Here is a 72,089-nt window from a genome sequence, read left to right as displayed (position 1 = left end):
TTAAGTGGATACTGTTGTCCTGTTCATGCAATGTATAGGGAAGGTTTCACCTTGAAAGGCAATGTAAACAAATAAATCATAAATAAAAGCCCATATCTGCTGATGTGAATGCATGGATGGTGGAAGCAGGATCACACCTCTTGGCCCTGCCTCCAACCTCTATGTCAGGGATGGGCAACACATGGCCTGCATTCAGCCCCATGGCCACTCTTTTGGCCCCTGCTGTGTCCTCCTGCTGCCGTGGCTGCCAAATTCATGGCCGCTGCAAAAGTTGCAGTGGTTTTGCAGGGAAATCAGGCACATGGGGAACGTACACCTTGTGCGCAAGCAGAATCATGCTCCCAGAAGCCTCCTGGAAGCACATTCTGCTTGGAAACAAAGCATGTGCTCATTACATGCCTTGTTTCCTGCAAAATCACCACTAGTTTTGCTGCCACCACCACAGTGGCAAATGTGGCAGTGGTGGCACCAGCAAATTCAGTTGTGGTCGGGTACATGTGTGTCACTGCTGAAAGTGGCCCATCCCTGCTCTGTGCATTTATCCAAAGCTCTAAAATATGTCTATGGATGTCAAAGTCCTATGAACTTGCAGGCTCTGTGATTGCATAGGCCCTGTTCAGTTGTATATGCATAGGCTCTTATGATCCTGCTCTCCCCACTCCATGGCTTCATACCCTCAGATATGTTCTCTGAGAAGGGCTTGCTCAGGTGGCTGTCCTAGTTGTTTGTGCCACAGGATCCTTGCCTTTTTGCTGTCATCATAGGCAGGAGATCACACTTGCTCTGTGGAGGATGAAACTATAGATTATGGTTGAGCCATATGAGGCAACAATGTGATGTGGCTGCAAAAAAGGCAAATGCTATTTTAGGCTGCATTAATAGAAGTATAGCTTCCAAATAACGTGAAGTACTAGTTCCCCTCTACTCAGCACTGGTTAGGCCTCATCTGGAGTACTGTGTCCAGTTCTGAGCACCACACTTTAAGAAGGATGCAGACAAACTGGAGAGGGTTCAGAGGAGGGCAACAAAGATGATCAGGGGACTGGAAACAAAGCCCTTTGAGGAGAGACGGAAAGAACTGGGCATGTTTAGCCTTGAGAAGAGAAGACTGAGGGGAGATATGATAGTGCTGTTCAAGTACTTGAAGGGTTGTCATGGAGGAGAAGGCCAGGATCTCTTCTCAATCATCCCAGAAGGCACGGAATAATGGGCTCAAGTTACAGGAAGTCTTATTCTGGCTGAACATCAGGAAAAACTTCCTGACTGTTAGAGCAATATGACAACGGAAGCAATTACCTAGGGAGGTAGTGGGCTCTCCCACACTGGAGGCATTCAAGATGAGGCTGGACAGCCATCTGTTAGGGATGCTTTGACTTGGATTCCTGCATTGAGCAGGGGGTTGGACTCAACGGTCTTATAGGCCCCTTCCAACCCTACTGTTCTATGATTCTATGGTGGCTTTGTCAGAATCCTGACACTTTCAACTTTGGGCTTTTATGAAATAAAAAGTTTCTAGACTTCATGGAGGTTGAGGGGAAAAATGTACAGATAGTTATTGTTTACTCATATGACATAGAGGTGAGGCCCCCAGTGGCCAGGGGATTATCACTCTTGTTTGCGTGGAAGCACCCTGAATGAGCAAATACGAGGAAAGTGAGGGAAGCGTGCCTTCACCCCGCCAGGGATTCACCCAACAGAGAGAGCAAGGGGCCTGCCTCACAAAGTGTGTGTTCTGAAGCAAGACGGAGGCACTGGGGCAGCTGTCAGGCACAGATAATCTTCTGAGAATTAGCAATTGTTCACTTGAATGTCATTTCCATCTTTAATTGGAACATGAGCTGAAACAAAGCAGCATCCTGGGTTCCACAGTCTGATAAGACACCACTGGGAAAAACCTTTCTCTCCTTTCAAATGTTTTGTGTGAATCTGCAATGAGCTGATAAAGCACAGAACGTCCTGCCTTCTTCGGAAACGGCTTTGGCAGCCTCACACAGTCTCCCCCCCCCCCGCCTGTCTCTCTGTTGCCAGAGGAGGAGGAGGTGATGGTGGTGGAGGAGGATCAGGAGGGGGTGTTAGTGGTGGTGGTGCATCTGAAATGGAAATAAGACAGGAGGTGGCCAGGGGGAAACCCCAGGCCCAGCCAGCACCTGTGGAATAGGAACATTGTTCAGGGGAACTGTTTCCTTGGAGAAATGTGAAGGTTGGGTTTGCAGGGTCAGACTGGTTGAAGACGCAACCCTGAGGGAGAGAGGGGTTACTTGGGGCAGCAATATTTTTGTGACCCAAGAATAGGATGGCCACTTACGCATCTCCAAAGAAGAAGAAATGTATCACCGAAAAAGAGGAGTCAGATTAGCGTAGAATTTGCATATGCTAATCAATACGTATAGGTGCAAATTTAGAAATAATTATTATACTGTAAATAGAAATACAACACACCTCCCTATGCTGAGGAAGACTGTGTCCAGATGTCCTGTGTCCTTGCTCAGTTTGCTGTCCAGGTGTGAATGGTTGATGGGCAACTTCAGGGCCCAGCTCTTTATTCTGATGATTCTTGATGTTTAAACCTGACTTGGACTGGACAAGTCTGAAAGGAGAGGATGCCCTCAAATTGAGAATTGCCCTCTGACAGCCCTTGCAGACAGAGGACTGTCCTCTGTCAAGTGGGACACATGGGCCACCCAATCTGACAGGAACACCACTGGATCCTTTTTGTTCCTGCAGCCAGTGGAGGCTGGTGGCTCCGATGTCAGTGGGCTGGTGAATCCGCTCCAGGTTTCAATCAGAACCAGTCAGAACTCGGAAGGGGCAACCAAAGGTGTGAAGCACCTTGGATAGCTCCTGTAGAGTTCTGACTGGTTTTGATTGAAACCCGGAGTGGATTCACCGCCCCACTGACTTTGGCCATCAGCCTCCAGTGGCTGCAGGAGGTGCTCAGGAGCAACTCTTTGGATCGTGCCCAGCCACACAAAGGTTACATTACAACATCCTCTGTGACACTGCAAGGGGATCTTGGGATGCCCCTGCTGGAAAATGTAGTGCAGATGCTTGGGGCAGCAACCTGTCTTGGACCTGCTGTTGGGGTGTTTGGTTTTACCACAGGGAATCAGAGCCCAGTTCCTCATTCAGCCTTTCTGTAGGAACACAGTCATCATGTTACTGTTTCCCTCTAGGCCTCCTTCCTCAAAACAGGGACAGCAGACAGAGAAGCTTAATGAAAGGATTGGCATTATATTCTGTGCCCTCAACTATCCAAATTCTTCCCCCATGGAAACTCCATTCTGGCCTCTGTTTACCTTGGCAAATCATTACATCTGAGTAATGTGCTTCATTGATAAACTTTGCTGTCATTTAAATATTTGCATATTCAGATTATTTTGGCAACAGAACAAAGTAGGCATACGTTGGAAGGCAGAACGTAGGTGTAAAGCAAGGGTGGGGAATCTTTTTCAGCCCAAGGGCTGCAATCCATTTTGGAAAAGTTTTTAGAGCCTCATTGCAGTGGTGGGTGGGACTGAAGGCAAAAGAGGCAGGGCCAAAGGCAAAGGTGGGGCAAAATGGGCGGGGGCAAAAATACCAGAATAATTTAGCTGAAATCTCTTACTGCCTGTAACTAGGACCTCAGAGAGGCATTTCAACCTTTCAGAACAGGGCATAAACTGCACAAAAGCCAGGAAACCACTAAATGATCAGAGGTTGGGGAAAAGGAGGTGGGGCTAAGAGAAGGGGGCATGGCCTTCTGGGGAATCCTGGAGGGCCAGATTTGGCCCCTGAGCCTGAGGTTCTGCATCCCTGTTGTAAGAGAAACACCAAGGAACACAGGTCAGGGTGAGAGTCCAAAGGCTCTGGATGACAAAGAAGCTCTGCTCCATGGGAAGTTCTTGACAAGTTTCCTTAAGATGTTGAGGGCTGATAGACATGTGTCCATATGTGGGCTGAATTCATCCTTGTTGAAGATGGCAGTAAGGTCACGTGGTTGTCTGCTGGTCCCATCATTTGCTCAGTTCAGCCATCAGTGCAAATGGACATGTGTACATTTTCCACTTAACTGTGCACAGACAGATGACTTTAGCTGCCATCTCACAATTGCTTTGGCATGCAGCCATCTTAAATTAGGGTTGGCTCAATCCTTAGCCTGCTCCACACAAAGAATAGTGTGAATTATCACAACACCATTCCAGAATAATGCCTGTCCCTTTCCAAGATACCCCTCAAACCCCCAAGGGCAATATCATACTGCAATGAATGGGTCTGAATGAACGTGGCATACCAAACTAGTGTTATTGATGGTAAGGAGAGTGAGTTCAGGCAATGCAATAACCTTAGCCCAGTTTCATGCATTCAGATGAACATGTGGAGAGAAAGGAACAGGTCACACCTGCTGTCTCTGCTTGTGACCTCCTCATATTCATCTGAAGGACTGGAATAGCCTACAAATTGACAGGTGTCTCATTTCACAGAAAACTGTTCTCTATTTGAAGGGATGTCAAAGGACAGTCCTCTGTCTTCTATCTGAAGGACTTTCAAGTCCCAGTCCTGTTTAAAGATAAAGGACCATAAAAAGGGTGCAATTTCCCATCAACAGAACAGCTGGACAGCAGACCAAGGAAGCACACAGCTCACCTGGTCACACTCTTCCCCAGTATGGTGAGATACAGTCAGGACCAGAAATATTGGAACAAGGATAACTGTTTTGGCAGCTGGCCTTTGTACACCACCACATTGAAGTTGAAAGGAAACACACCTAGATGGGAGTGAAGTCAGGACTTTCAGCTGTAATTCAAGGGGTTTGACAAGAGTGGGGCACTAACCATTCAGGAAGGACAGCCAGTGGCACACACACACACCCATCATTGGTGGCTCATAAGTAATGGAACAAACCAACATCATTTCAAACTTAAGGATCGCCTTTAATACCTGGATGAAAATCCTTTGCAGTCAATGACTGCCTGAAGTCTGGAACCCATGGACATGACCACATGCTGAGTTTTCTCCCTTGAGATGCTTTGCCAGGCCTTTACTGCAGTTGCCTTCAGCTGCTGCTTGTTTGTGGGTCTTTCTGCCTTCAGTCTTGTCTTCAGTAAGTGAAAAGCATGCTCTATTGGTTTGAGATCAGGTGACTGACTTGGCCAGTGAAGAACATCCCACTTCTTTGCCTGGAGAAACTCTTGGGTAGCTTTTGCTGTCTGTTTTGGGTCATTATCCATCTGCAATATGAAGCGGTGTCCTATCAGTTTGGCAGCATTCGGCTGAATCTGAGCAGAAAGCATAGCCCTATACACTTCAGAATTCATCCTGCTGCTTTTATCAGCAGCCAGATCATCAGTAAACACCAGTGACCCGGTTCCATTGGCAGCCATAACACTGCCTCCACCATGTTTGACAGATGATGCGGTATGTTTTGGATCATGAGCTGTTCCTTTCCTTCTCCATACTTTTCTCTTCCCATCATTCTGGTACAAGTTAATCTTGGTTTCATCAGTCCAAAGAATCTTTTTCCAGAACTGGGCAGGCTTTTTTAGGTGTTTGCTGGCAAAGGCTAATCTGGCCTGTCTGTTCTTGAGCGTTACCAGTGGTTTGCACCTTGTTGTGAAGCCTCTGTATTTACATTCATAAAGCTGTCTCTTGACAGTAGATGTTGACAATGACATGCCTACCTCCTCAAGAGCATTCTTGACCTGGCTAGATGTTGTGAAAGGGTTCCTCTTCACCATGAGCAGAATTCTGCAGTCACCCACTTTAGTTGTCTTCCATGGTCTTCCAGGCCTTTTGCTGTTGCTGAGCTTACCAGTTAATTCCTTCTTTTTCAGGATGTTCCTAGCTGTTGTACTGGCCACTCCCACTGTTTTTGCTATCTCTCTGGTAGGTTTATGTTGTTTCCTCAGCCTAATGATGGCCTCCTTCACTCGCATGGACACCTCTTTGGACCTCATGTTGGGAGTTCCAGGGAACAGCTACCAAATGCAAATGTAACACTCAGAAGCACCTCCAGGCTTTTTATCTGCTTGATTGGTCATGGGGTACCCAGGAAACCGGCCACACCTGGCCATGCAGCTTCTTGTCAGTCATTCATTCCATTACTTATGAGCCACCAACGATGGGGGTGTGTGTGTGCCACTGGCTGTACATCCTGAATGGTTAGTGCCCCACTTTTGTCAAACCCCTTGAATTACAGCTGCAAGTCCTGACTTCGCTCCCATCTGGGTGTGTTTCCTTTCAACTTCAATGTGGTGGTGTACGGAGGCCAACTGCCAAAACCGTTATCCTTGTTCCGATATTTCTGGTCCTGACTATATATTGTATTTCTATTTAAATCATAAGGGTTATTTCTAAAATTGCATCTATACATATACATTAGCATGTACATATTTTATGCAAATCGGTGTCCTCTTTTGTCCAGTGGAGGCTGGTGGCTCTGATTTTGGTGGGGCTATTTGGTGGGGCTGTCAATCCATTCTGGGTTTCAGCCAGAACCAGCCAGACCTCTACAGGATCTATCCAAGGTGCTGAACTGTATCCCCAAAATAATTTCAGCACCTTGGATAGCTCATTAAGAGTTCTAGTTGGTTCTGACTGAAACCCAGAATGGATTGACAGCCCTACTGAAATGGAAGCCACCAGCCTCCACGGTTTTGTCCTCTTTGGAGGTCATTCATTTCCTCTTTTATTTTTTTGGTGATGTGTAGGTAGCTAGGTTATTTATACATTGTAAATGTGCATAGGCAGGATTTCTCCACAAGTTTGGAACCCTGACAAAGACAGGATCCCCAGTCATATGTATAGAGTTTTTACATGTATCAGCTCTGTTCAGAGCTCTGACTGAATGCATGGCGGGTGGCGTGGGGGCGAGCAGCCAAAGAATGAGGCCAGTGCAAGCAATCCTACACCTCCCCTCGATATATTCACTGAATGTGTGATTGTTGTCAGAACAGGGCTTTGGAGTTACATTGTCCTGCACTGTAAGATGTAATGATGTCTGAAATTGCAGCACGCCTTGTAATGAACCAAGCCTGAATTAATAAATGTATGGTACTGTGTGAGTTAGAAACTTCAGAACAAAGAAGCCAGCCAGCCACCCATGAAGCTTCTCAGGAGGCCCAAAATATATTCACTCATACATGTGCAGAATATGAACAGACCTGAGTAACTGTAGATAAAAGGGGGGCATTTGTGGGAAGGGGCACTCGATGGGGATAGAAGAACAGTGTTCCCAGTGCAATTGTTGCCAAACCAGACCCATTCATCAGTCTCTTTAAGGCAGCCTTCCCCAACCTGGTGCCCTCCAAATGTATTGGACTGCAACATTGGCCTTTCTGACTGGGAATTATGGGAGTTGCAATCCAACACATCTGGAAGACACCATGTTGGGGAAGGGTAGTTTAAGGCTTTGAGGCTTGTTTGCATGTGAAATTTAACTTAAGTGGCCATCTCTTTTTAAGACCTCATTCCCAACACCCTGTATATAACTTCAGTGAAGGATCAAATGTGTAATGGTGACATTTATACTTAGGTTACTTTTACCTTTTCTTTTCCTTTTACCCCATCCTTTGTCACCCTTTGCTCCCCATAACTTTGTCTGAATCAGTTTGTGAACCATTCTGTGCAGCGATCTCTCTCTCTCTCTCCACCCTGTTGTTCATATTTGGAAAGAGGGACTTAAAAAACTAAAGTGTCATTACGACCTCTTCTTACATGCTCAGCTGATGAGAACACAGTGGCAGACATGGAGAGCACTGTATCTCAATACAGGATAAATGGGTTTATTTATATAAATAAATATATATAACCCATTTATCCAGTCTGCTTGGGAGAAAGCAGTTATTGGCAGTGTCAGATAAAGAGGTGTTAGGCTGATAGAGAAGGCGTAGAGTGCAGCACAACCCCCACCCAGCCTCTTTTCCTGTGACTGAGGTACAACCTGGATGTGTAAGAGGCAGGGAGCTTTGTTATCCCAGCAATAAATCACCTGTACACAAGCTTACATTCTCATGAACAGAAAACTGTAAGTATATGTCTTTACAACATCTATTCAGACTTTACATGGCAATTGTTGTTGTTTATATGTATTAGATGCCTTTCTCAAAAAATGGCTCAAGATATCTTACAAGAAGAGTTCATATGATAGAATGCTCCCTGCCATTCCCAAAAATTTCCCTAGGGTGGCCATGTGTCCTACTTGACAGATGACACTTCTCTGTTTGAAGCTGTCCTCTCTTTGAAGGGCTGTCCAGTCCAGTTTAAAGATAACCCTAAGAAGGAGGAGCAACCCTAGGAAGGGAGAGCTTTGAAGTTTCCCTTCAACAGTCAGCACCTGGACAGCAGACTGAGTACATAAGAACATAAGAAGAGCCATGCTGGATCAGACCAAGGGTCCCATCTAGTCCAGCATTCTGTTCACACAGTGGCCAACCAGCTGTCGACCAGGAACCCACAAGCAGGGCATGAGCACAACAGCACCCTCCCACCCATGCTCCCCAGCAACTGGTGTACATAGGCTCACTGCCTCTGGTACTGGTGTTAGCACATAGCTTTCAAAACTAGTAACCATTGATAGCCTTTTCCTCCAGGAATTTGTCTACCCCCCCCCCTTTAAAGCCATCCAAATTGGTGGCCGTATCTACATCCTCTGGTAGCCAATTCCATAGTTTAACTTTGCATTGTGTGAAGAAGAGCTTCCTTTTATCTGTCCTGAATCTCCCACCAATCAGCTTCATAGTATGACCCCAGGTTCTAATATTTTGAGAGAGGGAGAAAAATGTCTCCCTATCCACTTTCTCCACACCATGCATAATTTTGTAGACCTCTGTCATGCCTGCCCTTACCCTCTTTTTTTCCAAGCTAAACAATCCCAGGTGTTTTAACCTTCTCTCATAGGGGAGATGCTCCAGCCCCTTGATCATTTTAGTTGCCCTTTTCTGCACCTTTTCCAGCTCTACAATATCTTTTTTTAGGTGTGGTGACCAGAACTGGACACAGTATTCCAAGTGTGGTTGCACCATAGATTTGCATAGAGGCAGTATGATGTTGGCAGTTTTATTCTCAATCCCTTTTATAATTATGCCTAACATGGAGTTTGCTTTTTATACAGCAGCTGCACACTGGGTTGACACCTTCATTGAGCTGTCCACCACAACCCCAAGATCTCTTTCCTGGTCAGTCACCACTAGCTCAGATCCCATCAGGCTATACTTGAAGTTGGGATTTTTTGCCCCAACGTGCATCACTTTACACTTGCTTACATTGAACTGCATTTGCCATTTAGATGCCTATTCTCCCAGTTTGGAGAGACCCTTTTGGAGCTCTTCACAATTCCTTTTTGTTTTAACCACTCTAAATAATTGGGTGTCATCTGCAAACTTGGCCACTTCACTGCTCACTCCTAATTCCAGATCATTTATGAACAGGTTGAAAAGCATTGGTCCTAATACAGATCCCTGTGGGACACCACTATTTACTTCCCTCCATTGGGAGAATTTACCATTTATTCCTACTCTCTGCTTTCTGCTCTTTAACCAGTTACTGACCTGTCCTCCTATTCCATGACTGCTAAGTTACGAGTCAGGAGTCTTTGGTGAGGAACTTTGTCAAAAGCCTTTTGGAAGTCCAAGTAAACAATGTCTACCATATCACCCCTGTCTACATGTTCACTGACACTCTCAAATAACTCTAAAAGGTTAGTGAGACAGGATTTACCATTGCAGAAGTTGTGTTGATTTTTTTTCAGCAGGGCTTGTCCTGTATGCTTACTAATTTTATCTTCAATAATACCTTCAACTAATTTACCTAGAATAGACGTTAAGCTAACAGGCCTGTAATTTCCTAGATCCCCTTGGATCCCTTTTTTGAAAATTGGTGTTATATTGGCCATCTTCCAGTCCTCTGGTATAGAGGTTGATCTTAGGGACATGTTGCATATCTTGGTTAGAAGATCAGCAACTTCATATTTGAGTTCTCTGAGAACTCTAGGATGGATACCATCTGGGCCCAGTGATTTATTTGCTTTCCATTAAAAAATGGAAATAAGGTTGAGAATGTCATCTTTTGTTACCACTATTTGCTTCAGTTCCTCAGACTCCCTTCCTGAAAACATCCGTTCAGGCACAGGTATCTGTCCTATATCTTCTGCAGTGAAGATGGATGAAAAGAATTAATTCAGCAAATTCAAAGTAGGCACACAGGACATCTGGCTGCTGTCTTCTTCACTACAGTGAGATGAATTGCATTTCTATCATAATGATTTCCAAACATGCATCTATATGTACACATTAGCATAGGCAAATTCTATGAAAATCTACGTCTTCTTGTTTGGTGATGCACTTCCTCTTTTTCTGATGATGTGCAAGTAGCCACCAAAATGGTGACACACAGAAAAGTGACATGGTGTATCAGGGAGACAGCTATATTGGAGCCCTTCTCTTTGACATATGAGTCTGTCACAAAATATGAATGTAACATGTATTGCTGATAAGAATTCATTGTACTTCACAGGAGTGCTATTCATAATAATCCATGAAAGCTAACTGTAAGTACAGAGTGATTAGCTATGTCTGCTATAAGCTTGCTTTCAGTACAAATATGTTTCTTGGAACCGGGACAAAGAAGCTTGCCACAAATGGGTTGGTTAGATTTGGAAGTAAAAAGCTCATTACCTCATGAGGAGATGGTCCTTTGCAAGGTGCTTTTGAAATAAGCTGTAAGCCTGACTGTGTTAGGAAGAGGCCCTCTGAGGTCATGCGTAGGAGCTATGACTGAGTCCCAAAAGTCAAGGTGTATAGACACCAGTGTATAGAGCCAATGTGGTGTAGTGGCTAGAGTGTTGGACCAGGAGTCAGGAGATCTGGGTTCTAGCCCTCACTCGGCCATAGAAGCTCACTTGGGTGACTTTGGGCCAGTCACAGACTCTCAGCCCAATCTACCTCACAGGGTTGCGGTTGTGAGGATAAAATGAAGAGGAGGAGGGTTATGTAGGCCACCTTGGGTTCCTTAAGGAGGAAAAAAGTGGGATATAAATGTAATAAATAAATAAGATTAAGATTAAGATAAAGGATCTAGAGCTATTGCTAGGTGGAATGTTATAAGTAGGGATGTTGGAGAAATCTGCAACGGAACGAAATGAGTTTGGATTTTCATGCCTCTGACCCATGGATTCCACAGCGGACCGGCTTTTCCACAGTTGGGTGGGTTCTGCAGACTTGCAGACCAGTTTTCTAACTTTCCAGAATTTTGTGCAAATTTTGTCATAGAAGGATATATAAAATAAAAAAAACCTAGCCAAAAATGCAAATTTTCCCCACAGGCTAAAGCATAAAAATGTGCATGGGGGGGGGGGATTTGCACATTTTCACATATGTGAAATTGCTCAAATGCACATTTGCACAAATTCTGAAATTTTTAAAATCCCATTCTGGTGATGGGCAGATGAAGGAACGAAAGGCGCCTGACAATCCGCAAAACAAAGACAGATTGGATTTTACACACTCTGTACATCCTTAGTTATAAGTAGTAAGATTTTGATATGGTTGTCAAGAAAGATCTTGGGAGAACAAGAAGCCTCCAAACATGATTGCCTAAGCTGCCTGCCAGAAAGATAACTATAAAACCTTAATGATGACTGCTTTGTTGGATGAGAGGAAAAGAACTTTAATTTTACTGAGAAATATGCTAGCCATTGTTTCTATTATGCTTCTAATCATCCTAATCGCATTGTATGCAGTACTGTGCCTTGCTTGTTTTCATCATTGCAAAGTTTTCTTATTCTTTAATACTGTTTGAGCAATAAACTTATATTTTGTGGTATCACTCAGTGTTATTTGGCTTGAGGGGTATTTCAGGAACCACAAATTAATTCTTGAAGCCCAGAACACCCAGCTGGAATTTGCGCATCTGTTGCTGAGTGGGGTCTGTCCATGCAGCAGCTGTTTTCCCTCTTGGTCAGGTGAGTCACAGACACACCTGTTCCAGTAAGGAAAACAAGCTAGTCAGATGGAGCGGGAATGGGTCTCCTGTCTCAAGTCCTGTTCCCTCAAGTCTTGGTCACCTGACCAAGAGGGAAAACAGCTGCTGCATGGACAGACCCCACTCAGCAACAGATGCGCAAATTCCAGCTGGGTGTTCTGGGCTTCAAGAATTAATTTGTGGGTTGGTTCCTGAAATACCCCTCAAGCCAAATAACACTGAGTGGTACCACAAAATATAAGTTTATTGCTCAAACAGTATTAAAGAATAAGAAAACTTTGCAATGATGAAAACAAGCAAGGCACAGTACTGCATACAATGCAATTAGGATGATTAGAAGCATAATAGAAACAGTGGCTAGCTTATTTCTCCTCTGTCATGATTAGAGTCACAGGGGGGAGGGGAGATACAGGCCACTCCCCCATCACATCCTCTTGCCCATCTTCACAGCCCAGTGGAGGCTGGTGGCTCTGATGCCAGTGGGGAGGTGAATCCGCTCCGGGTTTCAGTCAGAGCCGGTCAGAACTCTAAAGGAGCCATCCAAGGTGCTTTGCTCAGTGCTTCACACTTTGGATAGCTCCTTTAGAGTTCTGACCGGCTCTGACTGAATCTCGGAGTGGATTCACCTCCCCACTGGCATCAGAGCCACCAGCCTCCACTGTCATAGCCTTCCACAGAGGGAAATGGCTGTATTCATGTAGCCGCCCCACACAATTTGGAATGCTGGGAAAGTGAGGTTCTAATGGAGCAGGGAGGCAGCCCATGTCAAGCAGGCTTCCTGCTGCACTAGTGACACCCCTCTCCCCAGTGCATGGAGGGCTGTGGGGATGGGTGATGAGGAGGCAGGATTTCCCCCCACCCATGTGCATCACTTCACACCTGCTCAGATTGAACTGCAGTTGCCATTTTAGTGTCCATTCCCCCAGTTTGGAGAGATCCTTTTGGAGCTCTTCACAATCCCTTTTTGCTTTAACCACCCTAGGTAATTTGGTGTCATCAGTAAACTGGTCCAGCTCACTCACTGCTCACCCCTAACTCCAGATCATTTGTGAACAAGCTGGAAAGCACTGGTCCCAATGCAGAACCCCGGGGGATTCCGCAGGTTATATCCCTCCATTGTGAGAACTGTCCATTTATGGTTCCCTGCTTTCTGTTCTTTAAGCAGTGACGGATTCATAAGAGGACTTCTCCTCTTATCCCATGACTGCCATGTTTGCTCAGGAGTCTTTAGGGCAAACATTTTTCCACAGTGTTCAGGGGGGCAAACGAGACTCAACAGGAGGAAGGCATTGTATATCCTTGGAAATTATTTTCTGGGCGTGATTAGGGGGTCAATACTTGTTAGATCTCACAAGAGTTATTCATAGATCACGGTTACAGCACAATCCTATGCGTGTATGCTCACAAGTAAATCCCACAGTGTTCAATGGGAATACCACCCAGGTAAGTGATATTCCCTACAGTGGAGGTGAGGAATAGATTTCAGGGATTAGACCTGATAGACAGAGTGCCTGAGGAACTATGGACGGAGGTCCGTAACATTGTTCAGGAGGCAGCAACGAAATCCGTCCCAAAGAAAAAGAAATGCAAGAAAGCCAAGTGGCTGTCTGATGAGGCTTTACAAGTAGCTCACGAAAGAAGGGAAGCGAAAAGCAAAGGAGAAAGGGGAAGATATACCCAACTGAATGCAGAGTTCCAGAGAATAGCAAGGAGAGACAAGAAGGCCTTCTTAAATGAACAATGCAAAGAAATCGAGGAAAACAACAGAATGGGAAAGACTAGAGATCTCTTCAAGAAAATTGGAGATCTCAAGGGAACGTTTTGTGCAAAGACGGGCATGATAAAGGACAAAGAAGGCAGGGACCTAACAGAAGCAGAGGAGATTAAGAAGAGGTGGCAAGAATACACAGAAGAACTATACAGGAAAGATCTGAATGTCCCTGATAGCCATGATAATGCGGTCACTGAACTTGAGCCGGACATCCTAGAGAGTGAAGTCAAGTGGGCCTTAGGAAGCATTAGTAACAACAAAGCTAGCGGAGATGACAGTATTCCAGCCGAGCTATTTAAAATCCTAAAAGATGATGCTGTTAAAGTGCTGCATTCAATATGCCAACAAATCTGGAACACTCAACAGTGGCCACAAGACTGGAAAAGGTCAGTTTACATTCCAATTCCAAAGAAGGGCAACGCCAAAGAGTGTTCAAACTACCGCACCATTGCGCTCATTTCACATGCCAGCAAGGTGATGCTCAAAATCCTACAAGCTAGGCTTCAGCAGTATGCGAACCGAGAACTACCGGAAGTACAAGCTGGGTTTCGAAGAGGCAGAGGAACTAGAGATCAAATCGCCAACATTCGCTGCATCATGGAGAAAGCAAGAGAATTCCAGAAAAACGTCTATTTCTGCTTCATTGACTACGCTAAAGCCTTTGATTGTGTGGATCACAACAAACTGTGGCAAATTCTTAAAGTGCTGGGAGTACCAGACCACCTTACCTGTCTCCTGAGAAACCTGTACGAGGGTCAAGAAGCAACAGTAAGAACCAGACATGGAACAACCGATTGGTTCAAAATTGGGAAAGGAGTACGACAAGGCTGCATATTGTCACCCTGCTTATTTAACTTATATGCAGAGTACATCATGAGAAATGCCGGGTTGGATGAATCAGAGGTCGGAATTAAGATTGCCGGGAGAATTATCAACAACCTCCGATATGCAGACGATACCACCCTAATGGCAGAAAGCAAAGAGGATCTCAAGAGCCTCTTGTTGAGGGTGAAAGAGGAGAGTGCAAAAGCTGGTTTGAAACTCAACATTAAAAAAACTAAGATCATGTCATCTGGCCCTATCACTTCCTGGCATATAGAAGGGGAAGAAATGGAAGCAGTGACAGATTTTACTTTCTTGGGCTCCAAGATCACCGCAGACGGTGACTGTAGCCATGAAATTAAAAGACGCTTGCTCCTTGGGAGGAAAGCTATGGCAAACCTAGACAGCATAGTAAGAAGCAGAGACATCACCTTGCCGACAAAGGTCCGTCTAATCAAAGCTATGGTTTTCCCAGTAGTAATGTATGGCTGTGAGAGCTGGACTATAAGGAAGGCTGAGCGCCGAAGAATTGATGCTTTCGAACTGTGGTGCTGGAGAAGACTCTTACGAGTCCCCTGGACTGCAAGGAGGTCAAATCAGTCCATCCTAAAGGAAATCAGCCCTGAGTGCTCATTGGAAGGACAGATAATGAAGCTGAAGCTCCAATATTTTGGCCACCTAATGCGAAGAGAAAACTCCCTGGAAAAGACCCTGATGCTGGGAAAGACTGAAGGCAAAAGGAGAAGGGGACGGCAGAGGATGAGATGGCTAGATAGCATCACGGATGCAATGAATATGAACTTGAGCACGCTCCGGGAGAGAGCGCAGGACAGGAAGGCCTGGCGTGCTATGGTCCATGGGGTCACGAAGAGTCGGACACGACTGAACGACTGAACAACAACAACAACAAGTGATATTCCCAGGGTTGGGAGTTGGGTAACATATCTGGAGGGCCCCAGGTTGGGGAAGGCTGCTGTACAGGATTGCAACCTTTGTTTACTAAGTGCCTTGCAATCTTCATTGTACTTGAAATGAGAGCTGGATCACCAATTTCATTGCTCTCATATCACAGGTAGGGGACTGAAGCTGAGAGAGAATGCCCTTTGGCCACATGGAGATGTACTTGGATCCAGCATTCCCTGGTCCAAGCCTCCCTATCCACCAGGTTACCCAATACAGCCCCTCACTTACATGCACAGATACTCCAATCAACAGAGGATGTGACCGTGCAACCCTAGGCCCCCTTCCACAGGGCTTGCCCCCCCAAAAAAAAACCATGGACAGCCTGGGACTTAACAGTGCAGGGAAATCATGTTCACAATGTCATGCTAACTCCTGCTTAGGAAGCATTGCTTAAAATAAAGATCCTGCAAAATAGCACTGCTCCTTGCATCTTAATTCCCTTCCATAGATGCCTCATTTTCTGCAATATGGACATGCATTTTCAGGTCCTATTGTGCCTGTTCAGCGCATCTTCACACATTCTTTCCATCCCCCATGATATGTTCTCTTGGAGAACTGTGCTTATGGTCACCATTTCCCATCCCTGCTGCCCTTCCATCCTGTTTGTAAGGAAATTCTCCCTGCTCTTTCTTAAAAGGGCTGCCACCATCCCTTGTTTTTTCCTTCCTGTTTCCTCGCAGTGTCCTGTTTTCCTAGCAGCAGAGGTCATGTTCCACACATTGGGCAGGTCAGATTTCCCCATTGTTTTAACGCACTGCAAGCAGCATCTCCTGTCTGCTTTGTGCTTCGCGTGGGGACACGCCCCGAGCAGCACAGCAGAGCCAGGAGGGAGGCCGGGATCAGGAAGTAGCACTAGAAGGGCCTGGCTCTATTGTTTCTGCCCCATCAGCACATGTATTGCTCACACAGCAGAGAGCCGCCCCAGTGGGCTGCCACTTGGGATCAGCAGATTGGAATGCTGTGAGCTTGCAGAGTGTGGTTTCAGCGAGACGTTATCTAATGAAGGAGGAGGAGGGCGGATTAAGCCAAACCCACAGCACCAGCTTTCAATTAAACCAAGGGAATGCGCTGCCTCTCCATCTGATATAGTAACACATACCACATTGGCTCCTGACAGGGTCTTTCTCGGGTTCTAGTCCTGGCTGGTTCCAGTGACTTCTACAGTGCTGTTAAAGGCATGCCAAATCTGATTCCTAACCCAATGCCTGTTGACCAGCTTCACGCAATCACGGAGGGCAAATAAGCCACGGTGGCTTATTTCCCTCACCCCTGTGCACATGCTGGTTGTGTGCCATGGGCTGTTGTAGGGTTCCGGGTGGCTTGTTACCCACAGCAACAAGCCACCCTGGCTGGGTTTGCATGACACGACAAGCATGCTGCTGAGGATAATTATGCAAATCCCCCTGGCATGCACACTGGGGGTGGTGGGGGGGTGGATATGCCACTGTGCCTTATTTCTCTTCTGTGATCATGCAAACCAGGTGATGGTCTAGCTAACACCTTGGAAAGCCTGGCAGCACCATTTCTGCCGTGTATTGCCTGCAATGTATCTCTGAATAGTATGAGGTGCCAACCAAGTGATGGATATTGTTATGGTTACCTATTGCTATAGAAAGCTGTAAAGTAGGGGTGGGCCACTTGTGGCCCTCTGGATGTTTCAGACTACAACTCCCATGATCTCTCACCTCTGGCTATGCTGGCTAGGGTTGATGGAAGTTCTAGGCCAAAACATCTGGAGGGCCACAGCTTGTGTAAAGTCTCCAGCCTAGACCAGGATAACACTGAGGAATAGTGTTCAACACCTTGAAGAACTTCCAGGAAAGGGTGAGAGAAATCGATACACTGAGAGTGACTTGCCCAAAGTCACCCATCAGGTTAGTGGCATTTCCAGGATCAAATTCCCTGTCTCCTGCCATTGGATTGCAGTGCCTGAAAAAGGGGAAAAGAAGATGTTTTTAAGTATCCTTGATTTGTGCTTCTAAGTACAATCATATACATAAGAACATAAGAGGAACCCTGCTGGATCAGACCAAAGGCCTATCAAGTCCTGCATCCTGTTTCCCACAGTGGCCAAGCAGATGGCTATGGGAAACCCAAATGCACAATGAGCTATTATACTCCTGAAGGTAAGAACATTGGACTTGATCCCTGAGAGACCTGGATTCAAATCCTCTCCTTGGCCATAAACTCTCGGAGTAAGCCATGCTCCACTGTAAATATTATGCTCTACTATAAAATGGGAATAACAACAGTTACTCAAAAGTAGTTGTGAAGACAAACCAGTTGTTATTATTGTGGTTGTTGTTGTTGTTGTTGTTGTTGATGATGATAATAATAATAATAATAATCTTTGCTTATGGGGAAAGACTTAAATAAATTAGAGATTTGGAAGGGATAATATGTAATTTAGTCCGGATCATCAATTCAAGACCCTCCTTCTCCCAATCAACTTGCACATTCCAGACATCAGAGGATTACTAGCAGAGCACAGGTAGCCTGTTAAAGGCGTGCCAAATCTGATTCCTAACCCAATGTTCGTTGACCAGGTCCACACAATCACGGAGGGGAAATAAGCCATGGTGGCTTATTCCCTCACCCCTATGCATGTGCTGGTTATGTGCCATGGGCTGTCCAGGTGCTAACCTGCAGATAAAAAATGTGTTATCAACAATAATGGCAAGAATGGCGGTCAATGATTAGTTTTTGTTATTTTCAATGTTGCGAGATCTGTTTGATTTGCCTGCTACAGTGGAATGGCTGTACTTGCAATTGAAACATTTGTTGGTATCTAGATTCAGCCCTGCTGCTGTTACTGCTTCAGAGTCTCCTTCGCTACTGGAAATACTTATTGAAGCTGATCAGATATATTGACCTATGATTCATGTTTATAAATATTTATTAGCAATGAATAAATATGATACAAATGGTTTACAGCAGGAATGGAACAGGGAACTGGAACATCCTATTTTGTTTAATCAATGGATTGCCGTCTTGGCATCTGTATCGGGCATTTCAACGGATCTTCAGTTATGCCTTATTCAGCAAAAACTTTTGTTTTGGGTCTATTGGACGCCACATCTTTTTAATAAAGGCTTGTCAAATTCAGCTAATTGTTGGAGGTGTAATGCAGTCAATGCTTCTCTTATTCATATGTTCTGGAAATGCCCAGACATCTAATTGCATCCTTTTGGGAAGAAGTTATTATAGGGATAAATTTTGTATTGGAAAGCTCTTTAATATTTACTGATGTAAATGTTCTTTTAAATTACTTACTTGCTTCTTGGAATGTAACACATGGTCAGCGTAAATTGATTTTTCACACCTTTTTGGTTGCTAAAAGACTGATACTACAATACTGGAAGGACAAAAGCTCAACACCTGTAATGCAATGGACTGAAGACTTAATGCTAGCAACATTGGAAAGAGTGCTATATAGGCGTAACTTGCAAATGGACTTATATGCTGATATCTGGTCTGCTTTTACTGAAGTGTAACCTATTTTTTCCTTTTTTCTTCTGAGAATATTGTAATATTTGAAACTGAGAATTTTAGAATATGTTATATTTTTATTTTTGTTTTTGTTATGTTTTCTATTTGTTTTGTTTTGTTAAAATTCACAATTAAAAAATGGGGGGGACAATAATGGCAAGAATGATCCTTTGATGGATATAGGATAGCCATACCCACATCAACAGAGTTGGCAAAAAAACAACAACCCCCTCCTAAAATTCCATCTGTTAAACCTTTGAGTTTTTGTCATTCCTTGGGGGGTGGGGGGAGTTTTATTCTCAAACTAGAAAACGAGCAAGAGAGCAAAACCAAATGAAGGGTCAAGTCCTTCTTCAAGGAAAATGTAATTTATGAAACTTGCTGCCACGAAGTGTGGTGATGGCCACTGGCCTAGATGGCTTTAAAGGGGGATTGGAGACATTCCTGGAGGACAGGTCTATCCGTGGCTTTCAGCTGTAAAAGCTAGTGGGACCTTTGTGTTCAAAGGCAGGGGGCCACAGAATAGCTGGGGGTAAGGGGACACGGCAGTAGGAGATGGCTATTCCCTTCATGCCCTACTTGACGGTTTCCCAGAAGCATCCAGCTGGCCTCTGCAAAAGGCACCTTTACTAGAATGCTGCATGGCTTTGAGCCTGCCAGTGGCCCCACATACTTCCAAGGTGTGCACGTGGAGGCCCATGTCATGTATGTACCATTCTGTGTCCCCTTTGGGAATTGAACTCACAGGACCAGCTTCAGTGGTCAACATTGTGGGGCATCTGCCGATGCCCACTTCCCAATGGAGGGCCCACAGCCCAGATCCTCCTCGCCCTGCTGCTCCTCCTCCTTGCTGTCACTGCCTGGTCGTGTGCCCTCTCAAATGAGTGGGTAAGGAGTATGGAGGAGTTACTTCTGCATGCTTTGTCCTCTCTCTCTCTCTCTCTCTCTCTCCAGAAGGTAATGTGGATTGGGCCCAAAAGGAGAAGCAAGCAAATGGGCAGCACTAACAGTAGCAAGGAAGAAAAGGGACCTCAACTCAGGGCTGGGGACTCAATGAGAGCATATTGTCTAATCTCCCGCCCCTTCCCAAACAAACACGCAAACAAACTGGAACTAACACTGCAATCTCATAACTTTTTCTAGTTTTTAGTGATGACAGAAACATCCTAAGAATTAAAGGGGACCTCTAAAAGGGTACATCTTCATATAAGCACATTTTCTCATGGGGCTCACAAAGGTTCTCCCCAGAAGTGCAGGCAGCAAGGCTGATTGATGCTGCCAGTACTTCCAGTGAAAAAGCCAAAATGGGCACAAGGTCGACTGCCTCTGAAACAAGCCAACAAATTCAATGCTCTGCCCAAATGTAGCCCTTCCAAAAAGTACCTTGATGTGAAGGTAACTGATTTATGTGCAACTGGGTGCACTCAGAAGAGGTGGACCATAAAGAGTATTATCAAATTTATGCTCAACAGGTTATTGCTTCTAAGCCCTTTTGGAAAAGTAATTATGCATATTGAATCATTCTCTTAGGAACACTGAAAATTGCTGGAAGAGCCAGCGAGCCAGTGAGCCTTGCATCCTGTCTCTGACATTACTCTGTGCAGAATGCTTCAGAGGAAGTACAAAGCTTGAATGAAACTCGTAATTGTTTAGGACTAGGATCTCATGTAAGATGGTCAGAATTATTTAGGACTAGGATCCCATGTAGAATGGTCATAATTATTTAGGACTAGGATTCTATGTAGGATGGCTTTGATTGTTTAGGACGAGGATCCCATGTAGGATGGCCACTTACACATTTCCTCCCCACCCCAAAGGGAATCCACCACCAAAAGAGGACTGAGATTTGCGTAAAATTTGCATATGCTGCCAATTTATCAATAATTCCTATAATCAGAATAGAAATACATCTCACCATAGTGGGGAAGGCTGTGACTACGTGGGCCATATGCCTGCTCAGTCTGCTGTCCAGGTGCTAACTATTGATGGGCAACTTCAAGACCCCTGCTGCTCTCCCTTCTTCTGGTTCCTTGTCCTTAATCAGGACTTGGATTGGACAGCACTTCAAACAAAGCAGGGGTGGGCAACATGTGCCCCTCCGGATGTTTTGGCCTACGACTCCCTTCATGCCTCACCATTGGCTATGCTGGCTAGGACTGATGGGATTTGAAGGCCAAATCATCTGGAGGGCCACAAGTTGCCCATCCCTGAAATAGAGGATGCCTTCAAACAGAGGACTGTTCTCTGTAAACTAGGTCACAGGCTATCCTAATTATGGGAAGGGGAACAGCTCTTCTTGACTCCCAGATGACATTGGCAGAGTGGCCTGAAGCATGAATACAAGAGCTTCTGTAATTTCTATTCTAAGTAATATGAGGATGCTAATCTCATTCATACCCTTCTAAGAATCTCATAAGCTCCTTACCTTGATTATAACCTGAGGCAGGGAGTTCCATGGGTTGGTTGTTCATTATTTGCAGCTATTTGCCCTGCTTTGTAATTAAGCGTAGATGTCTAGATTAGGATCTCTTTTATGTCCTAAGCTTCAATTTTCTTTCTGAACAGTTTCTCCAAGACTACATAGCTTTTTATTTTCTTCTGTGTGCAAGATAACTCCACATCTGACTTATCATCTCTTATCAGGGAAATGCCCTTATTAGACCATCTGAAAGTGAGATCCTTGTTTACTATTTCAGGTTTCCCTGTGGTGAGACAATCTGCTCATGTAGTTATTTAGTCCAGAACAGGGTGGGATTCCTGTTCTTTGCTGGCTTTGATTTATTCTTCACTGGCTCATAGTCACTGTTTGTTGTTGTTGCCAATTTGCACATCAGAGGTGTATTTTGCCCACAAAAGGATGCAATTTGCAAGTGGAGTTCTCCTGTCTCTTGTTTTTCATCTTTTACAGTGGAGACATAAGTGATGCCATCTTGCTTCATGTGAAAGCTGAAATGTCCCCCTCTGTATTGAATGGTGCCTTCCCCAACCTGATGTTCTCCAGATATGTCAGACTACAACTCCCATCACCTCCAGCCAGCATGGCCAAAGGTTGGGGAAAGCCATCTTAGAGAGTTCTTTGTTTTGTGACTGTTGTGAGAAAGCTTAGGTGAGCGGCATCCAGAAAAGTGGTAGCTCCCTGATTTTGGAGGCCCACCTGGCACGGAATCTACTCTTTGTTCAATGCCAAGTGAAAACCTTTTTATTTGCCCAGGACTTTTAGATCGTGATTTCAATGTTGCTTTGCAACAGTGATGAACTCTTTTCTGGGCTAGCTCTACTATTGGGAAGAGTGAGGTGGCTGCCTTAGGCAGCGGATGCTAGGATAGGCACCCCCTGGCCATTCTCTTCCATTGGAGGAGAGAAATGTGTGGCTGCCATGCACCTTGCCCTGTACCCCTTAAACTCGCCTGCAGCCCTCCAGTATGGTGTCTTGAAGTGAGATTCAACTTCCAGTCCAGTCAGTTTCTGTACACCATCTTGTTCTTCAGCAAAAGGTCTTAGGTTGGCTCTGACTCTTCTGCTTTTACTGTTTTATCGAGTGTTATTGCTTGTACTGGCTTTTTGTAAACCACTTTGGGAGTCCTGTTAGTTGAAGAGCTGGAGGGGTGGGGAGGGATATGTAGAACTACCAAACATGAGACAACAGGTATAGCTAGATGACAACAAAACAGACACCTACAAAAATGCCACCCTCACTACCACCACTTCCCAGTCTTCGCAGTATGATGACATTACTATGGCTATGTGGATGTCTCATTGCTCAGCTCAGCTCAGCTCAGCTCAGGGCTGCCATCAAGGGTAGGCATGGTTGGGCACTTGCAGAGGGCCCACACTCCAGCAGGGGCCCACCAACAAGAGCCTCTGGATTTTCTCCTCTTCTTCACCATTGCAACTTGCTTGTTCACCTGCCTCTTGCTCTGGCCCAGACAATGGTGGTGGTGAGAAGGCAGATGCCACTGCCTACTTGCTCATTGACTCTCTGGCTGTCAAGCAAGTAAGTGGTAGCAGTGATGGGAAAGAGGATGAGGAACAAGAGCAGCTGGCAACAATGGTGGTAAGAAGGAAGATGCCTGGAGAGGGAGGGAGCCCATGGAAGCGTCTTGCCCAAGGGCCCTCCAAAACCTGGCGCCTCCGCTGGCTCAGCTCATACTTGCTGTTTCCTTATTGCATGAAAATAGTGGCTAAGAGGAAGCACTGGCATATGCATTCTTCAGTGGCATGTTCCAGTATTTGATATAAATCGGCAAAAGAAATACTGTGCCTAATTTAAAGTTTGCATGTATGTGTGGGATGGTGGTGATCAAATTACAGCATGTCAATAGGACTTCCACTGGCAACGTTCCTGCTTGATTCTGCAGTATAATGAGTCTTGCCGTAAGTGTTCATTTTGCACACAGTACATTGTTTGCAACAAAGAAATCCATCTCCACTCCAGAGTGGTCACATTCCTTCATGGCTAGACAAACCAAACCTATACGGGTAGTCATAAGACAATGGTTTGCTCCGCTGAATTTAATCTGGATGGCTTTGACCTCGGCATTCCCCCTCCCCCACGATTGTATTTGCATACAATATGACGAAGAGATCTTGTTTAAAAATGAGATCACTGTTTCCAGTGCCATGCTGTCCCAAGCATTTCCGTTGGAAGATATTGTAGGCTTCAGCATAAAATCTAGGAGAATGAGGCCTCCTTATAGTGTCACAGCTATATAACAAGCAGGTTCCTGGGGGTCAAGGGGGGTGCTTGAGCTGCATCGACAAGATTGCCCAGTATGGTGCAAGTCAGATCTGCACAACCTTCCTGCCCTTGATCCTCCTGTTGTTACAACTGCTCTGTTTATTTCCCCCATCACTCCTTCCTCTTTCTAGGCAATACATTCTGTACACCAGAAAGCAAAATCTAGGGAAGAGTGCACTTTTGGTCCGTAACCCAGACCTGCTTGTGCATAGCTATGTGAGATAGGAAAAGGAAGAGAATGCTGAAAGGGATCACAGATACAGACTATTTCTTTATTTATACTTTTTATTGTGCTACTGCTGATGCTTCTTTGAGAGCAGCACTTAATTTCAAGGATGGGAGGTACTAGAGCAGGGGGAGGCAACCTGGTGCCCTTTGGATGTTTTGGACCACAACTCCCATTAGTCCCAGCCAGCACAGCCAATGGTCAGGTATTGTGGGAGTTGTATTGTCAGGTATTGGTCAGGTATTGTGGTCAGGTATTGTGGTCAGGTATTGTGGGAGGGCCACAAGTTGCCTACTCCTGTGCTAGAGCATAAACCTGCCTGGAAGTCATAACACTCAAACTTATTGGAAGCTCTCCTTCTCTATCCCAGATGTGTGGGTTGTGATTACTTTATAGTGAGGGGAAGGCATTCTGCGTAAGCCTAGAGGCACTTACATCATGGTCCAAAATCCACATTAGGGCAATGCCTTTATTAGGCCAACCAAAATGTCACAAAAACTGTGCAAGCTTTCAGGTTTTTCAGAATTCTTCATCAGGCTAGATAGTAACACAGTAGGGCGGCGGGGGGAAGGAAAAAGGCTGGCTGATGTTGAAGTCATGGAGCCTGAGCTTAGATACAGTCTTAAAATGGAATGTGGGCGGAGGTAGCAGACATTCAAATTAGGTTCAATTAGGATGGTTTCAGGTTGCACCTAGGTCTGTCCCTTGGACACTTGGGATGAAGAAAGGAAGGAAGGAAGGAAGGAAGGAAGGAAGGAAGGAAGGAAGGTTGATTCACCACTTTTGAAAATATAACATCCAGCTGTTACCTGGCTTTGCCTCCCACCTTAGGCAAAATACACAGGCGCCTTGGTAGGTGGATAATGGAGGTAGAGAGAAACCAGAGAATGTTTATATTACATAATTTTAGGTGGTTGTACTCAGTACTTAATGATTACTTTTCATCTTCCAGCACCTGGTGCTTAGGATTGAAGCCCTTGTCTCCTAAATAGTGCAATGTGTTTTTGCTGTGCATTCCCTGCCTCCCCCAATTTTGATAGTACAGGAATAATGTTGCTAACTTCTATCAGATTATAGAACAGTGAGGTGGCCAAGTTTGCTGATGACACCAAATTATTTAAGGTGGTTAAAACAAAAAGGGGTTGTAAAGAACTCCAAAAGGATCTCCCCAAACTGGGGGGAATGGGCATTAAAATGCCAAATGAAGTTCAATAAAAGCAAGTGTGAAGTGATGCACATTGGGGCAAAAAATCCTAACTGCATACATTGATGGGATCTATGCTGGTGGTAATGACTAAGAAAGAGACCTTGGGGTTATGCTGGATAGCTCAATGAAAATGTCAACCTAGTGCATGGCTGCTGTGAAAAAGGCAAATTCCATGTTGCAGATCATTAGAAAACAAATCGAAAAGAAAACTGCAAATATCATAATGCCCTTATGACAATCTACCGTATGATGTAGCAACACTTGAAATATTGTATACAGTTCTGGTCACCATACCTCAAACAGAATATTGTAGAGCTGGACAAGGTGCAGAAAAGGGCAACCTAAATGATCAAGGGGCCAGAGCAACTCCCCTGTGAGGAAAGGTTACAACCTTTGAGGCTATTTAGCTTAGGAAAAAGGTGAGTAAGGGCAAACGTGATGGAGGTGTATAAAATTATGCATGATGTGGAGATAGTGGACAGAGAGAAGTTTTTCTTTCTCATAATAATAGTCACTGGGGTCATCCCATGAAGCTGTATGATAGAAGATTTAGGACAGATAAAAGTACATCTTCACAGAGCACATTGTTAAACTGTGGAATTCAATACTGCAAGATGTAGTGATGACCACCAACTTGGCTTTAAAAGGTGATTAGACAAATTCAGGAGGATAAGGCTATCAATGGCTACTAGTCCTGATGGCTATATATCACTTCCAGTATCAGGGAAAAAACCAAGATTATGGCAATCAGCTTGATTGATAACTGGCAAATAGAGGGAGAAAACATGGAGGCAGTGACAGACTTTGTCTTTCTAGGAGCAAAGATTACTGCAGACGCTGACTGCAGCCAGGAAATCAGAAGATGTTTACTTCTTGGGAGGAGAACAATGACAAATCTTGATAAAATAGTTAAGAGCAGAGACATCACACTGACAACAAAGGTCCGCATAGTTAAAGCAATGGTATTCCCCATAGTAACCTATGGCTGCGAGAGCTGGACCATAAGGAAGGCTGAGCAAAGGAAGATAGATGCTTTTTGAACTGTGGCATTGGAGGAAAATTCTGAGAGTGACTTGGACTGCAAGAAGATCAAACCAGTCCATCCTCCAGGAAATAAAGCCAGACTGCTTACTTGAGGGAATGATATTAAAGGCAAAACTGAAGTACTTTGGCCACATAATGAGAAGATAGGATACCCCGGAGAAGATGCTGATGCTAGGGAAAGTGGAAGGCAAAAGGAAGAGGGGCCGACCAAGGGCAAGATGGATGGATGATATTCTAGCAGTGACTGACTTGACCTTGGGGGAGCTGGGGGTGGTGACGGCTGACAGGAAGCTCTGGTGTGGGCTGGTCCATGAAGTCACGAAGAGTCAGAAGGAACTGAACGAATAAACAACAAATGTCTCTGTATGCCAGTTGCTGAGAACATAGGTGGGAGGATGCTGTTGCACTCATGTCCTGCTTGTGGGCTTCTCATGGGCATCTGGTTGGCCACTGTGTGAGCAGAATACTGGACTAGATGGACCCTTGGTCTGATTCAGCAGGGTTCTTCCTATGTTAGACTTTTGAGTTCTTTGTAGTCCAATCAGATACAATGGCCCAGTTTGCACGATCACCACAACCTAAAGAAGGAACAGTGGCTTGTTTAAGCTGCAGTGGATGCTGGCATGTGCTGGTTGCCATTTGCCTAATTACCCGCCCAGGTGCAGTTTGTCATGTCATCCGAACCCAGGCAACATGACTTGTTTGAGGGGGAAACAGCTTCAAATAACCCATGGCATGTTGTTAGGTTATTTGAGGGTTGTTTCCCCCTCAAATAAGCCATGCCACGTGGGTTCAGATGACACAACAAGCCACTGGGTGGCTAATTAGGCCAATGGTGACTGGCATGTGCTGGCATGCGCCGCAGCTTAAGCAAGCCATCATGACTTGTTTAAGCCATGGTGATCATACAAACTGGGTCTATATGGGTTTACTTGGAAATGTCTTGCTCAGTTTAATGAGATTTATCCCGAAGTAGGTTAGCAGCCTTGGTATCTCTCCCTCTTAAGCCATCGAGGATTTTGTGGGCACCCAAACCAAGTAACACCTTTCTTTTCCTTGAATCTACCAAACCTAATCTTGGTAAGGATATGGGACTGAGCCTGAGCCCACACTGTTACATTGGTCTTTGTTTTGCCTTACTTCCCATGGGAAGGCCCTAAGTGTTTTCTCCAAAACTTCTGGAGAGCTTCTTTGCAGGACACAGTTTGGGAATCCCTGGTAGGTACCAACAGAAGGGTTATATTTTGCCCCCCAGGTAGCAGAGCCACATCTTCAGCAAATGCTACAGTTTTCTTGGTTGCATCTCAAGTAGGCATTTACAAGCAATATATTCCATGAGAATTAAGGAAAAGAAGTGGAGGAGGAAAAGCAGGGATGAGTTACAGTGGGAAGAACAGCGTTGATGGGAAATCAAGATTGCAGTTCCTTGTCGCCACTGTGGGGAGGGGAAGAGGGTGGAGAACGTGGTGAAAGGCTGCCAGGGCTGTGGGAGGAGGCAGGACTGGAATGGCAGGGACATTGCAAGGGCAGTAGCCCTTTGTAATACTCGTAGGGCAGGGTGTGATGGAGCTAACTTAACTGGGACTCAGGTGCTGTGGCACTTCTGGTTCATAATATTGCAAGAGGCTCACAAGACTTCCATTTTCATTACAAGCATCTGCTGGCATTTTTAAAAGGTGGAGGTAGGGCAGGCCCTATCATGAGGCCAGCTGAGGCACCTGCAGCAGGTAGCCTAGCAGGAGCAGTGGAGAACTGTGCTATTTCATGTGCTGCGTCCGCCAGGAGGGCTCACAGCTGGAGAGCCCCACCAGCTGTTCTCCCACTGTGGCATTTGCCACAGCGAGAAAGCAGCTGGTGGGGCTTTCTAGAGCAGCCACCCACCCTGCTTCCTTCATGATGCAAGACATGGCCAAGTTCTCATGGGAGACAAGCAAAAGGCAAGGGAAGGAGGAGGAGGAGGAGGGGAAGGGGCATGAGGTGAAGCAGAGGAGGCGGTGGGGGGGAGGGGCATGAGGTGAAGCAGAGGAGGTGGTGGGGGGAGGGGCAAGAGGCGGAGGAGTAGGAGTAGGAGGTGGGGGAGGAGGAGGTGGGGGAGGGGCAGGAGGCGGAGGAGTAGGAGGCGTGGGGGAGGGGCAGGAGGTGGAGGAGGAGGCAGTGGGGGAGGGGCAGGAGGCAGCGGTGGAGGAGGCAGTGGGGGAGGGGCAGGAGGCAGAGGAGGAGGAAGCAGTGGGGGGAGGGGTACACGGTGGCTCAGGGAGGAGGAATGGGCATGAGACAGCAGTGGCGGCACATGTTCTCACCTCAGGTGGCGAGGCACCTTGGGCCGGAGCTGGGGGGAGGGTGCAATGCAAACCACGACCAGGTGTAGCATAGTGGCTAAGAAAGCACCAGGTTGGGAAAGGGCTGCTCAAAGCATCATACAAAAGCGAAGCGTGATTAGCTTCTTTGGAGCAAGGTTGAAAGAATTCCATGGAAGTAGAGCAAGGGCAGAGCTCTAGGGCTTGCACAGCAAAAGGTCCCAAAGTAGTCATTTCTTTACTCTATCAGTGGGCTAAATCAGACTTCCCCAACCTGATGCCTGCCAAATGTGTTGGATTGCAACTTCCATCATTCCCATGATGGATGCTAGGAGTTTCAGTCCAACACATCTGGTGGACACCAGGATGGGGAAGGCTGGACTAAATGAGGGGAAGTCTTAAGGAATGGGCTCAAATCCTACCGCTGGTTTCCTCTGCCTTGGATTGTCACTCTGTACATAATCAAAAGTAGGGACTCCATTCCACCTACTTCTTTCTTCTTTACAGTCTCCTTTGGAAGGAGGGATTGTGTTTATATTTGCACTCCTTTGGAGAGAAGTCATAAAATGCTGCTAATCAGATTAGACTGTGCAGACATTCATTCATGAAGGATACAAAGGAATGCTGGGTGGGGTGGGTGGGAGAGAAATCAGGGTCTCGCCAGCTCCTCATGTTCAAGGTCCATTTGCAAAGGGTCCTGTGTGCATATACCAGCATGCACATAAGACCTCTTTCATGTTGATTCTGTATTATAGCCCTAACCAGGCATTCAGTGCAGGTATAATCAATGTGACTGAGCAAGTCTCCACCCCACCCCAATCTAGGCTTGTCCATTAGCTGTACATGTGGAAAGCGATCTCCATGTGACCAGGGGCCATGTAAAGGCATGGTTTCTGATCATGTGGACAAGGCCCTTTGCGTGTACAGCTGCACATGTGGGGGAGATCTCTTCAGATGTCCTAATGAGCCAGAGCAGAGCCTGCCAGCTCACCACCCCACAAATGTTCATTCTCCCCTCACTAAATGCCTGAAAAAGACTCATTTTGGCATGGTACAGACTACACGTAGAGAGCCTACATGCATTTGGGCAGATGTACATAATTCCCTGTGCAAACAGGGCCTTGAGCATGTGAGGGTCGCCAGCAGGGCCAGTGAGTGCAACCCTGATCTCCTCCCCAGTACATTCAGTTGCACAATTTGTGAATGCCTGCCCCAAGCGTGTATGTCTCTGCAGGGTTTCTCTTGTATGATTACCTCTTTGCTGGACATGCTTGGCAAAAGCTACGAATGCCAGATTGAACTCTACAATCCATAGAGTGTAAATGCCTTTATTAGGCCAACTCCAAGATCACCAGAAATGTGCAAGCTTTAAAGAGCTGGAGATCTCGAAAGCTTGCATGGTTTTTGGTCATCTTTGAGTTAGCCTAATAAGTATTTACACTCTATGGATTTTGGCTTTTTTCTTATGGCCGACATGGCTGCCTTTATGTTTTTTGTATGAGATTAAACTTTGCAATGATACTCGAGGTACTCACACTTAACCACCACCCCCCTTGCATTGTATTCAGTGGCGGAATGGTCCCTTTTGAAGTGCAGGTGCTCATCATGATGGTCTCCAAGGAAAGTAAAAAAATGCAGGCGGCTGTGTTGACCTATAACGATAGATTGTTGCTGGGAAAATCCATTTACCCCAGCTACTGTGAGGACTGCAGCTATGCTCAGAGGAAACAGGCAAGTCTGGCAGAGGTGGGGAGGCAGCAGCAGATGCCATTGTCCCGGCTAATCAAAAAGTCCCAGTGCTTCGACACCATGAGCCCTGGCTCCATTACACCACTGATCTTATTCCATTGCCATGGTAACATCAGGGTCAGCTGCTGTGCTTCTGTTTCACCTGCACATTGTAGTCTCTTCCGGTATCATTAGCAGGGCTGTGTCTGGTGGCTGGTAGTTGCATTTCTCGTATTTGCACAAATGCTGCTCCCTTCCCAGAAGCCAGCACATGTGAATACCAGCCAGAGGTAGACTGACAGGAATCAGCTGGGCTCACTGCCAAGCCATTTTCCCCACACACATCAGCACTCAGCGGGAGACATACAAACGTCATCCAAGTTGAGCACTGGCTGGGGAGAGACTTCTACTTAGCAGCAGCCTTCCACAACCTGGTGCCATCGAGATATTTTAGACTACGACTCTCAGCATTCCCAGCCATGGGCCATGCTAGCTGGGGATGATGGGAATTGGTCCAAAACATCTGGAGGGCACTAGATTAGGGAAGGCTACTTATTGGGCATGACACCCAGCTATAGGTTGGCTGGTAGGACAAAACGGGGATCACCATTAGCTTCTCTCTACTAACGTTCTGCTGGGAGGTTTGCAAGTCTCCCAGCTGAGTGTTGGGTCAAATAAGGTTGGTATGGTCAAATAAGAGAGCAGCTTGGTTCCCCTCTAGCCTCCCAGAGCTGATGCTGAGCTAGGAAACTTGTGCACCAGTCACCTGAAACCCCTTGCAAGCAGCCTTGGGTTTCAGCTTCATGTATGCAGCTCTAGTAATTACTCTTCCTAATTTACATCGCTTTCTCACTTCCTTTTATCACATTTGCCACGGTGCTGTGTCTGATCACTATGGCCTGTCCAGGAGGACAGAGTCATCGTTACTTCCAGATCTTGGAGTTTGTGGCACTGCCTGTTGAAATCAAGGTTGGACCTACCATAGAGGCAAAATAGGCAACCCTAGCATTCTGGGGGTGTCTGTTACAGATAGATAAATACCTTGGAGAAAGAGTGACTGCCTAGACTTCCCCCCTTTCATTTAAACATTTTTTTCAGGCACCTTTCTGGGTGCAATGGGGATTCTCGTTGAAGTTACTCAGAGTACCTCGGAATCTGGTGGTAATATTTTGTCTAGATCAGGTTGGGGAACCTCCGGCCCTCCAGCATAGCCAATGGTGAGTAATGCTGGAAGTTGCAGCTCAACATCTGGAGGGCTACACTTTTCCCATCCCTGGTCTAGATTAACCAATAATCTGGAGAACAACAGTGTGATAGTTATCACTGATGATTTAAACATGAAAATAAGGAAATAGTGGCCCTCACCAACTCATACTATCATTATGCTGCTCAGTGTACAAGAAGACACAAGGGGGAGGGGGGACAGGAAAATGTGGATTTACTCAGAGACAATAATAATAGTAGTAGTAGTAGTAGTAACAACAACAACAACAATTTAAAAACTTGGACTGGCTTTGCTTGAGATACTCAGAACTAATGGATGCGGTAAATAGATTTAATGCCAAACTGGAACCGTTTCTTCCAGCAGGAACAGTAAAGGGCTATTATAGACACAACCTTAGTGCTAAACCATCTCACGCCTGCATTAATTAAATCAATTTGGGCAAGGGGAAAAAATATTATTGAGAGACAAGACATGTAGTTTAAAAAAGGAACTTTTCCTCCTGCAGTAGAGACTTGGACCATCCTCCAGGCCTGTGGGGAAGAATATGAATGCTTGGTTATCCAGTCTCCCTGAGGCCGTATTGCTTTTGTTGCTGAATGTTGTAATCCTTGCTCCTTAAACTCTGGTGTGCCCAGTAGTAGGCAGGTTGTAGGCAGGTGTTGTGCAAGCACCCCGCCCACTCCACGCACCTGCAATTGTTTCACAGGTGTATCTCTGAGATCCAAGAGTATCTGGCACGGTCTATAAGGCAGGCAGGCTTTTAAACTCTGCCAAAGATTTAAACAACACTTCCACTTGGGAGAGCCTGATTGTCTTTTTTACCATGATGTCACACCATCCTTTATTCCCATTCTTACTGTGATACTCCTGATAAGAAGAGTCTGCCCCAAAGAATTTAGTTTGGCAACCCCAGACTTGAATCACAACCTGCCACAAGGCCTTAGTTCACCCCAACTTGCAGAGGGTGGGGCAATTTGTAGATCACTGCGCCAAAGAGACTGCATTTCCCCCTCCCCCTGCAGGAAATGGATGATCAGGGGGAGAGAGACATTTATCCCAGATTGTAGCCAGCAGGGGCGTTGCTAGATTCTTAAAAGATCTGGGGCACAGGCCTATAACACAAATTTGCATAATATATATCCAAGTCTAACCACACCTCTAATAATTATATATAGATATGTGTGTGTGTGTCTGTATAGATTACATAAATACATGCACAAGAAGTGTGCACTGACCCTCCACCCCACCCCACTTCAACTCAGACCCCGATTCACCGTTTTGGAAAACATTCCGCTTCTGCTTGGGCCAGTTCGTAGTCGGTCCACTTCAGCTCAGCACCAAACCTGAGTGAAGGTTTGGAAAAATTAGTCTTTATGCTTCCTGTTGACTACCATGGGAAATTAGAAAAAAAAACTCTATTTTTTTTCTCTTGGTCAGAACTGGATGATCATTTCAGGCATAGTAGCCCCCTAGAACAGGATTACAGCTGCCCAGTGTCAGAAAAATAGGTGCAGGGTTTATATTTTGATTTTCTTTTAAATGGAACTGCCAACATTTTTATTCCTTTGAAGAACTGGAGAAACATTTCAGGATTCATTGCCCCATCAGAGGAGATCATGTCTGCCAGATTTCAGAATGATAGCCACAAGGGTTTTTGTGCAAGGGTGGCCTTGACATTTTGAGGTCTCCAAAAGAGGACATACTTATCTCCCTATTTTCCTTGTGGACCATTGTTCTGAAAATTACAGATAGCTTAGAGTTGTCCCTAAGTAGGAAACCAACAAAATTTCAGAAGGATAGGTGCAGCAGTTCATGTGGAAGGAGAGTTCTCCAGTTTGGGGAAGGGACTGATTTGCTTTCCCTTCACCCCTTCCCTAACAGTTTTTGGGTAAATTTGTATGAAAATGCACAGGTCATTAGAGGTGTCCCCCAGGTAAGAAACCTGCAAAGTTCCTGAAGGATATACATGCATGCAAATTTAGAAAGACTAGAATTTATTTACATTTCACCAATGTTAGTGACAAGGGAACATGGGTGGGAAGGTGCTATAGCACTTATGTCCTGCTTGTGGGTTTTCCCATGGGCATCTAGTTGGCCACTATGTGAACAGAATGCTGAACTAGATGGACCTCAGTCTGATGCAGCACGGCTCTTCTTATGTTCTTAAATAGAGACTGCCTCTGAGCATATGCAGAATGCTTTTCTTTCACCACTGAGCACTTGCATTCTCACCCTACCAATTCTATTCCACTCCATGCAACCATCCCTCCTCATCCTACCATCCTCCAGCAACTCTTCATCAAAACAGATGTCTTGTTTCTTGCAACTCTCCTCTACCTCCTCCTTGTTATGCACAAGCTCTCATTGTATCTTCCTCCCCATAACCTCATTTGTGCCAAGACTTCACCAGGATCCAGCCAATGAATCTGTTTTCAAAACTAGGGCTAAGTTATGGAGAAACTCTAAGCATATACTAAGTGCCTTTCCCTCACCACTGAAGCTAGAGTTCATGCAAACACATCCACCCCCCCCAAAAAACATGCATAGCACTGAGCTGAAAGGGTAGTCAATTCATTAGATGGAATTGGGTAGGCACTGTATTAAGCTTGCAGTACCATGTTCACAACTCAGGACTTATTTCTGGGTAAACATGCAGAACATCAGGGTGCAAACCTCCCTGCAAAAGTAACTTGTGCTGGAATCCTATGCACACCTTCCTGAGGGTAAGCCTCATTAAACATGATGGGGCTTCTGAGTAGGCATACATAGAACTGTATAAATGAGCAGTATTTATCTCCCCTCCACTTAAAAAACAAACCCCAAACTCCTATTTTTATTAAAGCTTTTGTTCATAGGAACGTAGGAAGCTGCCTTATATTGAGTCAGACCCTGGGTCCATCTAGCCCAGTATTGTCGACACTGACTGGCAGCAGTGGCTTTCCAGGGTTTCAGGCAGGATTCTTTTGTAGCCCTGCCTGGAGACGCTGGGGATTGAACCTGGGGCCTTCTGCATGCCAAGCATGCGCTCTGCCACTGAGCTGCAGCCCTTCCTATTGCTGGATAGTGGCAACTGACAAACAAAACAGCCCCAGATTTGTTTCTCTGCAACCACGTGAACCTACTTTTCTCAAAGACTTGGGTGAGAAGGAGAAAAACCAACCCTCTGTTTGTATAAAGTCACATACAGTTCAGAACTTCTCTTGCCCGCTGAAGATAATTCTCTTTAAGAATTCCCCAAGATATGATCTGGGTGGAATAAAGAAGGGAAAGAAAGAACAGGATAGGGCAAGGAAGAAGAAAAGAAGAATGGTGTTTGGAAATGTATAGGGGGGGGGTAGACAGAATTCCCTAAGCCGAGTGGCTCCTTTCAGAGAGGTAGTACTTCAGAGGAATTTAGGAGGCTGTGGAGGGTCTGTAAGGATTGCGTGTACTTAAATGAACTTTATAAGGTGAGGCGGCTGAGTGCTTTTTCTGTTTTTAAAACTGTAGAACCTATTTAAAAGCCTTAGCTATTTAAAAGCCCCCTCAACCATGATGCCACATAGTCCTAACCCTCCTTTTGGAATAATTTGAGTCCTACAGCTGTTTAGGAGAAATTAAAGTGGAGGGGAAGAAAGAAGTTTGTGGAGGCTGATTGGGTCCTTTGCTGTACTGAAGCTACTAAACTACTGAAGAAGCCAAAGGTTCCAATCTGGGGCAGTAAAATCAGATGCTGTGTGAAATACCAGTATTTCACATTGTTAGATAAAAAGTTCTTGCTTCCGGTTTAGAAGAAAAGGATGCCAGGCAGGCAGCAGTGGATCCAACACTATTTTATTGAAACGTTTTGCAAAACGGGTGCAGAGCAGTCTGGACCCCGAGACACGTGTGCAAAAGCCTTTTATACCATATCACTTCTATTGTTCTTGCCAGTAACCAATGAAACAGTCAGTATCAGCTTACCAAGCCGTTAGTCATGAGCGCGTCAGTATGGTTCCCTTTTTGCTCCGCCTACATTTTTCCCGCCACTTGGGCTCTTACGTAACTGAGGCACCAACGGTTATGGAGTCTCTTTTTCTAACAACATGGAGCTCTTTCTTCCCTTCCTTCTCCCTCTTCAAAATGTCATTCCAAGCAAGCTCCCAACAGTGGACATGTAAGAGCAGAAAAGTAGGGGGAGAGAGTTTTTTGCAGCTCAAAAAACAAACAACAATAACAACCCTACACCATAGATTAGGGATAGTGAACTCTTAATGGTCACCTTGAACACCTTCTGATTAGGATCTCTAATCCCCTATATAGCTTGACAGTTTTTTTACTTTTTGTTTTAGTCTTTGAGAAAAGGAAAATTTATGCATGGCTAGCACAAAAGCCACTGGATCTAACTATCTGAAATTTGGCAGATTCAGTCAGCCCCATAGGGGCTGCCAGGTCCCCAAATTTCATGAACTTATGTGGAAGCACAAAAAAAGTATAGCTTTGACAGATTTTCTTGAAAAAAGCTAATTTTACCTGTGGCTAGCACAAAAGCCACTGGACCTAACTGTCTGAAATTGCTCAGGTTTAATCAGATCCATGGGGGCTACTAGGTCTCCAAATTTCATGTATTTATCATACAAACTAAAAAAGTTATGGCCATTTCAGTTTTCCAATGCAAGTCAATGGGAAAATGAAAAAAAAAGGCAATTAGGACAGCTCAAAAGATCCAGGGCCATGACCAGGTAGGCCCTTCCATAATGATACCCCTGGTAGCCAGTATGGAGTTTTGTAACTTTCCCCTCCCTACAGATTACAGTGGTTACCTATGAATGATCAAATGTTTTCAAGACATTTGCCCATCAAACAGCTTAGCTTAATCAAGCTGCTGCCTTCAGAAAAGCTCAGGCTAATGTGCAGTGTGATCCTATGCATGTTTACTCAGCAGTAAGTTCCACTCTGTTCAATAATGTTTACTCCAAGGTAAGTGTGCATAGGAGGACTGCAGAGGTAGGCTCCACTGAGCATAGTAGGGATTTATTTCTGCATCAGTGTGCTGCAAGCACAAAGCAATGTGCTTGGCATAGGCGAGGAGCTTGCACAACACCTGTCTACAAAATCTCAGTCCTGTGCAGCCCAATCTTATGTATGCTTGTGCAAACTCAAGTCCCACTATGCTGGATGGGACCTGGGAGTAAACTCCCTTAAATACAGTGGTGCTTACTTCTGACTCTCTAGTTCAATTTGAAAAAAACACCTGGAGCTTTAACAAATGGTCTTCAACCAGCTGAAATGCAGCCTTTAGATTTTAATTAGAAATGCAAACAATCTTGCAAAGAAGTGTTACCATTTCAACTGGTAGCATGAAGTAGGAACTCCATTGAAGAAAAGGAAAGAAGTGTCCATCCTTTACTTGATCATTCCCCTTCTTCTCTGACAGAGTGCAGGACATGGAATAATGGGCTCCAGTTACAGGAAGCCAGATTCTGGATGCACATCAGGAAAAACTTCCTGACTGTTAGAGCAATACGACAACAGAACCAATTACCTAGGGAGGTAGTGGGCTCTCTCACACTGGAGGCATTCAAGACGAAGCTGGACAGCCATCTGTCAGGGATGTTTCGACATGGATTCCTGCACTGAGCAGGGGGTAGGACTGTACGGTCTTATAGGCCCCTTCTAACCCTACTATTCTATGATTCTATGATTCTACGATCCTCTATGCCAGGGGTGGGCAGAAGGTAGATCTCCAGATGTTTTGGACTTCAAGTCCCAGAAGCCTCTGCCAGGATGGCCAATGGTCAGGAATGCTGGGAGTTGAAGTCTAAAACAACTGGAGATCTACCTTCTTCCTACTTCTGCTCTATGCTATTTGACACAAACAACGGTAAAACCTGAGGGCTTCATTATCACCTCATTCACTTGCCAGAGCAAACAGGGTCCATCAGTTACCCTGCCACAAGACAACATACCCCTGCTCTGAAAAGAGTCTCAGACCTGCATTTCACCTCTACCACACCACCAGGGGCTGGGCTTAGCAAGCCTCACTGCTTAACACTGGGGTCTCCAGCATGGTGCCCATAGGCATTGACGTGCCCACAGATCTCTCTCTTGGCACCCCTGAGCTCCCTGCCCCTCTTGATTGTTGTTATTCTTATTGTTAATGATATTGGCATTATTTAACTGGGATGCTGGCATGCTGCAAAGCAGAACGCTTTCCTCTGGTGCCATTTTTATTTGGATTCAAAAGAGTGGTTTTGTGTTTTGGAGCTCAGCCTTCTGCTTAGGTCCTTAGTTCTTGGGTACTTTTCTTTTAGTCTCATCGGTTTGCCTTCTAGAAAATGAGTGTTTTGTAACCGGCCACACCACCCATGGCAGCCCTTTCATCAATAGGAAAGCCTCCTTCCTGCTCATAGCAGCCATTTTGTGACAGTACCCATGAAACATTCTCAGAATTCCAAATATGCTCACTAGCCCAAAAAAGGTTGGGGCCCACATCTTATTGCTACTGATTCATATCTGTGAGAGTGGAAAAGCCACAGGCCCCATTAGATGACTTTTCTCTAGAGAGATGGAGAGGTCTCTCACTACTGAAGTTGATTATCTTTGGATAACTTGGGGTACCAAATAGAATGAGAAACATGGTGCTTCCTGTTGCTTCTGCTGTCTAAAAGCTAACTAACATAATTCAAGATGTTGGTTTTGATTTACAAATCCCTTTAAAAATCTTACGTACCAAAATCTGTCCTTTAACATTTGGAAGCTTGAAAGCAGCCCAGACCCCTCTGTTTGACCTGCTGAACAGTAGCTAGATTGTGTTTTAAAATTTTCATATTTTTAAATGTTGACTTATGTTTCAACATATCTCATTATATATCTGGAGCCTTTGGGACAGAGCATGATATAAATAAAAATGAATAACTGAATAGGAACACAGGAAGCTCCTTGATACCGAGTCAGACCCTTGGTCCATCTAGTCCAGTATTGTTTGACTGGCAGGAGCTCCCCAGGGATTCAGGCTGGAGTTTTTCCTGCCCTACCTGAAGATGTCAGGGATTGAACCGGGGACCTTCTGCTTACAAACTATGCACTCTACCACCAAGCTACAGCCCTTCTCCAAATAACAATGAATGCAGACTCACATAGCTCTTCTCCTGGCTAAATTGAGCAACCACAGAGAGAAATGGATGTGCGCCTATGCACACATATGCAGGGGGGGGGGGATCTGACAACTATGCCCTGGGGTCACATAATTGTGGAGGCCAAATTGGAGCAAACTGACCAGCTGGAAAAGTGGCTGATACAGTTCAGCCCCTCCAGAACCCTCCCACAAATTGACTGTTTATTATAAACAGCCATTTCACTTCAAAGAATTCCTGGTGGGTTTCAGAGGTCACTGGGAGGCTGCAGGTCATGGTTAAACAGCTCTCCCTTGTAACACCTTAAACTGTGCCCAGGTTAATTATTTTAGACCCAGCCCAGGAGTCAGCCTATTGCTTCCCCCAAGGGGAGAAAAGGAAAGGCTGGGAATTAGAAGGTTTGTGAGAAAACTTAAACGCTGGGTGTGCAGTGTGACAAAGAAAAATCCATGCTTGCAAAGAACACGTTGTATAATTCCTCGGGTGCAACCCAAACATAAATATGGTGTTACAAAGTACCACTAAGCAATTCCCACTGATTCAATGGGGATTTCTGTCACACATCTAATTTTCGCTAGGTCAGGGGTAGGCAATCTGGTGCCCTCCAAATGTTTGGGACTACAACCCCCATAAGCCCCAGCAAGCATGGCCAATGTGTCAGGGATTCTGGAAGCTGTAGTCCACAATGTCTAAAGGGTCCCAGGTTGTCTACCCCTGCTCTCGCTTAGCTTTCCCAAGCCTGGTGCTCTCCAGATATGTTGGCCTGCACCTCCCATAATTCCCAGTCAGCATGGCTGTTCTAGCTTGTGCCCCGTGTCTGATCAATTGGTATGCCACCTTGGCTTATTTTATCTGTATGCAAAATACAGCACTCCCACAAAAACACCATCCATTACACCAACTGTATTCATATAACAGGAGCCATACCCATTTTCTCACTGTGCATAGCTTGCTAATAATAACAACAGCGTTTTCACAGATTACACAGCAACAAGCCAACAGCTGGCCAAAAGTTCACACTTAAAAGGGAGACAACATAGCCAATCCTGGTCTCTGGCAAGCGTACTTGTGTGATACTAGTGTCCTCAAACTCCTGTTTGCCACATATATTTGTAGGTGTATAGATTGGGTTCGCACAAGTGGGAAAAGGAAATAAACTACTGTAGCTTATTTTCCTGCCCTGCGCATGCCGGTCAAGCACCACCCAATTGCCATAATTACCTTCCCTTGGCAGAGCTTGTCATGTTGTCCAAACCCTGTGAGCGTGGGTGGCGGGTGGGTTTACAAACCACCCCAGAACCCATGGCTTGTTCTAGGGTTGTGCTGTAGTTTGTAACCCACACCCTCCAGGTTTAGATGACATGACAAACCACACCTGGTGAGGGTAATTATGGTAATTAGGGGGCGAGCGACTGGCATGTGCGGGGTGGGAAAATAAGATACAGTGGCATATTTTCCTTCCCCGATCATGCAAACCTGTCCTACTTACAGGTAGCTATGTTTTCCCTTTAAAGACCCCCACCACAAAAAAAGGTAACAAAAAAAGTAGCAAAATACCTTTTTAGGACCAACTGAAAAGTCACAAAGTAATGAGTTTCCCAGAATTCTTCTTCAGGCTATAATGTTAAGTAATTTTTTTTTTAAGTTTGTGGGCGGACGGAGAAAAAATATTCCTTGCTGGCCATGGTGAAAAGCCATAGTCTCAGTCTGCAGTCTGTTAAGTCTTCAAATGGAATGCAGGAGATATCATGCAGTCTTTGGTTTGGTCGTACCTGCTGCAATAACACCTCAGGTCGCAGCACGGCATGTGGGTATGAAGGAGTAATGGCTGACTCTCCTTTTGAAAATATCAAAGCCAGCAGTTATTGGGGCACATACTCCCAAATTGGGTAATGTTAGCAGTTAGAGAGCATTTTGTTTCTCCCATATAGAACAAGGTGTCTCTGAAGGACTGCCTTCTCCCATACAAACTTGCCACTCAATTAGGATCATTGTGGGAGGCCCTTATCTGAGGTATCCCACCTTCTGAGGTCAGCAGGCAGGTAGTTACCAGCAAGGGGGCCTTTATCGTGGGACTCAAGACTGTGGAAGTCTTTCCCTAGATATGTTTGTCCAGTACCTTTGTTACTATTCCTTAGGTATCAGGGGAGTCTGTCCTGGGGTGCTTCCAGACAAGGCTTTTATCGCACCAGATGACACTGTCTTCTTCTCGTGACCTTCCTGTATCTTCCCACTGCTCCTTTCATCCTTTTTCTTACCACAGAAAATCAAGGACAAAAAGACAGAATGGCTGCACAGTGCCTTAATGGCCAGATCTACACCTTGAGTCATATCGATATGATCCCATCATGGTGATGCTATATCCCTCTCAGGCATTTATACCTCGTGGCACACACAATGACAACTGTTGTGGTATTTTGGATAATGAGGAATAGAAAGTGAGAAAAATGCTAGAAAAATGTTATATGGAATATGTAATGTGCCCCAATAGTTATCAGTGCACTTCAATACTGATAAAAAGCACTAGTATAGCTCTTCTGGAAGCACCCCTGTTCTCCCATGTTTTCAATGCATTTCATTGCTGTTTATGACTGTTGTTATTATTCTTATATCTGTTTTTATCTGACATCTTTGCTGGTTTGTATTCTTTTAAATTGTTTTAAATGTTGATCTATTTTGTGAGCCACCATGAGGCATTTGCATTAAGCAGGATACAGCCTTCTAGATAAATAAACAAGTCTCACAATTATGTAAGAGAAGCTCATCTTCCACCAGTTCTAGTAATAGTTGTTGTTTCTATTGGACAAACACAACTACCTGCATCATCATCATCATCATTATTTCAGCTTTTTAAAAAATTATAAACTTTACTCATTCAGGAGGGGAATCTTAGAACTGGACGAAGGCGACTGTTGCCCACAACAAAATAGGTGTACACCTAAAAAATGTAGCATAACATGTGAAGATGCCAACACAGGCCTACCACCTGTGCCTATCTAAACGACCAGAGCAGTAGTACACCTTGGATAGCTCCTTTAGAGTTCTGACTGGTTCTGACTGGTTCTGACTGAAACCTGGAATGGATTCACCACCCCACTGACCTCAGAGCCACCAGCCTCCACTGGAGTACATCCTTTGCATGCAGAAAGCCAGACTATGAAGCACATGGTCTTCGATGTCTATATACTAATGCCCAGAGTATGGGAAACAAACAGAACGAACTTGAACTCTTAATACAAGAGGGAAATTATGACCTGATAGGTATAACTGAGACTTGGTGGGATGACTCTCATGACTGGAATACAGCAATTGAAGGATATAACTTGTTCAAAAAGAACAGGAGGAACAGAAAAGGAGGTGGGGTTGCACTGTATGTGAAAAATACATATCTCTGCACAGAAATACAGGAGGAGGAGCTTGGTAGCCCCATCGAGAGCATCTGGGTTGAAATAAATGGAGCAAAGAATAAAAGGAACCTGGTGGTCGGAGTCTACTACCGGCCACCCAATCAAGGAGAAGACAAGGATGAAACTTTTGAAAAGCAAATAGCCAATGTTTTAAGGAAGCATGATGTAGTAGTAATGGGGGACTTCAATTTCCCCGATATTTGTTGGGAGACAAATTCTGCAAAATATGGCCCCTCCAGGAAATTCCTGACTTGTGTGGCGGATAACTTCCTCCTACAGAAAGTAGAGGAAGGAACTAGAGGATCGGCTATCCTTGACTTGATCCTAACCAACAGAGATGCCTTAGTGGATAAAATAGCAGTTACAGGAACTCTGGGGGAAAGCGACCATGCTGTACTTGAGTTCTTGGTTCTAAGGGAAGCAAAAGCCGAGTGTAGTCAAACACGTACCCTGGATTTTAGGAAAGCTGATTTTCATAAACTCAGAACAATGATCAGTAAGGTCCCATGGCAAGCGATGCTAGCGAGAAAAGGAGTCCAAGATGGGTGGGAGCTTTTAAAAAAGGAAATTCTCAAGGCACAATCACAAGCAATTCCAACAAGAAGAAAAGGTGGAAGACAACAGAAGAAGCCAATGTGGCTTCACAAAAAGCTTAGGGATGACCTGAAAACAAAAAAGGACACATATAGGAAGTGGAAAGAAGGCCAAGTAACAAAGGAAGAGTACAGGCAGATAGCACAGAATTGCAGGGATGGTGTCAGGAAGGCTAAAGCTGAGAATGAGCTGAGGTTAGCAAGGGATGTTAAAAACAACAAAAAGGCTTTCTTCAGCTACGTGCATAGTAAAAGGCAGAGGAAAGAAATGGTGGTTCAGCAATTAAATAAGGATGGCAAAATGATAACAGATGACAAAGAAAAGGCAGAGGTGCTCAATTCCTACTTTGGCTCAGTCTTCTCCCAAAAGAGGGTCTATGACCCCCCCGGCAAAGGCAAAGTACAGGCTGAAGGGGCAGGATTGCAGCTTGAGATCGACAGGCATATGGTCAAGGAACACCTCATTACTTTGAATGAGTTCAAATCTCCAGGGCCAGATGAACTGCATCCTAGAGTCATAAAGGAACTGGCAGAAGAACTCTCAGAACCGCTGTCTATTCTCTTTGAGAAATCATGGAGGACGGGGGAAGTGCAAGATGACTGGAGGAGGGCTAACGTTGTCCCTATCTTCAAAAAGGGTAAAAAGGAGGAACCTGGGAACTACAGACCAGTCAGTCTGACATCAATCCCTGGGAAAATTCTGGAGCAGATCATAAAGCAATCCATCTGGAAGCACCTTGACAACAATGCCGTGATTACTCGAAGCCAACATGGATTTGTCAAAAACAAGTCCTGCCAGACAAATCTGATCTCATTTTTTGATCAAGTCACCTCCCTTGTAGACCGTGGGAATGCTGTAGACATCATATACCTCGACTTCAGCAAAGCTTTCGACAAAGTGCCCCATGATATCCTGATGAGCAAACTAGCTCAAAGTGGGCTAGATGAAACAACGATCCGGGGGATCCACAGTTGGCTACAGAATCGGACTCAAAGAGTGCTTATCAATGGGACCTTCTCAAACAGGGAAGAGGTAACGAGTGGGGTACCGCAGGGCTCAGTCCTGGGCCCAGTGCTCTTCAACATTTTTATTAATGACTTGGAGGAGGAGGTGCAGGGAATGCTGATCAAATTTGCAGACGACACAAAATTGGGAGGGATAGCTAATACTTTGGAAGACAGAAACAAAATTCAAAGTGATGTGGATAGGCTGGAGCGGTGGGCAGAAAACAACAGAATGACATTTAATAGGGACAAATGCCAAGTTCTGCACCTAGGAAAAAGAAACCAAATGCACAGTTACAAGATGGGGGATACGTGGCTCAACCACACTACAAGCGAGAAGGATCTTGGAATTGTTGTCGATCACAAGCTGAATATGAGCCAACAATGTGATGTGGCTGCAAAAAAGGCAAATGCTCTTTTGGGCTGCATTCAAAGAAGCATCGCTTCCAAATCCCGGGAAGTACTAGTTCCCCTCTACTCAGCACTGGTTAGGCCTCATCTGGAGTACTGTGTCCAGTTCTGGGCACTGCACTTTAAGAAGGATGCAGACAAACTGGAGAGGGTTCAGAGGAGGGCAACAAAGATGATCAGGGGGCTGGAAACAAAGCCCTATGAAGAGAGACTGAAAGAACTGGGCATGTTTAGCCTTGAGAAGAGAAGACTGAGGGGAGATATGATAGCACTCTTCAAGTACTTGAAAGGTTGTCACAGAGAAGAAGGCCAGGATCTCTTCTTGATCATCCCAGAGTGCAGGACATGGAATAATGGGCTCAAGTTACAGGAAGCCAGATTCCGGCTGAACATCAGGAAAAACTTCCTGACTGTAAGAGCAATACGACAATGGAACCAATTACCTGGGGAGGTGGTGGGCTCTCCCACACTGGAGGCCTTCAGGACGAGGCTGGACAGCCATTTGTCAGGGATGCTCTGACTTGGGTTCCTGCATTGAGCAGGGGGTTGGACTTGATGGCCTTGTAGGCCCCTTCCAACCCTACTATTCTATGATTCTATGAAAGTCCCAGGTTCACTCCCTGGCATCTCCATGTAGAGTTGGGCTAGGACTCCACCCTGAAACCCTGGAGAGTTGCTTCCAGTCAGCATAGATTGCCCTTCTCCAACCTGGTGCCCTCCAGATGTTTTGAACTTCAGCTCCCTTCAGCTCCAGCCTGCATGGTCAGGAATGCTGAGAGTTGTGTCCAAACATCCAGAAGTCACCTGGTTGAGGAAGGCTGGTGTAGACAACGTTGAGCAAGATGGTCGAATCGTCCTCCATGCTATAAGGCAACTTCCTATGTTACTCTTTGACAGACAAAACACAGCTTGTTCTGCATGGCAACTGAATCTTGCCACTTTGCTGGGGTATTCAGAATATGTTGATGCTTAGGGAGTAAAATGCTGTGTGACAAATAAATGATGCACATCCAAGACATTTACACATTAAAATGTCCCTTTCTGGATTGTAGGAGAATGTATATTTGACAGTTTTTGTTTTAAGATTTCTTGGCAAAGTATGACATCTGAGCACACAGACTGTGGCTTGCTCATTTGATTTGCTCATTTTTAGCATTATAATTGAGTATATTTATTTATGACATTCTTACCCAGCCCTTCCTCTGAGAAGGAGCTCTGGGCCACTTACTAGGTCCCCTCCCTTTTATTCTCACAACAACCCTGTGAGGTAGTTTGAGCTGAAAGTGACTGCCACAACATCACCAAGTGAACTTTCGTAGTTAATGGAGAATTTGAACCTTGGTCTCCCCAGATTAAGTCCAACCACTAACCATGCCGGCTCTCTAGTGGATTGTGGAGAAGAAATCCAGGGACTCATATATGCAAACCATGTGCTGTACCACTGAGCTACATCCCCTTTTTGTGTGCAACAGAGCTGCAGGTTGCCTACACTTTCACTTTCCGTCCAACAAATTGCTTGGCTAAAGTGAAGTCTTATTTTCGGAATCCTGTTTTTATTGTGAAAGAAGGGCCTTTTTTAACAGACTCAACTGTTTCAGTTACCAGCTCTGCTAAAGATGGAATGATCTTCCTCTGATCTCTTCCTGTGCTCTGGGAGCAAGTCCCATATTTGCTTTTTTGCAAATCTTGAAAGCTAGCTCACTACTTTGTGAGTTCAGTCAAAGGGTATGGTGCTACTGTTTCCGTATAGATTCCCCCCCCCGGCCCATAGCCCACCCCTCTTGACAAAAACAGCTGCCTGATGATGGTGATGATGGTGATGGTGATGATGGTGATACTGGTCCCTTTTCTCTTTTTCTCAAAAAAGGTGCCACAGCTGTTGTCAGCTCCAGGATTCTGCCTCCTTCTCCTTGTCCAGAATAGGAAAGACATGATCACATATCATTTGGAACTGGAGGCTCTGAGATGCGCACTTGTCTACATGAAAATGTGCTCCTGTCTGATTATTTCAGTCCAAGTTTGCTGTCAAGCTCAAAAACATGGGCCCCTTTGAAGATGGTGGGGGCTCCAATGGAGCCAAAAAAATTAAAAATCCATCATAAGGAAATTGTAGCAGAACAAAGAACAAGGAAGCCAGCCTCATCTGTCCTAGTCATTGACTTTCTAAGTGATAGTGGGCCAAGTGACTTATGATACATACTCTATGCTTCAGTTCCCCCTCCCCGCCGCTCTAGAAAGGGGATTCCAGTATAAAGCATATTGGTCAGTTTTGTTCACTATATTTTAAAGAGAAATTATGTGTTATGTATTTCTTGTAGATTCAGAAGTCACTTTCTCCCTTAAGTAACACATTCCTGACTGTGCTTAAATCTCCCTGATCACTTTGTAAAGCAGAGTACTGCTGTGCTGTTGCCCTTCGCAGATGGGAAAATGAGGTTAGGAGAGGGTGACTTGACTCAGGGCACAATCCTATGCATGTTTAGACAGAAAAAAGTTTTACAACTCCCAGCATTCCCCTCCTGGCTGGGGAATGCTGGGAGTTGTAGAACTTTCTCTGTCTAAACATGCATAGGATTGTGCCCTAAGGCTACCAGTAGTCTATGACTAAACTGAGAGCAGCTTTCCCCAACTTGGTGCCCTCCAGAGGGGTTGGGCTGCAACTCTTATCATCCCCAGCCACCATGGCCATGAGTTGGTAATGATAGGAGTTGTAGTTAACACATCTGGAGGGCATCAAGTTGGGGAAAGCTGATGTAGGAGTCAAAGAAGAAAGTGACAAAGATTATGAGGTTTTTTTCTTTCAAGGCACACTGAGAAAAACAACAACTGAGTGTTTCAGGTGTAGTGCAGGGGTGGGGAACTTACACAGCTTACACAGTGTCATAAAAACAAAAATACATCAGCAGCGGCAGGCAGCAGCAGTGTTCCAAGCAGTGCTGGGGAGCTGGGGGCTGCTGTATTAATTTCCCACAATGCCCTAGCTGGATGCTATTTGCGGGTCATGGTTGGAAATTAAAATGGCAACTGGACTCAGATGCGTGAAGCTCTAGAACAGATTTTTTTTAAAAGAAGGGGATGGGGTGACCCAAAGAAGGGCCTTAGATGATGAACAAAGCATTTGGGCAGGTTTGTGTGGGAGGAGGCAGTCTATCAGATTGTTGTTGTTCAGTTGTTAAGTCGTGTCCGACTCTTCGTGACCCCATGGAACATAGCACGCCAGGCCTTCCTGTCCTCCGCTCTCTCCTGGAGTGTGCTCAAGTTCATAGTCTATCAGATACCTGGGCCCTAAGCCATTTGGAGCTTTAAAAGTACAGCATCCTCCTTCCTGGATAATGTTTGGGCAAGAAGTTGTCTTAGTTAGTTTCTAGCTCTGTGTTTCTATAACACTTTCTGTGATGAGATCTAGCAAAGATGGAAAGTGCAAGGGAAACACAGGGGAATATAATTAAGAGTAATGGACAGCCTAATAGATTATTTTAGCTCTGGTTCAAAGCCTTAGGGCAGGGGTGGGCAACTTGTGGCTCTCTAGAAGTTTTGGCCTACAAGTCCTGTCAGCCCCAGCCAGCAAAGCCCTGCTTTAGGGGATTTCAGAGATGAGAGGTTGGGACTGGTCTGCGGCATGTCTTGAGGCTAAATTCCTGCAAGAACTGTGATCTGCAGCCAACATCAGAACCTGCTGAAGGAAGTCAGGGGGTACCATTTTAGGGCAGGGTGTGATATTTCTGACCAGCTCCCTATTGTGCCAGACAATTAAATGGCTATAAGGTGGCCATGACAAAACCACAGGCCCCCCTGCTTTTTTTTAAAAAAAGAAGGGGGGCGGACTGATGATCTGTGTTGATAATCAACACTCTAAATGACAAGGACAAAATTTAATTATCAGATGCTCCTTTTGTTCTTGGCAGTTTTGTACCACCCCAAAGAGTGAAATATCTGTTTTCCAAAACATTTAAGTCTTTATTCTGCTTTCCTCCCCTTTCATTTCTATTGTTGCTTGTTGCATTGGTAGAAATAATCAAAAATCTTTCCAAGACTGCAATCCTATGCACTTACCTGCAAGTAAGCATCACTGAACACAAAGGGACTTACTTTTGAGTAAACATGCATTTAGGATTGCACCCTAAATGACTGATTTTTTTAAAGCCACATTTCTAGTTATTATCAGGTATATATAAAAAAGAAAATAACCATAGCAAACACCATTAAATCCTGCTTTTTCATTTGTTTTGTTTTCAGAGTTTATATGCTGCCTTTCAACAAATTCCCAGAATGACTTTAAAAGAATCAAAATTACAATAAAAATAATTTGAGACAGAAATACTAATTCTTTCAGGATCAGGACAGTGAAGCCTACCGAGTGTCATCCCACACACAGCTTCCCAAAAAGTGAAATGGTGCATCTGGGAAATTGTGGCGCTTCCATGGAAAAATTAGGAAACTACTGGAGGCTTTTGTAGAGAACCTTCCTTCTGATCATCCAAATTAGAGATCTCCAATTTTGGACTGAAAACAGTCTGAGATCTGGGGAGGTCTCTGGAACACTTGCATCCAGATAACTTTCCCATCAGATGTTGACTCTGGCTGGAAGATTCATGTTGTGTTTTCCCTTTGTACATTAGCCAGTGTGGTGTAGTGGCAAGAGTGTTGGACTAGGAGCTAGGAGATCCGGGTTCTAGTCCCCCACTCGGCCATGGAAGTTTACTGGGTGACTTTGGGCCAGTCACACACACTCAGCCCAACCCACCTCACAGGGTTGTTGTTGTGAGGATAAAATGGAGAGGAGGAGGATAATGTAAGCCGCCTTGGGTTCCTTGCAAGAGGAAAAAAGGCGGGGTATAAATGCAATAAATAAATAAAATAAATAGTTGTGCCTCTCCCTCTCCTTTCCCTTGCATAGATCTAACTACTGGCACAATTTATTCTTCTTCGCTGAGCTCAACAAGAAATGGTCTCCTCTAAATTGTGATCTCCCCTTCATGGATCACTGCCTTGTTGTGGCGAAGGGGCTTGCGTAACTCAGTGAAGCCATAAGCTATGCCGTGCAGGGCCACCCAAGACGGACAGGTCATGGCAGAGAGTTCTGACAAAATGTGGTCCACTGGAGAAGGAAATGGCAACCCACTCCAGTATTCTTGCCAAGAAAACCCCATGGAACGTATCACAAGGCTAAAAGATATGACGCCGGAAGATGAGCCCCTCAGGTCGGAAGGTGTCCAATATGCTACTGGGGAAGAGCAGAGGGTATTTCCAAGTAGCGCCAGAAAGAGTGAAGCGGCTGGGCCAAACCCGAAAGGACACTCAGCTGTGGATGTGTCTGGCGGTGAAAAGAAAATCCGATGCTGTAAAGAACAATATTGTTTAGGAACCTGGAATGTAAGATCAATGAATCAAGGTAAGCTGGAGGTGGTCAAACATGAGATGGCAAGATTGAACATCGACATCTTGGGAATCAGCGAACTAAAATGGACAGGCATGGGCGAATTTAATTCAGGTGACCATTGTATCTACTATTGTGGGCAAGAATCCCTTAGAAGAAATGGAGTAGCACTCATAGTCAACAAAAGGGTGGGAAAAGCAGTACTGGGGTACAATCTTAAAAATGATAGAATGATCTCAGTACGAATCCAAGGCAAACCATTCAACATCACAGTAATTCAAGTCTATGCCCCAACCACTGAGGCTGAAGAAGCTGAGGTTGATCGATTCTATGAAGACCTACAACACCTTCTAGAACTAACACCAAAAAAAGATGTCCTCTTCATCATAGGGGATTGGAATGCTAAAGTAGGAAGTCAAGAAATCACCGGGATAACAGGCAGGCATGGCCTTGGTGTACAAAATGAAGCAGGACAAAAGCTAATAGAGTTTTGCCAAGAGAACATGCTGATCATAGCAAACACTCTTTTCCAACAGCACAAGAGGCGACTCTACACATGGACGTCACCAGATGGTCAATATCGAAATCAGATTGATTATGTCCTTTGCAGCCAAAGATGGAGAAGCTCCATACAGTCAGTAAAAACAAGACCTGGAGCTGACTGTGGCTCAGATCATGAGCTGCTTCTTGCAAAATTTTGGCTTAAATTGAAGAACGTAGGGAAAACCACTAAACCGTTCAGGTATGACCTAAATCATATCCCTCATGAATATACAGTGGAGGTGAGGAATAGATTTCACGGATTAGACCTGATAGACAGAGTGCCTGAGGAACTATGGACGGAGGTCCGTAACATTGTTCAGGAGGCAGCAACGAAATCCGTCCCAAAGAAAAAGAAATGCAAGAAAGCAAAGTGGCTGTCTGATGAGGCTTTACAAGTAGCTCACGAAAGAAGGGAAGCGAAAAGCAAGGGAAAAAGGGGAAGATATATCCAACTGAATGCAGAGTTCCAGAGAATAGCAAGGAGAGACAAGAAGGCCTTCTTAAATGAACAATGCAAAGAAATGGAGGAAAACAACAGAATGGGAAAGACTAGAGATCTCTTCAAGAAAATTGGAGATCTCAAGGGAACGTTTTGTGCAAAGACGGGCATGATAAAGGACAAAGAAGGCAGGGACCTAACAGAAGCAGATGAGATTAAGAAGAGGTGGCAAGAATACACAGAAGAACTATACAGGAAAGATCTGAATGTCCCTGATAGCCATGAGAGTGCGGTCACTGAACTTGAGCCGGACATCCTAGAGAGTGAAGTCAAGTGGGCCTTAGGAAGCATTAGTAACAACAAAGCTAGCGGAGATGACAGTATTCCAGCCGAGCTATTGAAAATCCTAAAAGATGATGCTGTTAAAGTGCTGCATTCAATATGCCAACAAATCTGGAACACTCAACAGTGGCCACAAGACTGGAAAAGGTCAGTTTACATTCCAATTCCAAAGAAGGGCAATGCCAAAGAGTGTTCAAACTACCGCACAATTGCGCTCATTTCACATGCCAGCAAGGTGATGCTCAAAATCCTACAAGCTAGGCTTCAGCAGTATGCGAACCGAGAACTACCGGAAGTACAAGCTGGGTTTAGAAGAGGCAGAGGAACTAGAGATCAAATCGCCAACATTCGCTGGATCATGGAGAAAGCAAGAGAATTCCAGAAAAATGTCTATTTCTGCTTCATTGACTACGCTAAAGCCTTTGATTGTGTGGATCACAACAAACTGTGGCAAATTCTTAAAGTGATGGGAGTACCAGACCACCTTACCTGTCTCCTGAGAAACCTGTACAAGGGTCAAGAAGCAACAGTAAGAACCAGACATGGAACAACCGATTGGTTCAAAATTGGGAAAGGAGTACGACAAGGCTGCATATTGTCACCCTGCTTATTCAACTTATATGCAGAGTACATCATGAGAAATGCCGGGTTGGATGAATCAGAGGTCGGAATTAAGATTGCTGGGAGAATTATCAACAACCTCCGATATGCAGACGATACCATCCTAATGGCAGAAATTGAAGAGGATCTCAAGAGCCTCTTGTTGAGGGTGAAAGAGGAGAGTGCAAAAGCTGGTTTGAAACTCAACATTAAAAAAACGAAGATCATGGCATCTGGCCCCATCACTTCCTGGCATATAGAAGGGGAAGAAATGGAAGCAGTGACAGATTTTACTTTCTTGGGCTCCAAGATCACCGCAGACGGTGACTGTAGCCATGAAATTAAAAGACGCTTGCTCCTTGGGAGGAAAGCTATGGCAAACCTAGACAGCATAGTAAGAAGCAGAGACATCACCTTGCCAACAAAGGTTCGTATAATCAAAGCTATGGTTTTCCCAGTAGTAATGTATGGCTGTGAGAGCTGGACTATAAGGAAGGCTGAGCGCCGAAGAATTGATGCTTTCGAACTGTGGTGCTGGAGAAGACTCTTACGAGTCCCCTGGACTGCAAGGAGGTCAAATCAGTCCATCCTAAAGGAAATCAACCCTGAGTGCTCATTGGAAGGACAGATACTGAAGCTGAAGCTGAAATATTTTGGCCACCTAATGCGAAGAGAAAACTCTCTGGAAAAGACCCTGATGCTGGGAAAGACTGAAGGCAAAAGGAGAAGGGGACGGCAGAGGATGAAATGGCTAGATAGCATCACAGATGCAATGAATATGAACTTGAGCACACTCCGGGAGAGAGCGCAGGAAAGGAAGGCCTGGCGTGCTATGGTCCATGGGGTCACGAAGAGTCGGACACGACTGAACGACTGAACAACAACAACAACAACAAATTGTGATCTGGAAGAACTACTGTATTTGGATTAATGGATGCATTTGGATTAATGGATGAATTTGGGTTAATTGATGAAGAGCTATAGGGCGGTGTGGACACATTCCCAGACATCAAGCCAGGGAAAGGGAGGGGAGAAAGAGAGAGACTTGTGGAAGTGCCACACCAGGTATCCCCATTGTGGCGATGTGTTGCAGTCACAATAATAACATTGTTCCACAGAGCCTCATGTGGGTTAACTAAAAAGAAATCATCCACTTGGAAGGAGCTGATATTCTGTGCAAAGCAAAGCGCTGGAGCTTATTAATGCTGCTGATGTCCCTGTAGCCCTCAGGGAATGTGGATGGCGAGGGAAGATGGATGTGTCTGGCGCACTTTGGAGACAAGTTCCTCTTAAGGGAGAGAGAACGAGCAAAGCCGCCTGCCCCCTTAAGCTTGAGTGCCCGTATCCCACATATTGTGTCCTCCTGAGCCAGAGAGGTGTATTGCTGGCTGGCTGGCAGGCCACAACATGTTGCGCTGCTTAGGGAAGAAACCTGCATGAGGCTTTTACCTGCTTATTATCTGTGATTCACCTATGACTCTGCCTTCCGCTTCCACGCTAGGATATGCTTTAGAAGGATGTGGGTTAAGAGGAAACCTGCTACTCTCTTCAATCTGAAAGTGAGGCTGTCAAGCATCTAGGGAGGCTGGCACTCTGGCTGGCTCTGCAGGAAGGGGTGGAGAATGTCATCAGGCTGATTCACCAGCATCCTCTACCTAAGGTGACAAACCAGGCACCTGACATTTATTTGCATAAGCTCCAGATTGGAAAGAATGCAACAGGCCCTAGAGGGAGGGAGGAACGGATGCCTTTGTACTTACAGATTTGGGCTGGAAGGGAAGATCTCTACCAAGGACTTATTAGGTGCCGTTGATAATGACCGCATTAAAAAGATGATTGGGCTGGAAGGGGTTTTGTAGGACATCTGGTTCAACCTTCTGCATAATGCAGGAAATCCAACACATCTGGTCCAACACATCTGGAGGGCACCAGGTTGGGGGAGGCTGTTTTGATGGCTGTGTCCAGCCTCTTCTTGAAGATGTCCAGAAAAAGACAGCCCACTACCCTGCAAAAATGCATACTTCATTGTCTATAATCTGGCACATACTAAGGGACAGATGACTATAGTCCACATTAACTAAACACCTGCTGATATGTGTCCTTTGCCCTCTTAGTTGAAAGTAGGAGCAACAGCTTTTAGAAAGCTCCAAGACCACAACAGACACAAGAGGCCTATTTTCCAAAGAGTTTAGCTCACACAACATGTATCCACCGACATCTCACATCAGGAGACACTGAATCTTCCACTGTGGGCATCTTTTAGCCTAATTTCAGCTTGAAAGTTTAAAGCAAGGGCTATGGCTTTGATAACAGATGTCTTAATTAAAAACAAGCTCCAATTATATGACATGTGTTGTACAGGAAATTAGTAGTCCAGAAACCTTTGAAAATACTGCTTTAATCCTAAGGAATCATAAAATAAGCAACTCAGCTGATCCTTAAATGACTATTCCTGGAACTGAGTTATTAAAATCCTTGAGTGGTGAGTTTTGTGGGGAGATGCTAACACACCCTGGGTTGTAGCCATGCAAACCTGTACAACAACAACAACAATAATAGGAACAATAACTTCACCTTGAGGAGCATCTGTGAGTGCTTATCATATACCTATTGTTGTTTATGCTGCTACCTTGCTGCCTGAGACAAAAGGTCAGGTAGAGCATCCACACTTTCTAATTGCATTTGTTTGGGAGATACAGTCACTATATGTTCACAGTGTGTATCAGTTGCTTTGTTGTATAGTGAATTCATAATACCAGACTTTATGAGCCAACATTTCCTATTTGGTTGGCATAGTACTGTCCGTCTTTATCATGGTGAATTCTGAACATTTCTGGAGTGTGATAGTCCGTGTCTGTGTGGCATGTCAAATGTACACACACCACACACACAATATCTAAGTACATTTTCTTAACTGTCAGAACATATATACTTTGAAGTTAATCTCTCAAAATGTCTCTGACGGGGAATGCAACCAGACCCCAGATAGAAGCTGCTTGCTCACTACTGTGAAACAATCGTATCTTGTTTTCCTCTATCAAATGTTAGGGGTTACATGTAGGAAGTGGTTGTAACTTGGTTCAAGCTTCCATAGATTACAACTTAACACTGTGAACTATTTAAACAGAGCCCTCTTCTTATTTCTCTGTAATAGGGGTGGGGAGCCTCTTTCAGCCCAAGAGCCAAAATCAGTTTTGGAGACGTTCTCAGGGGCTGCATTCCAGTGGTGGGCGGGCCAAAGGCAAAAGGTACAGGGGCAGAAATACCAAAAAAAATACCAGCATATCTTAGCTTCAGGCTCTTCCTGCCAGTAACTAAGCCTTAGGAGAGGCATTTCAACCTTTTAGAAGGGGGGTGGGGGGAACTGCACAAATGCTGGGAAACCACTAAACCATCAGTGGTGGGACGAAAGGGGTGAGGCTAAGAGAAGGGGTGGGGCCATCTGAAGAACCTCAGAGGGCCAAATTGAGACCCCAGGAGGGCTGGATTTGGCCCCTGGGCCTGAGGTCGCCCCCCCCCCTGCATTCTATAAGGTTGACAGGTTTTCTTCTGGCCTGGTTCCTGATGACATTAACAGCTGCAGGATGGGCACAAATTCAACAGGTGCAGCTTTTGCATCACAGTTTCCCTCTGGTAGAGCATTTATCTCTGCTGTGTGCATCTGTTAACGACACGAGTGCCCTGTAGGAAAAACAACAACAACAGCAACAACAGGTCAGCCCTAATGCTACGATCATGGCTGTACTTATCAGCCACATCCACTGAGGATAGCAAAGAGGTTATTGGGTAAATTGCCTTCTTAGGCTCTACGTGGGTCTGTTTACACCATTAGCCAGCACTTTACTAATTTCAATGTCTGATTTTTAAGCATGTCCAAGGAGTGGTTCAGAGGTTGAGATTAAGTAGAAGGTAAATCACCAAGTTGCCAAATATGGAGTTCTCTGCTCACCTAGTTCATGTAAACATTATTAACTCAGCATAACAAGTGTGTGTGTGTGTGTGTGTAATAAGTACTGTGTCACGTCTGTAAGCTTTTACAGATGTTAGCCACTTCCTGAAAAGTATATCAGAAAGAGCTGTGATAACTGCAGACTGAACTAAACTGGTCAAACAGATCTGGACTAAAATTTCCCACCACTATATGAGCTATTCACATTCAGCTCCCCTGAACATCACTTCATTAGGTACCACAGACCTCGTGTAGATGAGCAAAAGAGTAACATGGTAAGATGGATTTCACTCAAAAATCATAAACCCAATAAGGACCAACTGAAGTTCAACACCATCTAATAAACCATCTAATGAAGTGCTAACATTTAGATGAGCCTTTCTCAAGCTGGTGCCCTCCCGAGGTGTTGGACTACAATTCCCAGCATCCTCCAGCCAGCCTTGCTGGAGGGCATCAGGTTGGGGAAGGCTGATTTCAATGCTCTTTACTGGGCATGCTATCCAGCTGTGTGCAATGTGAACCACATGCTGGTGTGCAAAGTTTGCACAAGATGCATGTGGTAAGGGGACTTTAAACATCTCTACTTCTGCATGCAGAGCAGAATATGTAATGTGTAAATTGTCTCTTAGATCTTGCTGAGTAAAGGGGCCTCTTCCAGCCAACATTCCAGCAGCTGAGCAGGGCAGTTTTACAACTGGGTTTAAGAACCATGATTTCTCCCTTGTGCACTGACAAACCACAACCTGTTCCCAGCCCTGCGTGCAATCAAGGGACAATTAACTGTATAACCGAGGAGTTGGGCAACAGTGCCCAAGGAACAGGGAAATAATCTCATCCCTCCCACCTTCTCACCCCTCCAAAGTCCACTGTTGTGTGTGTTCTTGGTGAGGGTTTTGGGGGGGCTGTCTGTTGTGAAACAAACTTATCAGAGATGTAGTGTAATACTCTAAAAAAGCACAGCTTCCAGGAAAGGAAGGAAGCATTGGGTCACCCACTCCACTACCACCCCTTCCCGGCAAACAAGCACAGTGCTGATAACAAAGCCAGCGGTATGTGCTGCAGAGGAATGTGTGTCAATAGGGAAAATATGTGACCCAGTGTGCGCTACTGAAACTTTAGAACTTACAATACTTTCTCTCCAGCAGGGGCTGGCTAGATCCACCAGTGCTATAAAGGCAAACATTGTGGAAAGGAGGGACTGATGGCAGCAGCAGGCAGTAATTAGCTCCGTGCTACAAAAGAATGGGAGTGGTGTATCAAAGACCACTTCTTCCTGGACAAGGAGCAGGAATCTGTTCTATTAAATCAAGAGGCCAAATCAACTCCGTGTGCTTCTCCATTCATCCACCCTGGTGCATCTCTACTGACTGGTTGTTTTCCCACTTCTACTGAAATAAGAACATAAAAACATAGGCAGAGCCATGCTGGATCAGACCAAGGGTACATCTAGTCCAGCATTCTGTTCAAACAGTGGCTGACCAGCTGCCAATGGGAAAGCCACAAGCAGGACATAAGTGCAACAGCACCCTCCCGCCTATGTTCCCCAGCAACTGGTGTACACAGGCATCCTACCTCTGATACTGGAAGTAGCATATAGCTATCAGGACTAGTAGCCATTGATAGCCTTCTCCAGGAATTTGTCCAATCCCCTTTTAAAGCTATCCAGGTTGGTGGCCATCACTACATCTTGGGGAATTGAATTCCATAGTTTATGCACTGTGTGAAGAAGTACTTCCTTTTATCTGTCCTGAATCTCCTACCAATCAGTTTCATGGGATGACCCAGGATTCTAGTATTATGACAGAGGAAAAAAAATGTCTCCCTGTCCACACCATGCATAATTTTGTACCCCTCTATCAAGTCGCCTCTTAGTTGCCTTTTTTCTAAGCTAAATAATCCCAAATGTTGTAGCAATTTCATATTTGAGTTCTTTAAGAACTCTAGGATGGATACCATCTGGGTCCAGTGATTTATTTTCTATTTGTCAATAAGTTTAAGAACTTCATCTTTTATCACTACTTTTTTCTCATTTGCTCAGACTCCCTTCCTAAAAACATCTGTTCCAGCACAGGTATCTCTTCTATATCTTCTGCAGTGAAGACAGATGGAAATAATTCATTCATCTTCTCAGCAATCTCCTTATTCTCGTTTAATACTCCTTTAACTCCATTATCATCCAATGGTCCAATTGCCTCCCTAGCTGGTTTCCTGCTTCTGATATATTTAAAGAATTATTTATTGTTGGCCTTGATGTTGTTAGTGATATGCTCCTAAAAATGCTTTTTTGCATGTCTTATTGTCTGCTTGCATATCCTTTGTGCAAGCTTGTGCTCACTTTTGTTTACCTCATTTGGGCAAGACTTCCATTTTCTGAAGGAAGCTTTCTTTTCTCTGATAGCTTCTTTGACATTGCTCGTTAATCATGCTGATGACCTCTTGGACTTTCCTAACCTGTGGTATACATTCTAGCTGAGCTTCTGTTATTGTGGTTTTGAGTAACCAAGCATCCTGAAGGGATTTAATCCTCTTGACTCCCCTTTTCATCTTCTTTTTCACCTGTTCCCTCATTTTAGAGACATTTCCTCTTTTGAAGTCAAATGGGTGTGTTGGACTTCCTTGGAAATTTCCTACTTAAATATATATTAAATCTGATAGCACTGTGGTCACTGTTTCCAACTGGTTCTACAACATGCACATCCCATTCTAGGTCCTGAGTGACACTACTTAGTTTTAAATCCGTGGTCACTTCCCCTTTGGTCAGTACTATACACCCACAAGGGACTGTGTCTGGCCCACTTGTTAGGCACATTTCTGTCCATCATGCAACCCACTTGTTTAGCCATATTGTGCGTCTGCTTAAACCCCATTGATACTAATGGGACTTAGGCATGCCTCTAGTTCTTCAGAGTGCTTCCTTGGAGCAGAGGTGGGCAGCAACTAGAACTGGATCTAATGGCAGATCTCTGGGTGGTTTGCAATAGATCAGCAAAGATTTCTCTGACTCCCGATTAGTTCACATTACCAGCAACAAAATGACTCTGCCTCCCTCCCCCAATTGCCTAAAATTATAGTGCTGAAATGAAGAAAGCTTGGGGTAACTGAGATGTGATTTTGGGGTGGAAGGCCAGTGAGCTCCATTCAGTTCTGATACTGGCAACCCATTCTTGGGCTCAGGATTATTTCATTCTAAGTGTGTATCTTTTTTCATTAGCTCCAGTTGGTGGATCCTCATGGTTCTAGTAAATAACAATGGTAGATCCTGCAAGCCTGTAGTCTGCTTACCCCTGCCGTAGAGGATAAAGGCAAGTGTCTGTATGATTGGGCAAAGAATGGGTGTCTCACCTTTTATATTAACAGTTCATTCCAAAGGAACTTCACACACTCTTCAGGTTTGGCCTTTCTGCCCAGAACTGGATGTGATGTGACCCTAACACATCATTTTGTGCACTGACATTGCTCTTTCTCCTGCTTGGCCATGCAGAGTTTGCAACTGTGCTGGGCAGCTGCTTGCAAGGATCACCTGGACTAGGCATTGCATCTGCACTTTCAATAGTTTCAGAGACCTAACTCAGTACCAAAGGCCATACGTCAGGATGACCCACTGCAGAGCAGCATCAATGTGTCTGTGACAAAGCAGTAATGATGTAGATATATTTCCCATTCAGGAAATTGCAAGCGTACAAACAGGAAATTGGTCAGGGAGGGACAGTGGCGCCAAAGCCCTGCATAAAGAGGATACATGTCTACAAGACTGCTGATGTTCGCCGTATTGAATATTTGCATTGCACTCTCGGCACTAACATATTTATTAGTTCACTTCCTGTCCTCCTGGTGCATGGGGGCCAAGGTTGGTACAGATGGCAAAACCCCTTTTGTTTTAGGGCAGGGCTTGAATTATGAGGGGAAAGGCAGAGGACCCTTCGTGACATTCACAAGTGCCCCCTTCCAAATATTTAGCTAAGGAAACCATCACAAAAGTTAGGGGGGAGGCCCCCTTCCCCAACCCCTGTAATTTGAGCACTGTTTTTTTGTGGTGCTGTCAGGGCAGGGACTTTGGGGCAGACATCTGGGGCCCCATTTGGCAGATGGAGTACGAGGAGCAGGGATGGCTTACCATAGTTTGAAATTAGCAAAGTAATACACATTGCCATCTATAGAGGAGGCCCCTGTAAGACCATTAAGTCCAGAGACAAATATTACCTAGCTACACTACTGACTGGTTTTGCGCAGGGACTCTGCAGTATCTCCTAATTTGTGAGTGTGCCTCGGGTAACATTGCCCCAGCAAGCAGCTCCATTGCAGGAATCACAGTTTCCCTACAGTCAAACCACTAAGTAAATTGAACGGAACTGCTGGGAAACTGTGATTCCCCTGTCCTGTCCCTGCAAGTGTGTCCACCAAGTCTGTAAGTTCTGGGTACAATGCACTTTGCTAGTGTAATGGACATATCTTGGCTGGTGCTTACATCAGCCTTTCCCAACCTGGTGCCCTCTAGATGTGTTGGACTGCAACTTCAAACAGCCCCCAGGCAGCATGGCCACTGCCATGCTGGCAGGGAATGATGGAAGTTGTAGTCCAGCACATCTGGAGGGTACCAGGTTGGGGAAGGCTGGCATACATCATAAACAGAACTCCTCCCCTGTCACTGTCTAATGCCATTTCTGTATTGTATTATATACATACAATTTTAGACAGACAGACAGGCTGATCTCTCCTCCACAGCACTGAAATGGAGAAATAGTCATCTAGGTTTTAACAGCACCACCCCACAAGTGACAAACACTAGCAAGGAACTATCCCCCCAGGACTCCCTCCCACTTTCCCCCCATAACATTTCCCCAATCTAAACCAGCACCACCCAAATATGCTGTCAACTCTGCAGAGGAAAACATACAGGTACCAGGTGCAAAGTTATGGCCTAATGTCAGTGATTGATGAGATTCGGCGCTCAGCTGTGTTCATTCCTAGTCCAGAAATCATCCCATCACTGATGTGGGGGGAAAGCACAAAATGATGATTGATGGGGAAACGCGATGACAGCATGGAAAATATGTAAATAGCAAGGAGACAGACAGCAGAGTTACACTGGGTGTTGCACAAGACTAGTTAAGAGGAGTGGTTGGGACACCTTGGAAGAGCAGAAGACTGATCATTGGGAGAGGCAGTGAAGGCTAGGTCCATGTGGACATTTCTCCTAGATCAGCCTTCCCCCAGCTTGGTGCATCTTCTAAGGTTGTATGTCTGTGTACAAGCTGGAGACAGGGGGGCACCAATGTTTTATCATTGAGAAGGCTGACATTTATTCCACACATATTGTAAGGGATTATGGTGATGATTATGATGATGATCATCATCATACTTTCAAACGCTCAGAGTCCTTCACATGCATTACCTAGCTGCAATCCTTAACAACGACCCTGTAAGGCAGGGGTGGTTTCCTGGCTTTTGCACCTCTTTCCCCATTCTAAAATGTTGCAATGCCTCTCCTAAGGCTTAGTTACTGGCAGGAAGTGCTTTAAGCTAAAATATGCTGGGTTTTTTTTTTGGTATTTTGGTCCCAATCCTTTTGCCTTCTGCCCCACCCATCACTGGAATGTAGCCCCCAAGAGTTTATCTGAAATGGAATTCAGCCCTCAGGCCGAAAGCGGCTCAACACTGCTACTGTAAGGTAAGTCACATACTTGGTTTGCACATTGAAAACAACCCAGTTTGTTAATCATGGGTTATTGATAGTGACATGGGAGTGACCAAGCATGCTGGCTCCTGCCTGCCTGCTCCTACTGAGTTAAACAATCCAGGGACATGACATCCAAACCCAGAATTGGAGGTTGTTGGGGGAAGAGCAACCCAGATTTATCACCCACAATTTGTTCTTGGGTTACAAGTCTGGCTTGTTCTTTTCCCAAGAACCTCCAATTCTCTCCCATTTGTTCATGGCTACCAAGGGTTTGCTTAAACTATGGGTAAGCATGACATGCAAATTTGGGCAGTGTTATTATCCTCCATATACCACAGGGGAACTGAGGCTGAGAAAGAGTTGTTTGCCTAAAGGCACCTGGTGAGATCATGGCAGAGGCAAGATTCAAACTAGGGGCTTCCTAATTCATAGCTCAGCTTCATGGCCACTGCTACGTCAGTCTCTTAAAGGAACAAGTCCTGGCATTGATCTTTTGGAAGTGAGAAAGAGATAGTTCCTGATTTGCTACAGAGAGGCTAAGGGACTCCTCTGACTTCTTAATAACTGAAACATGAAAGACACAAGGAAATGTAGCAGCCTCATGTTAATAGAGCCATAGCTGATGGCAACGAAAATGATCAGGGAACTGGAAACAAAGCCCTATGAAGAGAGACTGAAAGAACTGGGCATGTTTAGCCTTGAGAAGAGAAGACTGAGGGGAGATATGATAGCACTCTTCAAGTACTTGAAAGGTTGTCACATAGAAGAAGGCCAGGATCTCTTCTTGATCATCCCAGAGTGCAGGACACGGAATAATGGGCTCAAGTTACAGCAAGCCAGATTCCGGCTGAACATCAGGAAAAGCTTCCTGACTGTAAGAGCAATACGACAATGGAACCAATTACCTGGGGAGGTGGTGGGCTCTCCCACACTGGAGGCCTTCAGGACGAGGCTGGACAGCCATTTGTCAGGGATGCTCTGACTTGGGTTCCTGCATTGAGCAGGGGGTTGGACTTGATGGCCTTGTAGGCCCCTTCCAACCCTACTATTCTATGATTCTATGATTCTCAACCATAGTAACTGAGACTGAACATGTAGAAAAACTTAGACAAGTTAGTAGAAGTGTGGAAGCCCCTACCATAAGATTTGGACTTAATATGGCTGAAGGACAAGAGATTCTAAACTGGTAATTGTCAATAAAGAGAGCTCAATCAATGACATAGTTAACAGCTTACCTGCTGAGATGTCAAAGATGGACTTTACAGCAGGCAATTCCTGACAGTCAGTCCGGGTTGTCTGATGCACTACCTGTGATATCTGTTTGTGACATATCTTAAGAATCAAACCACCAATCCCTAAACAGCAAGCTCCACAGAACAAGGGTGTGTAGCCTGTGGCCCTCAGCTTCATTTTATGCACCCCTCAGCTTAATTTCATATGGCCTGTGGCCTAATTTCAAAAGCCGTGCATGCAATCAGTTTAGATCTCTGGCAAAAGCAATCTGTCCCCTCCCTGGCATCCCGCTTGCGCAGGAAGGAAGATGGTGAGACAGAAAAGAGAGAAAAGGAAGTGGCAGGAAGAGAAAGAGAAAAGGGCGGATGCACCCACTTTTGGCTCTGGCTCTGCCAACGCTGGCTTTGGCCCCGCGAACTGCTGACATGCGGCCCCTAACAGATTACACATGACGGAATGTGGACCTCAGTAGAAAAAAGGTTGCCCACCCCTGCAACAGATAGAGTGTTCGAGCTATGCAAGGTATCCAAGACCCATGCAAGACTCAGTGGACAGAGCTGTTGGCCCTAGCTTCTTTGTAGGTGAAGCCTGCATGGTTGTGGTACATATTTTGTGACTTATACCATCAAGGCCTGGCCCATGCTTTGCTATCATTATTATGTGGTAACTTGTCATGCGGAGAAAGGAAGCATGGATCATTCCATGCCTTCCCACTCCTTTACCTCCTATGAACAGAATTAAATTATTGGGAAGGATTAACTGTTGATCTTATTAGTCCCTGCTTTACCATCTGCCTTGCATTTACAATGGACTTCCTCATAACACCACTTTATTAAGGACACAACACCACCAATTTGTGGAGAAAAGCTGCAAACATTTTTTGGGGTGAGCTCTCATTCCACAATAAATTACATTTCCTGTAAGGAACAAAATCCCAGTGCTAGACGTATGCCAACTCCTGCTTGTTAAATTGCCTTGTAATGTAAAAGCCTGTTGGGATGGACACGTCTGATCATTAGCACAGATTACAAAAAAGTGGGGGGGAAATCCCTTTTCAAGCTGATCATTGCAATTTGCCTGTAAGAATGGCCTGCAATTGGAATCTCAGAAGGAATGTGAAGCTTCACTTTAGATGTGTAGATCATGATGAATAAAAAAATAAAAAAAAGGAAGGGATGCAGGATAGAGAGAAAGGATTCTCTCAAAAGGAAAGATAAACTTCTGGTTAATTAATTCATCAGTCTCAGGATGAAAAGTGACTGCATTTCTACTCTTGTCTCAAGAGAGATGGAAAAAGAAAAGAAGGAAAGAGAAAGGAAGAAAGGAGAAAATCCTTTTTCCAACTGGCCAAATGCAGGCCAGTTATAGTGATGTTCCTGCCAGACTCATTTTATTCCTTTTTTTGATCAGGCTACTAACTTAGTGGATTGTGAGAATGCTGTGAACATAATTGATCATGAGTTCAAAAAAGCATTTGTCAAAGTTCCCCATGATATTTCAGTTAGCAAAGTGGTTAACTGTGAGCTAGATGATAACACCATCAGGTGGATCCACAGCTGGTTGGAAACCCATTCTCAAAAAGTGCTCACCATTTGCTCTAAAGAATGCTTATCATTCAAAATGGTGGAAGGTTCCAAGTGGCGTAATGCAGAGCTCTCTCCTGGAATAGGATTATCTCTCCTGGGATATTCTTCAGCATTTTTATCAGTAACCTAGATGAAGGGTTGGAGGGAGTCATTATCAAGTTTGCAGATGAAACAAACCTGGGAGGGATTATTAATGCCTCAGAGGACCTTGACAGGATGGAAAACTGGGTTGAAATCAACAAAACTGAATTCAACAGAGACAAATGCAAAGTTCTGCATTTAGGCAAAAATAAAAATAAAGGGTAGGATCCAACAATGTCCTACCATGGCAGCCAGCAAAGCCAGAGTGCAGCCCCTACCCCCAGCAGTGGTGATGTTGCAGTCCTGGGGGCAAGTCCCCAAATGGCCAGAAATGCGAGTTTCTGGGAGGTGTGACTTGCCCATTCCAGAAATTTGCATGTCCAGTCATTTGGGGCTTGCCCCTGGAAGCACGATATCACCGGTGGTGGCAGTAGGGGCTACATGTACACTGCCTTCACTGCTGGGACCAGCTGCACACTCACCTGGAACGGTGCTGGCTGCCAGCGGTAGGACATCATTGCATCCCACCCAAAATGCACAGGTATAAGATGAGGATACCTGGCTTGGCAACTGCACTTGTGAACAGGATCTCAGGATTGTAATCAATGACAAGCTGAACATGAGCCAATGATGTGATGTCACTGCAAAAAAGAGTGAATGTGGTTTTGGGCTCTGCTTAATAGAACCATATTTTTCAAGTCATAGTTGCACTTCATTCTGCACTAGTCAAATCTCATCTAGAAGGATGTGAACAAACTGGAACCGGTTCAAAGGAGGACAATGAAGATGGTCTGGGGTATGGAAAACAAGTCACATGAGGAAAGGTTGAAGGAACTGCATATGTTTAGTCTGGAGAAGAGAAAATTGAGAGGGACCATGATAGCACTCTTCAGATACCTGAAGGGCTGTCACATAGAAGAGGGCACAGACTTGTTCTCTGCTGCCCCAGCAGAGATCTAATGGGGTTAAGTTACAGGTGAGTAGATTTTGGTTAGGAGAACCATCTTAACAGTAGGCAGAATCCAACAGGGCACTTCTGCCCTTGCTGATTCTCTTCCACTCCACAAATTCCATTGTGCAAACTGTACCCACCCTTTGTATGCAAGGGAGATTTAGTGCTTCCTAGGAGAAGCCCAGAAATCAGTGGAAATGGAACTCGCATAAGGGAGCTCTGCCATAAGGGAACTCCATCAATCTGCCTCCTTCCAGAAATGAGCATTTCCACTCATTTCTGGGCTTCTCCTAGGAAACGCTAAACCTCCCTTTTGTAAGTGGTGGGTCCAGCTTACACAATGGAATTGGCAGAACCCACCACTTGCAGAAGGGAATCGGCAGGGTGGAAAGGGATCGGCAGAAGCAGAAGTGCCCCATTGGATTCTGCCCTGTAAGAGCAGGTAGACAATGGAACCAATTACCTAGAGGAGTGGTGAGCTCTCCTTCTGGAGATCTTTAGGTAGAAGAGGCTGGGCAGTCATCTGTTGTACATGCTCTAGCTCTGGATTTCCTGCATCAAGCAGGGGGTGGACTAGATGGCCTACACTCCTCCAGCTTTTTCATTCTCTGAAGGGGAAGCTGGAATTAGCCAGTTGAATTGATAAGCCTTTTCTTCAAATGCCTCTGAGACTTGAAAAAATCTCAGACCGCAATCCTGAGCCCTCTTACACCGGGGTAATGTAAACAGAACAACTCTTAGACTGCATCAGAAGTAGCCCATCATCTCTGTTGGAATACGCAACAGCTATTAGTTAAAACCCACTGTATGAAAGGGAAAAATAACTGGTTGAAAAGCCACTAAATGGTTAATGCACATAGGAAGATGGGGTGCTGGTTTGGGTTTCACTTTTGCCTGTTTTTAGTTCTAATGAGAAGATGACTGTCAATATTCAGTAAATATCCTGTTTAAGGCTTGCAGTTGCTTTCTGTCTCAAGTGTGGTCAGACAAACCTTACTCTGAAACAATATCCACTCCATAAAGTGCAATAGTTGTAATGTTCCCTTTGCTCATTCATCTTTGTCTGTCTTGTATGTTTCAGCTATGAGATCTTGAGGTCAGAGTGTACCAAAATAGGAGGACACTTCCTTCAGTGTGACATTCCTTGTGTTCTGTCCCATCAATTCTGCAAATGTTTTGTTACAATGAAGATCTTTTCTCTACAGAATCACTGCCTCTTTAGATACTGTAAAGTGAATAACATAGAGATGATGTCAGGAAAAGTGGTATTTCTCACATTGAGCCATATCATGGCCTCTATGGCAGTGAGGGGCAAAGGCGGGGATGAATATATGGCAAGCTCTAGGGTCCAAAATCATCACATTAGGACAGCTTGTGCAAATCCCCCTTGTCTTTTCCAAGTCCTGTTTCAATAGTCCTCTTCATCCCTGCATAGTCACAGGTGTTTGTCAAAGGGCCCAAGGGGCCCAAGAAATTAGTAGTACCCAGTGGATATGGATCTAATCAGGGTCTGTATGGGAGACGTTTTACACATTCTTCATTCAATGCTTGAGGAGTAAACCAGAAGTGTAGGAAGCCAGGAAACAGAAGTATCTTGGAAAAGAAGATACTTTTTCATTTCTTTTTTTATACTCAAAATGCAACTGATCTTGCTGTCACCATTTGCAGAGTGGGCAGGCATGGGATGACAGCATGAAATGAGATTGCAGGCATTTGTAGGTGGCAGGCTTGAATGTGCACTGGATGTACATCCAACTCCTCCAGGAAACTAAATCCAATAATGATATGTGTTTCCTAGTGTTGTCTTTTGTAATGTGATATTGCCCTGATATGAACCTGCCTAATGTTCTCCTCTTATGACCTTCCTTCTCCCAGGTTTTATGCTGATCTGGCCTAGATGGTGCCTTTTCTAATTGCTGCTGCATCATATGCAACTTCTTGGCCTGTTTCTGAACAATATGATCCCAATATGTACTCGTTTGGCATGGTCTTTTGTAGGGTGGCCATGTGTCCTGCTTTACAGAGGGACAATCCTCTATTTGAAGGTCTGTCGGAGGAAAGTTCTCTGTTTGAAGGCCTCCTCCATTTGGAGAGATGTCCAGTCCATGCCCAGTTTAAAGAGAAAGAACTGTAAGAAAGGAAAGCAGGGGTCTTGATGTTGTCTGTAAACAGTTAGCAGACAGACAGCAGACTGAGCAGACACACAGGTCATCTGGTCACAATCTTCATCACAACAGTGAAATGTATTGCATTTCTATTTAAATCACAGCAATTATTTCTAAACTTGCATCTATACAGCATATGCAAATGTTATGAAAATCTGTATCCTCTATCGTCCTCTTTCAGGGTGATGCATTCCTTCCTTTTTGCCAACGTGTAACTGGCCAGCCTGGTTCCTGCTGCTATGTGCTCTTCACTGATGCCCAGTCCAGCTATGGAGGCACATCTTCCTAAAGAAATGTTTTTCACAACAGCCACTGAAGGAGGAAGTGCACAGTGTAGATAATGCAGAAACCCATTCCCAGATCAATCATTTGACCTTGTACAAATACCTTCCCTCTCTCCCATCTCATGTTCTGTTTTTCTTTCCATAGTAAATTCTTTGGGGAAGCCACAGTGTGTTTTTTATTTGGCCTAGAAGAATGGGATTCTTCTCCCCATTGGCCTTTCGGCACTATCGTGTCATTAACTAGTTACTGATAATATACTATCCTGTATCAAGTAAATTGTGGGCTGTGAGATCTCTCCTCTGGGGCCATTCACTATCAAGGCTCAGCTAGGAAGAACAAGTTTGCAGATACTAAGCACACTATAGCCCTTTACACACATTTGGAATGTGTAGACCAAGCGCATGGAGAAGGCAGCCGGATCAGGACTGCTGTCTCTCCTGACCTCCATGCATTGATCAGTTCTGTGTGTACAGAATCTATGTGCATAGACTTGTAGGCTCGTTTCTGACCTCAACATTGCTGCTGGTGTCATGATTAATTACATTCAAGCCTCACCCTTTTTTGTGGAATTCAAGGCAGAGTACATGGCGTCCCCAGACAGTCTCCCATCCAGGCACTGACCAGACGTAGACCTGCTTAGCTTCAGCAAGGTGGCTACCTCATGCACCTTCAGACTGTAGCCTGGGATACATATGTGAACACACATAGGTCAGAGGTAGAACTCGCTCCCATGATGCTGCTCCACTCTTTGTGTGTGCATTCTATATGGAAGTCTGCCTATAAAGGACTAGTTTTGCCAACTGACCCATGGATGTCAGAGGTGGGGACAGTGGATGTGATCACCCTCCCCTTCCAAGCATTCAGTCGATACACATCCAGACATGTGCAAAATGCTGTTGTGACTTTGCAGATTCAGGAAGGCGAGGGACCCCCTTTTTATGTTGTGGTTGGTGGTATCATGAATACCTGTTGGCTGTTCATGGTTAGTACTGTTGGTAGTAACAATCAGACTTCTTACATGGCCAAATAACTGGTCATGTAAACACTACTACGGTTTGGTTGTGTTTCTTGGGCCTATGGCACGAGTGGCAATAGGAAGTCCACATTTGCATTGTGAGCAAACATGGGAAGTCAGCCTGGGATGGAATCAGAGGCCCACGTGGACTTCAGGGACTAGGTGTGTGTTCTGAATGTCAGTGGAGGCTGGTGGCTCCAATGCCAGCAGGGCAGTGAATCAGCTCCAGGTTTCAGTCTGAACCAGTCAGAGCCAGTTCTGACTGAAACCTGGAGTGGGTTCACCACCCCACTGACATCAGAGCCATCAGCCTCTGCTGCTGAATGTATATCTGTCTCCCCCTTCAAAGTCTCAAAGGATCAGAGTGTGAAGAATGGGATAGTTTTATGAACATGGCACTAGCATATTAACATTATTTCTAAGTGGCCCGTAGGCTGTTGGGGAGATGTCACTATATATATTATAAGCCTCAGCCAGCATGGCCAATGGTCAGGGATTATGGCAGTTGTAGTCCAAAACATCTGGAGGGTACCAGTTTCCTACTACTGCTCTGAACATTCATCTTCACAAGGTCTGGTATTTCTGTGCCAGTCAGGCTGTGAAAAGCAAGGAAAGACATCTCACTGCTTGTGCATCAGAATGTGATGGACGTTAATCCATATGACTACAAACGTCAGGTTATCTCCTCTCCTCCGCAATATTAACAAAGCACATGTTCAAAACAGATCCATTTTCATCTGAACAGTGAACTAAGGGCCAGGCCTTGAAAGTCTTGCAGCTCTGGTTATGGCACTATGGACGGATTTTTAAGATGCGGCTGACAGACTGGCCAAATCCCAGATAAGCCCTTTCAAAAGCCCCAGGTCAATTGTGGGTACCCAATAACTTTGCATCTGCCCTCAGGTATCCCAGCATGGCCCATCAGCTAGTGTGGCTTCTGAATTGATCCCCATCCTCAATTCCTGAAACTCAGGAACATCAAATGATATTTCCTAGGAGGATTATTCAGATAAGCATCCTAACATTAGACAGTCCCTATCCTTTAAATGCATAGAGACGGAGATGGAAGAGGATGGGGTTACCTGCCTGCTCTACGACTATCCTATACTATTCCATTGCTCCTGATAAATCTCTGTGTGGCCTTTGTCAGTGTCAGTATATAGCATTAGGTGGATCGGGGGTCAGTGGGTAGCTTTACTTTTCCTTCTGTACAAGAGGGCTGATAGTGACCTACCTCACTGCAAATACTTTTCTGTTGTGGTGATGAGGGGGGAAATGCCTTCGAATTTCCACATAGGGAGCCCTGCACATAAACATCTCACTGCATGTTAACAGCCACAACATGGAACAATTGAAAATGGCCTCTATGCAGTAGCTGTAAATCAGGGGGGTTGAACCTCCTTCAGCATGACTGCCAAATCCTACTGGCCATGCTGGCTGGGAATTACGGGAGTTGCAGTCCAACTCATCTGGAGGGCACTGGGTTGGGGAAGGCTATGATAGACCCACTCGGGGCACACCTTCTTGCAGTGGCTTCTAAGATGCAGCTGGTTGGTTTCATCAGCAGAACAAAAGAAGCAGCTCCCTGATGCAACAGGCGGGAGGCAGGCCAGGGATGATGGCAACAGAGACACACCAGGGCATTTGTGAGTAGCTGTGGCAGCAGGGAAGGGCTCCCCTGGCAGCTCTCCTCTCTTGTGGGGAATCCTGAGCGCTGCTGTCTCCCCAGGGAAAGCCAAGCTTGTGAATGGTTAGCTTCCCTCTGGTTGAATTGTTCTTGAATTGGCACCTGGTCTGTTTTGCACATGGCAAGCTCCCCGCCATCACACACAACCTTACACGTTACAAGGGGTAGGCTTTGCATTTGGGTTCTGTCACCTTCTCTCTGTGTAGCAGCTATGAAATACACAGTTCCAGAGGGCAGGGGGAGAAAGGGGATGGGGGAAGGAGGAGGGAAAGGAAGCAACTTTATAAGAGTATCTAGGAAACAAGGCTAGGGAATCGTTTTGTTTTGGCCTGCAGCTGAGGAGGAGACCTTCTCAGCTCAATGGCCTGCCTTTGCTGCGGGGCTCCATCACAGGCTGAGCGTCCAGTTCCCGCACTTGGGAATGGAGCGCTGGCCAGCGATGCATGTGACACCAGCACAAGCGGTGCTGTTTTGGTGATTCCATTTGCTGTCAGGAGCAGATCACTCATTAGATGTTGCAAGGCTGCTATGAGGCTCCCCTTGAGGAAAACAGCCATCATACAGTGGGGGCAGAGAAGAACTAGCTGCCTGGCTGGCAGCAAACCCTGGGATTCTAGTTTGCACAGCAATGAAGCTGGCAAAGGCTGTTCTCATTCCATAGGATCTGGATGGCAGCATGAGAGCAAGGCACACAGCTGCAAGCTGTGCTTGAGATGTCACATCTCAATATCAGCAGCATCTGTTCCAGATCACAATGTAACTGACTGCAGCATGACTCGAAAATGTGGATTATTACTCTCCAGTTTCAGAACATGGCACCGGGCTGCTGCTTCCTCTCCCAGGCTCACATTTTGCAACAGGTCAAGTGCATAATGCCCTTCGCCACTCCTTAGGATGGCCATGTGTCCTAGTGTACAGGGGACAGTCCTCTGTTTGAAGGCGTCCTCTGTTTGAAGGGCTGTCCAGTGGAGGCTGGTGGCTCTGATGTCAATGAGACAGTGAATCTGCTCTGGGTTTCAATCAGAACCCATCAGGACTCTAAAGGAGCTATCCAAGGTGTGAACCCAAAAAGGGAGAGCAACAGGGGCCTTGAAGTTGCTCAACAGTCAGCAACTGGAGAGCTGGCTGAGTAGTCACACAGGTCTCACGGCTTTCCTTACTACAATGAGATGCACTGTATTTCTGTTTAAATTCTAGCAATTATTTCTGAACTTGCATCCATACATAAAAATTAGCATATGCAAATGTTATGAAAATTTGCATCCTCTTTTGTCTTCTTTTTTGGCCATCCATTTCCTCTTTTTTGCCAGTGTGTAAGTGGCCATTGATTTGGTGCTGCTTCCTCCTCCAAGAACACAGACTTCTCACACTTCCTCTGCTCTTGGTGCTATTTTAGAGAGAGAGAGAGCCCAAGAGTGGACATTTAGGGTTACTGAGTAGAGGAGGCTTAGCTTTGAATGCCTTCCAGAGAGGTAGTTATGTTAGTCTGTTGCAGTATCTGGAAGGGCAGATGCTTTACCACAAGATGTACTGATGGCCACCAATTTGGATGGCTTTGAAGATGGGGGTTAGACAAATTCCTGGAGGAGAAGGCTATCAGTGGCTACTAGTTCTGATGGCTATATGCTACTTCCAGTATCAGAGGCAGTATGCCTATGTACACCAGTTACTGAGGAACATGGGCGGGAGAGCCCATGTCATACTTGTGGGTTTCCCACAGGCAGCTGGTTGGCCACTGTGTGATAAGAATGCTGGACAAGATGGACCCTTGGTCTGATCCAGCAGGGCTCTTATGTTCTTAAACTGGGGGTGGGGGGGACATTTCAATGGATGCTCTGTCAATGACCTTAAGGTGGCCATTCTTGAACACAGGAATTTCAAAAACAGAGATCAATGTGGAATTGCTGAAGTACAATTCATCGAGAGATTCAGCTCTATTTCCTGTGGTTTGAATAGGGACAACGGGTTTTAAAAAATCACACTACCTAAGTTAATCAGCTCACCACAGCAATTATGTCTATGTTATCACCCAACAACCTTTTATGAATGACAAGTGGTTAAGGCAATCATCCCGGTCTCATCTAATCATCATGGTCTCATCCTCCCACCCCCCAGCATGTGTTTTTAAAACTACTAATTTGAAGTTAAAACTGATGAAGTGGACAGTGTCCGCAAAAGCTTAT

The sequence above is a fragment of the Heloderma suspectum genome, chromosome 4 (genome assembly GCF_057233095.1).
Source record: "Heloderma suspectum isolate Gila_16-S chromosome 4, 16-S_ref, whole genome shotgun sequence".
Classification (NCBI taxonomy): domain Eukaryota; kingdom Metazoa; phylum Chordata; class Lepidosauria; order Squamata; family Helodermatidae; genus Heloderma; species Heloderma suspectum.
Note: the sequence above shows the minus strand (reverse complement) of the source record.